Source organism: Seriola aureovittata, chromosome 16 (assembly GCF_021018895.1).
Source record: "Seriola aureovittata isolate HTS-2021-v1 ecotype China chromosome 16, ASM2101889v1, whole genome shotgun sequence".
NCBI classification, from domain to species: domain Eukaryota; kingdom Metazoa; phylum Chordata; class Actinopteri; order Carangiformes; family Carangidae; genus Seriola; species Seriola aureovittata.
In genome coordinates this window covers 14516837-14588925 of record NC_079379.1, presented here as the reverse complement: position 1 = coordinate 14588925, position 72089 = coordinate 14516837, and the positions used below count along the sequence as shown (strand labels likewise).

The following is a 72089-nucleotide window of genomic DNA, read 5'->3' as shown; positions in this document are numbered from 1 at the left end:
TCTCATATTTTCTGTGCAGTTATTTATCGGTGCTGCCGAGCTGAAGCAGACTTGCTAAGAATCCATTCTGTCTGGCAGGGAGAAAGGAGGGAGAGGAGGCACTCATGAAGATTTCAGCAGACCTCACTACCTTTGAAATAGTTCTTTTCAAAAGCACCATGGCGTGTATCCATACATATTTCATCTCTATTGCTCTGTGCATGCTCAGAGAGGCAATGGGAATTATTTATGTGGTCCAAGAAGAGAGGGAGATAAAGGAAAAGAGAGATAAAGAGAGACAGAGGCAGAGAGGGAGAGGGAAGAGGTCTGACGCCATTCACACCAAACTTCATCACAGATTACGCGGGGCAGAAGCCAGAGAGATATGTGCTCAACTAATTAAACGTCTAAATTAAGTCATTAAGTCTGTGGCCTTTTTTTATCCAACTGCCTCTGGTTAAAAATAATTAAATCTCCCCTAAGTTTCGCTCCCATGCTCTCTCCCTCTCTTCCCCGTCTTTCCCCTCCACACCTTTCTGCAGCTTTGTTTCATAATACAACTAAAAAGACGTTGGCACCAGGCCCAAAAACGCTGCTGCGTGCCGCCTGTATCACACTGAGGGCGATTTGCATGTAACGCTGGCACTCGCACAAACAATCGTGTGGTTTTGATGCTGCGTGTTCTTTGCTCAGATCAAGCAGAGTGAATGGGCCACTCTCACAACATGTCATTAAAACAGTGGCTGCAAAGACGAGCTGTGGGAAACGTGGGTGTAGAAAAATGAAATAGGTGTATAATGTGTTTGATGAGTGTGTGTTTTGTGGTGAATGTGTGAGTGTGTGTGTGTGGGGGGGGGGGGTGGATTAGTGAGTGCAAGAGGTTCAGCATCTGCTGATATCTAGACAACTTGTCAAAGCTGTGACTCTGCATGTGGGGGGGTTCTGGATAGAGACAGAGTTATGTGTGTGTGCGTGCGTGTGTGTGTGTAGATGTACTGTAATGCATGTCCCTGTGCATTCCTCCATCAGTGTGGGAACACTGTGTTGTAGACATCTGCTCGGGTTGCTGCAGTTCTGCCTGGTGTCAAGTCTCAGAGGTGGCTTGTTTTGCCAACTTGACACGCTCCCAGCATGTTTTTTTTTTTTTTTACTTCCATCTCTTAGCTCAGCACAAAAGAGCAGTGAAACACACCCTCTCTTCCTCTTCCTCTCTGTCTCGCACTCTCTGTTTGCATGTCTCCATCTCCCCTTTTACCTTTACTCACCTCCCGACTGACCTTACAGTCCTCTTGCTTCAGAATCATCTGCATGTCCATCAAAAGGCTCATAATTAATTTTGTCCTCTACACACTTATATATATATATATATATATATATATATATATGTGTGTGTTTTGTTTGCATCAGAAACACTTTGGAGCAGGAATCAATTCACAAAAGGAAGCTATATTTGATGGTGCTGTTACACAGAAGAGCCAAATCATTGAGCACCACGCGGGCATGACGTTAATTTATTGAGTGGTAGGGAAGGAGACAAAAGGATAAAGTGTGTGTGTGTGAGAGAGAGAGAGAGTGTGTGTGTGTGTGTGTGTGTGTGTGTGTGTGTGTGTCTGTGTGTCTGTGTGTCTGTGTGTGAAAGGGGTGGGGGTGGGGGTGGGGGGGGCATATTTGTCAATTAGTATGCAAATTCATGCGGGTGCCTCCCTCAGATATCCAATCAGGCTGTCACCTCAGCAGGGGGTGTGATTATGAAGTCCCTATGAAGTGTGGCTCTTAGGCTGCTACACTAAATAAGGGAGGGGGGCAGACTGGGGACAGGACGACACACTGTTTGGATGACCGCTTATTGTTTGATGCTTCAGATCAGAGATGTATATGTGCTTGTATTCTTCATATGATGACTGATGCCACCTCTGTATACGTGCTTTGAACTTAACCAGTTTAAAGATTTGTCAGGACTTTGATGCCTCTTAAAAGGCCAAAATGAATAAAAGGAGTTATTGTTTACCCCAAGTGTGTTAGCGCGAATACATATTTGCCATTTCCTGCCTTTACCACTTGCTTTTGCTCCTTGTATTACTGTAATATAATATTTTGAGATAGAAAATGGATAGAAATATGTGGTAGATTTTGAGGTGGAGGTCCTTTTAAAATGGATTTTTTTTTTTTTCTTTTATGAAACCTCAATAAAAAAGTAGCTATGGTTTCTGCAGTGCTGCATCTCTCTTTGCTGCTACCTTCTTTTTATCGCTTCCTCCTCCTCTCTATTTCTTTCTTTGTCACCATGTGTCATTTTGCCTTGAGTCAGTCGTGGGCATACCTGCATTAGATGTACACACCTCCTGCGTGTTCCAGTGTGTGTGTGTGTGTGTGTGTACGCATGTGTATGTGTGTGTGTGTGTGTGTGTGTGTGTGTCATGGCCGTCACCGCTCACTCTGCCTGTCACAAGGGGAAATGGCTCGTGAGAGATTAAAGCTTTGTCTTGTCATAATGAAAGGTTAGAGCGATGGAGAGATCTGAGTCCAATGAAACGAGAGGGACAAGACAGACAGAGAGAAAGAGTAGGAAGAAAGCGAGAGAGAGGGAGGGAGAGAAGGAAAAATAACAGGGGCGGTGGAAAATGAAGATCAGAGGCACTCAAGCATCGCTCCGGTGGAGTCTCAGCGTTTTTCTCCATGAAGTCAATCAGGCGAACGACAGACTGCCACTGACAAATGTTACCTCTGAGTTCCCTTTCTCTATCTTTTCCCTCTCCTATTGTTAAGCCCATGGATCAAGGGGTAAACACTGGTCTATCTCCACTGGATGGCTGTACAGAAATAGCAATTACAGAAAACAAAACAAAGCCCATTTCTGCTCAGAAACACAGCACCAAGTCCTTGCATGCATTTTTATTATGGCCTTCAGAATGGAGTCCTTATTTCATAAGATAAGAGTAAGTATTAAGTAAATATTTTAGCTTTGTGAAACTGCATCTCACACACAGTACTTGCTGTGCACAGTGCATTTATATTATGTTATGTTATGTTATGTTATGTTATGTTATGTTATGTTATGTTATGTTATGTTATGTTATGTTATGTTATGTTATGTTATAAGATTCTCTGGCATTTCTCTTTATTACACTGTTAAAATATGATATGAGGCCTCTAATGGTATACCACAGCTCCCCCTAGTGGCGAGGAGAAATCAAATCAGCCAGGACACTGGCTCCTTGCCTCAGCTCACCCAAAACCCTCTGTAATGTTGCTGACAGTAGCCTATTGAGGTATTGACATAGATTTTTAACAAGTGTGAATCAGCAGTGCACTCACTTGTCAATGTGAAGTTTTTATTCTGAAATAAAGTGTCTGCAAAAGTTGTGGCAGCTATTGTTGATGGAGCAGTAAAACTTAATATGGATCATGAGAGTCTATGGTTACAAAATGGCACATTTTATGAGTGTGCAATCATTTGTGCTTTTTATGAAAATATATGGCAATGAATCAGGCTTTTTATGTAGTTGCCATTCTATCCTTTTACCAATATTGTTTTTTTTATGACAGTAACAGAAGGACTTTATCAACAGATATCAGCTGTGAATGTATGGCAACAAAGACTGCCAGCAGCAGCTTTCACTCGAAAAGTCTCATACACAAGCTTTTCAAGTGGCGGTGTGCAGAATATAAAAGGGGGGCCCTCTTACATGCGTTTGGTTCATTTTCACCCTAAGGGTTGAGACCAGAGTGGCACTTGAGCTAAACACAGAGACATTTGGGACGACCAGAAGGGCACTCCGGCTGATCAGAGGGACATTTGGACCGACAAGAGGGGCACTTGGACTAAGTGTCAGAGGGATACTTGGGTAGCTGCAGTGCCTCTCTGGTGTGACATTGGGGCAGAAATTAAGAACAAAAGGGTCTCAACAGGGCACAGACATATACGGTTAAATAAAGGTTTCAGAAATAGGACACAAAAATAGCACTCAGGGAGGGAAAAAATGACCTTCCCGTCCACTATACGTGCTACTGTGTGTTCAGAGGTGATTTGTGCCAAATGTGACATTTCTGTTGTGCTCACCGCATTGTTTTTTCATCTGAACATGTGCACGCTGGTCAGGGAAAAAGGTGGGAGACATTGGTGTGATAACAGCCTTGAGAGTCAATCAATGCTTGTAATTTTAAAATCATTTCGCTGTCACCAATAGACATAATATGTATAAGGGAATTTAAGGTCATGTATTTAAGCCTTTGATCTTGCCTTGCATATGTTATTCAGCATCACTGAATGAGGACTTCCATCATAAACTGATGGAGGGGTAATTTACTATTCAAGAACAGTTGAAGGGCAGAACATCATTCATCATCTTTCCTCAGCACCCCGAGGATGATATCCCCCGCAGTGCCTGAGACTTAAACATACACACACACACACACACACACACACACACACACACACACACACACATATGCACACATGCACACGCTCATGTAAGCTTGCACATACACATACACAAACTACCACAGCTCCTTAGGAGATTAGGAGATTATGAGAGGAGGAGGAGTGCCGGAAAAGCCGGATAGATACCTCATGTCCCAAAATGCCTCAGGCTCTGAACCAGGAAGTGAGCACTTCCAGACCTCCAGCTGGAGCCAGAATCCTGCTGTGCTTCTGGGCACATGGCGCCCAAAACAATGCTCTTAAAACACAAAAGCCACAAACAAATGAACTAAGGCGACTGAATTACATACTAATCTATAATTTGTTTCCCTTTACACAGTCCAACCTAATGAAATCAAAGAGCATCATGCGGTTTCAGGATATTTACATACCATACAAAAGATGTCCAGCAAGATAACCAGCGTGATAATATGTTTACTTTGGCCGTGCATGCAACTCACAGCTGTGAGTCAGTTTAGAGGAGTATTTAAATCTCCTCTCCCCCCAGGTAAACTGTTTGTTTTGGGTGGAGAAAGATGCCTTTGACATCTTCTGTCGCAGCCATTACTTCTCCAAGTGTTTTTGTTTTTTTTTTCTTTCTTTCATTCCCTTTTATAGCGAGAGCAAATTGACCTTCCCAGCATCAGCTTAGCAACATGGGAACCAAAACAAGCTTGTATAATGCATTGGCCACCGCTGCCACTGTAGCTAGCTCGAGTGGCTAAAAAGAGAAAAGGCTGGCTGTTGTCTCTTCAACTATCCTCTGTACTGGCATCACTATTTTACAAGCAAGCAGGCTCATTACAGAACCATATGCTTGGTAATGATGAAAGCTGTGGGTGCATCCCTTGTATGAGCTGGGATGCTTAAATTATTAAATACGCCGCCGAGGCTTGATTCAGATGTGGCAGGCAGCCCAGTTCTCACACACACACACACACACAGAGAGAGAGAGAGAGAGAGAGAGAGAGAGAAAGAGAAAGAGAGTAAAGGCGTGGGGAAAAACTTCAAACACCTTTCCTGTGCATTTAGTGTAATGAACAATGCCTTAATTGAGATTGGCTAATTACCCAATTTCAAGATAATTAATATGATCCTAATTAGCATATGTAAATGGGACGTTGCATAATTGAGAATCCCTGTTTTGAATTAGATGGCTCTAAAGTGAACCTGCATGTGAAAAGGTACAAAGCAGCTATTAAGAGTTTGATGCCGCATTAAAACAGGCCATCATTCAACATGCGCTGATGAAACGCTCAGCATCACGCAGATGTTCAGAAACATTATGGGATGTTGTTGATTATTGCTGATATGTTTTTGGGACATCGCTAATTGGAAGTCATTACCTACTTATCACTTTTGTGCCACTACTTAAGCAGAAATGAAAACAATCTTGGAGCTGGAATCGCTGTTCGTGTACAAAAGGCAAGCAGTGGCGATGTGCACATTCAGCATTCAGCTCATCTGTGTCCTTGGAGCTTTGTCAGCAAAAGTGTTTCTGCAGCCAAGACGCTCTCAGTAAGATGGTATAGTTATTATTATGGAAAATGCATATTTGGCTGTGTGGGTTGCTAGTCAATTAATGCAAATGCTGCAGTTATAGCGTACATCCTTGGCGGTATCTGCACCTGTGTGATTCACTGACTAGTTGCCTCATTGAGCCAGCTATTAAAGTGCCATCACACACTAAAAAAGAGAGAACATTCTGAAGCTTTTCTCTCTGTCAAAGCTTGAAAGCCAGTGAAGCAACAACAACACACACTCTTACTTTGACGAAACATGCATTCATTACACATGTTCTTAACGTATAATCAAATGAAAGTCTGAAATGTATTTTATCTATAGCGTTAAAAGCGTTAAAAGTCATGTGCGGTAAAAGTAATATTGCACATTCTGATACAATATTGTCTCCCAACCCAGTTTGTACCTGATGCTGCCTAACAATGGGTTGTCTGACCCCTCAGTGGTGGAATGACATGTCCTCAGTGTGAGCTAATATTGATCTGGTTGCAAGTGGCAGTTGACTGAGCGGGCCTGGAGGGCAGCAGTAATGGGAGGGCCAGGGGGCGTGAGGGGGCAACCGAGCACCTGGCTTACCCAGCTGGTAGAGAGGCTCCTCAGGCGCACTGAGGACCCTGGCTGGCTGGCTGGCTGACACCCACGCTGGGCACCACACACACACACACACACACACACACACACACACACACACACACACACACACACACACAGACAGATAATACTCTTTTCTTCCATCGCTCTCTCTGGCTCTCAGTCACTCATACACTCCAGGCACTGTTCAGACTTGTGGCATCAGTGCTGTCAGGACACAGGCCTCCACGTTGGATTCAATCAGCAGTATTGTCAGTCAATGGCACACACACTAACATACACACACAGGTCGCCGCTGCTTTCCGCCTTGGCAGAAGGGGAGCATGTTGTCCTTCCAGTGTGATTTCCTCTTCCCTCCCGCCTGCCATCTCTGTTCCCTCGGCCCTGTCAGCTTTGCCCCCTCTCCTTGTCAGCAGCCATATGGCTACCCCACCCGCTCCACCCCTCTATGTCATCTCCTAGACTCCTTCCCCATGCCTCATCCCCCTGTTGGAGCTCCACTGACAGCTCTAAGTGCACCACTCTGCCTCAGGATCACTGGACATACTACACAAGTACAAGACAGTTACTTTCAATTCATTCACGTTTACAGATGATCCAGGGAATTTCTCTCTCCAATCTCCTGCGGCTAAACACAGACTATCTAATGAAACCTTGTGGTTTTGCTATTGCCAAATATCATCAACAAAGCAACGACGTGAACCGAAGCTGCCAGGATTGTAGTAAATGTCTGCACTAAAATATGTCTTCAACTTCAACAGGTCACTGGCCCCAAGCCCCACATGAAGCTTCACTCTTAGTAAAAACAAATCTCCTTTTTGGCGGTGACCTGATAGTTGAATGGCTAATGTGCAAACCACATGTCCACAGTTCAGCTCAAGCTGAATGTCATACCCCTATATATCCCCTTATTTATGCTTTATATTGTTTGCTATCCAATTAGAGCAGAAAATGCCAAAAATAAATACAATAAATAAATACATTTGGGAAAAAACAATTCGAAGACTTTATATTAAATTACTTTTATGGATGTCGCAATGTGCAAATGTACAAATACAGTCCGTTCTCTAGCGAAGCAGAAAAATATGCAATATTTCACCCATGACACAAAAGTTTTCATGTCATTTATTATTTTACATATGTTTTTAAAATGGGAATTAACAGCTCACAATTAACATAACAAGGACCTTTTCAAAAGTATCCAACAACTGCTCTTTGTTATAAACTATTCAGATCTCTCATCGAAAGTATTGCGGTCCACAAAACATGAATAACACATTACATGTATTTTTCTTGTTCTTCTGGTATTGTGACTTTGCATGAGCCAGGACTATTCACATAGAGCTTACGTGACAACTTCCTAAGCTTAACACTGAAATTCAAAGACAACTTTCAAGGTTAACTTGAGGTCCTGTCAATAGATTTACGTCAGAGCTTTCAACCACATTTCATGGCCTTCATCAGCAGATGGTTTTTACAGATGGAGTTTGATCTCGATGGATGAGTTTGTTAATGATGGACAATTTGAATAGAAGAATAGTTTTATAATCCAAAGTAAATACATGATATAAAAATGTATGATGAAATTGTAAGTGTATTTTTGTTGATCAGACATGTCCATTTCCTGTTTGTCCTGTCTCTCTCTCTCTCTCTCTTTCTGTCTATGTCTCTCTCTCACTCACTCAACATGGCACTGTACTCTGGAACTAGCATCAATCTGGGGCCCTGCAGGGACAAATGTGAATGTGAGTGTGTGTGCACTCATGGCTGTGTGTGCATGTGCCTTTGTGTGATGGGAAGCAGAAAGTGATGGAACACCATGGCCCAAACTGTAATAAAGAGTGTGTGATGGGGGCCCGAGATCTCTCCGGTCACAAAGACATTAGGGAAGAGAGAGAGACAGAGAGAGAGACAGACGGAGAGCAGAAGAGAGTGCCACTGCCACTGTCGCTGGCCGACAAATCTGCCGTCAAGACTAGGGGTTGTAAAAATGTGATGGCTAAAAGCTAATGTCAGAAGTGATGTGAAGCTGTCATCTGCTATTAGAGAGGATTATTGCCACCGTCTTGACTTGAAGACGGACAGGGACAAAGGAAAGGTGAGCAGAGCAATGGTGAAAGAGACTCACAAGAGAGAGCAAACAATGTAAAAAAAAATCTTGCTGAGAGGAGACTCGTCAAAATAGTCAGAGACCGGTGAGCAAATGACATTTTGAATGTCTGAATGTCCTTTAGACATTCAAAATGTCTGACGCGATGAAGAAGCTTCATGCAGCACAAGTGGTGACAGGCTGAAGACTGCAGCACATAGACTTTAAACTGCATGGATCAACGCTCATGGCTGAAGGCGTCGCGCTCTTAATAACTGCCATACTATATCAGACCAAGACTGAGTGATCGCTAGTAACAAGATCCTTCAGTCCTAATGGCCTCAGAACTAGTCCCAAAACTCAGTCATTTTAATCCCTTAAAGCTCAGGAGTAATCAGGCTAGAGAAGATTTTATCTGATACAATAAAACACAGGAAAGATAATCATCTTCCAAAAAAAAAAAAAACTTTTAATGCTTGTGGAGTGGAAGTTTTACAGAGTGTGTCCTCTCCTAGATGTTTATGCTTTTGCTCAGCCACTTCTGTGTATACATACATATCAATGCATTTCTGGCATTTTAATGACTCACCTCTAATTTAAAAATGAATGTACGGGTCATCTCTAATAGCACAACAACCCCAACAGCAACAGAGCTTCCACTCGTACATAGCCTTAATTTGTTGTGTATCAATTTGTGATGTGCAGTGCACTCTGGGAGGTGTTTTATGATGAAGTGTTTGCAAACAATTTTTGATGTACTTTCCCTCAATCTGTCTCGACCACTTTTATCTCAGAAAGTAATTTCCTGTATTTCCCAGAATGCCTTTTGACAACACTCGGAGAAGTGGCAGAGTATACCAAAGCATAAATATTTAAAAAAATCACCACGAACAACAAAGTAGATACACAAATGCAAGATACACCATCAAAAATGTTTTTTTTAACCCGTTAAAGGAGAAGTTTGATGCTTTGGGAAATGCACTTATTTGCCTCCTTACTGAAAATTAGATTCGAAAATTGATGCCACTCTTATGTCTGTACCGTAAATATGGAGCTTGCACCAACAGCCAGCAAGCTTAGCTTAGCATAAACTGGAAACAGCTAGCCTGGCTCTGTCTGAAGGTAACAAAGTCCTCTTATGAACACCTCTGAAGTTCACTAATTAACAGTTTATATCTAATTTGATTCATCCATACACTTTCATCATTTCGTAATTTCAACGAGCTGCCTGGTCAGTTTTTCAGTTTTTGTATGGATTAAACAAACAAGATGTAAAGAATTACTTGGAGAGTTTTGCAAGAGAATTTCATTTCCTTCAGACAGAGCCAGACGAGCTGTTTCCCTCTGTTTTCAGTCTTTATGCTAAGCTTAGCTAAACGGCTCCTGTCTTCAGCTACATTTATCATGTATTCAAGACAGTGGTATCAACCTTCCTCTCCAACTCTTGGCAAGAAAGAGAACAAGCATATTTCCCAAAATGTCTGACTATTCCCTTAAATCTCACTGACTTGCAAAGTTTCCAACATGTCAGGCAGAATTTTGGACAAAGGTGTATAAAATGATATAAAAACAACCAACTAATATTTTCATTTAATGGACCAGTGCAGCATACAGCTGCAATAAACAAGTGGATACAGAATATATATGTGATACTGTCAGAGAATGTGGAATAAGATCATTTTAAACCTTGGGGCTACTAAAGGTGAAATTAAAGCAAGTTATTTTTTTGGACATTTTTGCCTTTCATTGTGATAGAGACAGGAAAGTCGGGGAGAGAGAGAGAGGGGATGACCTGCAGCAAAGGGCCGTGGGTCAGATCCAAACCCATGGCCGCTGAGGTTGTGGATGTGGTACACGCTCTACCAGGTGAGCTCCCCGGGCGCCCCACTTAAATTGAAATTAAAAGGGAACACTGTGCCAAATGATTTACATATATTAGATAGGTTACGTGAATCTTTCCTTCCGTGTCATCAAGGATGCAGAATTGTACAAGGGAAGCCAATTACACTCTCTAATTTAAAGAATCCATCATCCTTGTCTTTAATGTAGCCATATAGCTCCATCCATTGTGGCGAAACCCTACAAAGAACAAGTTTTAATTGAATCCCGTTCACTCTTCTGTTGATTCCATTAAAACTGCCAGCGAAGCAATTTCCTCCCTCCATGACCAGCTGCCTGTCCGTCATTATCTCCCACCACATTCCAGCACCAGCTAATACATAAAAATGACAGTAAATCTACCAAAGGAGCGCAGGAGTCATAAAGTGAATCGGCTGCTTTATGCCTGCTGTGCTTAAGGGGGCCGGGGCCAAAGGCAGTTTGGGGGCACTAAATCTGAGAGGGTGCTGAACGGAAGTGAAGGAAGGGGGCATCAATCACATCAGTGTATACATATGTAAATGTACACACAACGCACATGTACACGCACCCAGGAGGGAGGGGAAAGGGAATCTTAAAACACGGGTTGTAAGATTAATGGTTATTAATACTGGCAGCTGCCCATTAAGACAGTAGAGCAAATAGTGTACACACAAATAACACACACACACACACACACACACACACACACTAGGACATACAGATACAAGTAGCAAACTGTCATCTGTCAAATCACATTTGATTATTATTTCCCACTCACACACACAGACACACACACACACGGTCATGATGTTGACACATGCGGCTCGGTGTGTGCGGACAGAGAGGAGCTCGAAGGCATCCAGTGAGTGTGCGGTGAAGTCTCCCGCCATGAGTGGTTCTGATAGTTATGTTAATGGGTCACATATGGGCGTGACAAATGAACTTTGCAGCGACACAAACAAGCGATAAGAGTTACTCACAGATGATAACTACGGTGTGGGGTGTCATCATGCCTGTCACTGTTGGCCTTCCAGTTTGTTTGATATAATTTAGCCACAAATGACACTGGCTTTGTGTCAGAGTTTGAGATTTTCATTTGTGCCTATTGGGAGTGGATGTTTAACGGCTTGTATAAATGAAAACGGCTATAAAAACTATAGGTGTAAGGATAAATGTGTCATGTACGACAGTAAAGATTTGCCAGTGATGTTGCTGATGCCGCTCGTATTAGAACAGAGCAGGACATTCCTTGCATACCTGGTGCTTCCATTTCCTGCATAAGCTCATAAATGTCAGTGTAAAAATATGCATCAGATTCTGTTAAAAACATAGTAGATGTAACGTCCAGCCTCAGAGGTTTCAATATTTTACTACACCAGTGTGTGCACAAACAGAGTAGAGATGGAGATGTAATCCTTCAACCTGCTGTAGGAGACGCATCTGAATAATGTTCCCCATATAGCGGGCAATAAAAATCAGCGGCTATGTCCTAACTGTGCATTTACATGATTTATGCATTATTACTTTTTTAATGCACCCTGCTGGCCACTGCTCCATAGCTGGCCACACATTGTGGATTGCTGTTTTATCCTGCCCATCTATTGGTAAGGTAAAACGAATACTATGCATTGAAATACTGTGTGGTAACCTCATATAAAAACAGGATTCAACTCACACATAATATGTTTCAGTCTCACGTATGACCTAGGGAAGCAATACGGACTGACCCTTGATGTGCCTTTAGCGCTGTTTTTGTACACTAAACATAGTGTAATCATTAATTACTAATGAAGTCGACACGACGTTACTATTTGCATACAGCAAGCTATGCATTGTATCAGACTCTTTCCTACCTCCGCTTTCTCCAGCGTAGCTGTGGGTTCCTTCAAGCTCATTAACTGGAACAATAGCCAAGCTGGCAAATACAACAAATGACTATAGGGTTTTTCTTTTTCTTTTTTTTTTTTAAAGCAACGTGCCCTTTGTAAAGCAACACAAAGACCCTCTCCTGTATCTCATTTTAACTTGAAAGAGTGCGCACTATCAAAGTCTTCAATAAAATCTGATGATGTGCACACAGAGAAATCGACGACAGCTGAATTGGGTAAGCAATGATCTTTGAAGTGTACTTGTAGAAACATGTCTCAACTAGTTTGGCTTTCTTATAAGGTGATTAAGGTAGCCATATGCCTCTAACGCTTGGGGGAGGAAATAGATTTTTTTTTTTTTTTTTTACGCAGTCATCAGAAAAAGCCCTCCTATTCAAGCAAACTTGAATCTACAGAACTCCATCAAAGGTTCTACTTAAAGCAAGGCCTTAGGCTTTTCTTTGGGTTTCACAATGCCTAGCACTTTTTCCAACCCAACAAAGCCGGCCCGAGATATAAGTCCGTTAAAGATTGTGTTGTATCACATCTCACTAGGTTTGAATTATACATCACTGTCCCAATGGCCAAAAGGTTTCATTCTGTCTTTGAGACTTATATCATTAAACAATAGCTCAGAGATAAAATAAAGAGACTTGAATGAGAAATAAAGAGGCAGACTGCAGAGAGAAGGTCTCCCCTGCCTTTTGTCCTTAGTGTGACTGCGTTTGTCCTTTTATCCTGCTCCGGCTATGAGGGAGTGATGTTCCCTGTAGACAGCTGATACTGACCTTGTACATGGAAATCAGACCTGGAGAGAAAGAGTACAGAGTGTGCAGGTGAGAGCAAGAGAGACAGTGACAGAGAGGGAGGGAATAAATGCGTGTGTGTATTTGTGTGTGTGTGTGTGTGTGTGTGTGTGTGTGTGTGTGTGTGTCTGCAGATGTGTACAGTACATGTCTCTGCCTGTTTGCCTGTCCTGTCTGTGACAAGTGTCTGGTGTGACTGCACCTCTGTGTATATGTGTGCATGTACGGATGAGTGTGATGGGTGCTTGCCACATTTGTGTGTGTGTGTGTGTGTACGCTCCTCAGTGCGTGCGCGTATTTATGTGTGCGAGTGAGGCAGAAATGAAAGGCAGGAGTCCCATCTGTTGTGGTGTAATGACTGTGCTATTTGGAGGCAGGAAAGGTTTGGTGCGGGAGCAGCTGGTACCTCGCCCAGTGACCTTTTAGCATTCCTCCTCTCACCATCTGACAGATGTGTCAACTCGATTATTTCAAAAGGCCCTGAATAAATAAGCGATTGTGAGAGAGCACCGCCCGCTAACCCAAAGAGTGGATGAAACAGAGGCTCCACACACACACACACACACACACGCAGGTGAAAGTGGATGCAACGACAAAATACGCCTGCAAGCGCGCAAACACCCTCTTAATACTTGCAAAGACGACGACCGACGCCAGCACATGCACAGTGAACGGCACAATCAAATTCGTCTCCAGTGAACAAAGTAAATGATCACAGAGGTGAGCGGACGCATCGCCCTCCCTGTTGTCACATCGCTCATTTCCTACTTTCCCTCGCTCTCCTCTACACTCTCTTTCTTTTCCTATCATCTGCTAAATAGCTGTTGAGTCGCTGGTATGAGGCTTGGTAAACGGGGTACAATGGGGGTGAATTGAATGCCATTGTGGTTCGGGTGCCCTTGGAGCAACGCTATTAGCTGACTGTGGGTGGAGGGAGGGAGGGAGGGCTGTGTGGCTGGTGGTGCTGGTGGTGGTGGTGGGGGGGGGGGGGGGGGGGGGGCCTCAGGTGTTGTTGGGAGGCCGCCGATGGACTCTCATTCCCCGGCGGAATCCACAGCGGACGGAGGGGAATGGAAGTATGTTGTGCATACAGTACGTGTGTGTGTGTGTGTGTTTGTGTGTGTGAGTGTGTGTGTCTGTGTGAGTGTGCGTGGAGGGGCGGGGGGCTAATTGACTCACTGAGTGATTGGAGGACTGTGAAGAGGCGACCGCAATCAGACCTGCCCTGATAGAGTTTGATGCCTCCCTAAATAGTTTTCAAATGGAGGAGCAGGTGCTGTTTTTCCGAAGCAATCCCCACTGCCCGGGTGTATAAGAGAGGAAAGTGTGTTCTTGTGTGTGTGTGTGTGTGTGTGTGTGTGTGTGTGTGTGTGTGTGAGCATGTCAGTACATGTGAACTAGTATCTAGGTGATTGTGTGGGTTTTGTGTCATTGTAAGACTCTCTCTCCGAGTAATCGGAGAGAGAGTAATCAGAGGTGGTATGTGTACGTTTTTGTTTTGTTTTTTTATTCAATTAATCCATTCAACTATTTTGTTTTGTTCCCACTTACACTTAAATTTAACACCTCATCTCAAAATATCAAAACAAAGAATTCTCAGTGAGTCGTAGCTCCGATTACAGGGAAAGTAAAAAGACAACAAAAGAAACTGAATTCATACGAGAGTGTGGTGAAGGGACACAGATGAGGGATAAATCTCACAGGGGAGCCTCTGTTACCTAAAAATTCAATTTTGGTGGCAAAAATTGGAGAAAAGCCCCTCATTTTGTCTACCCCACTGTGTTAAGAATTGCTTGTGTTGAAAATCCTCAGATGCTCTTGTCCAAAACCCCAGGGATTTCAACAGGCCTTGGACTGTCCATCTCTCTAGCAAGTGTGAAATGGGCTTCATCAAATCATGTCCAGTCCTCTTGATTCTACCCAGTGGATCCAAACTGGCTTGTGCTGGTTATTGGGATGTCACGCTTTGAGATGTGTAGAGGCTGACATGGCGCTCTTGCCTGTTTTATTGCCTTGTTTTACATCAACTCCATATGACATGCTTTGAATAACCCACCAAGTGCTTAGGAAAATGGATTATTCAGAGGGAATTTATAACACTTCTGGCACAGGAGTAAAGACATGTGGGTGAGCGCTCCAAAACATAAGTAACACTCACACTGAATTTTCAAAAGCCAGTGTGAGTGTGTGGTTTTCTTGACGGTCCAAACTGATATCAACCCAACCTCAGCATGGATACAGAATTAACATCAGGGCTTTTGCCTGCTGGGTCAGGACCACGCACCATAACCGTGGTCGTTCCTGGACTCCTGTCTCAGTGCCTCTGTCAGCGCAGCGAGCCCTCCCCATCTATCATCTCCATTGATCTACACTAATGACAGATGGTCGTTATGGGTGGGGGAGACAGATTGCCTTCAGCACAGCATGGCTTCATAGGCATGTTCAGGCAGCACAGGCTGTGTGGGCATACTGGATTATCTGATTTCTTATTTCTTCTGGTAAACAAAGGCCCAAGTTTATTTTTTTCACCCTAATTAATACAGAAACACACGAAGAGAGAGAGCAATGCTACTTTAGCATTCAGGCAGGAGCTAGGAGCACAGAATAAATGTTTCATTACAATGTCATGTAACTAGAAGAAACCATCATCAAACCTTAGCATCATCCCAAAGAATCCATACTAATGCATCTGCACAGTTATTTTGTCTTCCATATCAATGTCTTACTGGTTTAATGTTTATGTAATTATCAAAGAGGAACATCTGTCAGTTGAAAAAAAAAAAAAAAAAAAGCAAGTCTATTTTTTTTTAGACACCTAAAATCCCATTAGAGAATCTGGGTCACTAACCCATTCACTCATGTAATGTGCCCAGACACTATCCAGATGCGTAGCATGTGGAACGAAGCAAGGGTACTCACTTTCCACTGTAACATTTTGCTGAATTGTTGCATATTATGCATTTTGTATGGGGGTGTTTCACAGACTGAAAGTGTATTTAAAGATGCACGAGCCATGTGTGCATCGCAACTGCTGTTTCATGAGCAATGAGTGTTATGTGGGAATTGGCAGCGTTCGTACTTGTGTAAAGATGGGTTATCAAAATCTGACGCCACACAGTATTTATGGTCCTTGCTTTAGAGTATAATTTTAAATAAGGAAGAATCTGTTACCTATCCTAAACAGTCTGAATACTCACTGAGACAGTTTCATACAGTATTATGAATAATAATTGATGTCCTTATTTGGATATGTTGTAGAATCTGTTCATTATACATCTATTTTAATTGTCGATTCATCTGCTAATTATTATCTTGATTATTAACTTTATTGTTAATTGATGTTCTCAGAGTCCAAGGTTACATCTTCAGATGTCTTATATTGTCAAAATCAGAAAATACTCACGAGAGGTTGGATTTGGGGCATTTTTGCCTTAAAGGAGTTAAGTAAAGTTTTGCTATCGCTACATAGTCAATGTTAGCATTACCAGTTTACTTACTGGTCTTGTCAAGCGCTTCAGCCAGCTTTGTGTTTACCAGACAAGAGGTTATGATATCCCCTCTGAGTAGCACTAGTTCTTCAGTCTGATGCTGAACTCCCACCTTTTGGGAAAACAGCTGTTAATGCTAATGTTGGCTCGGCAGCAATAGCTCAACTTGTACAAATTGTTCCTTAAAAAATGGACATAAAAGATGAATCACTTACCATAATAGTTATATTTGCCCATTAATTGTTTCAGTTCTAATATCATGGAAACTGAACTTGTCCAGACGACAAAACAAATAATGAGCAGGATTAAGCATTTGCATTCCTACTATATAATGCGTACATCGTAACTACCTGAGTTATGTAATTAGACTACTTACTTAGGAAGCTCACCTGAGTCACTGTAAACAGAACACCATACGTGTACCGTATGTAATGAATAATGATGAGATATCACTGTGCATCTTGAGATAATACTGAAGTCAGAAGTGTTCATGAGACGTTTATGTGTTCAGAGGACTCTTTATCCACATGCCGTCACTGCCTAAAGAGGCAATAAAAACTGTACTGTGCCTCAGGTCACACAACAGCAGAACTCATTCTCTTGTTTATTAACTGTGAACCTTGAAAGACTAGTTCTAACTAGCTCAGTGTGATTTATTCATAAGACTATGGATCCACATAAAGCCATGTCAATGCAGCAGTCCAGCTTGAAGAGTTCAATAAGTGGTCGATACCTATTGTGCTTGCATGAGAATTATTCATCACTCTCTTGACTGTTCATTCACCATTATGTCAGTGGAGATCAATTTTAAACTTCAGTTACCACACTTATAACAGTGAAGAGGTTAGGTGAGTCGTCATTTTGGTCGGTTGTTTGACACATTAGCAGCTTTTTCTGGACATAAGGTTGGTTTAATCAATAATTCTATCCTATTGGACCAAAGAGGGTTCATCCACTGAAGAGAGGCATGCATATATGAATGAAGCAGACAGTAATCTAACGCAACTGGATATGAGCGTATGAAATTCTTTTAATCGCAAGTGTAATGAAAAACTAATTCATATTTCCTTTGGAGAAATCAGAAGGTTTGACAGTGCCACAGTTTGCGCAGATGTAAAAGTTATCTGGCTCTCTACAGCGCACAGTGATGGAACCAAAAACATGCTCGCCACCCACATTTAATATCCCCAGGGGTAGAAAGTTCATGTCGGATACAACTTTGCCTTGTCTCCAACAGCTGCATTTAGGCTGCATAAAATGTGTAAACCGTGTTCTTGTGTGCAGCAGCAAGAATAACATCTATAATTCAGAGCAGTTATAAGGGGCAAGGTGGGGCTACAATTACAGAGCTGTCCCAATCCAAACTAACCGGCGTCATGAACTTAGATCTTAAAAGCTTGTGCCCTCACTGGGTCCCAAAGGTCTTCAGCAGCCAGTGGGGCCCCTTGGACCCGGCACCAGCCCCATGATTTAGATGAGGCCATAAAACTCTAAATGGAGATAGGAGGCTAGTTGCTTAATTGACCTTTATTGGACTTTCTGCTTCATTTGAAGACTGGATATTAAATTAACATGATAATTCAGGCCCAGCGTGTTAATGCTGCTAGTGCCGCTGCTAGTGCCGCCCCCCCCGCTAGTGCCGCCCCCCCCTCCCTCACCCCCCCCACATTTTAATATCGCCCTGTAACTTTTATGGCTCTCATTGATTTAGCACTGCTTTTTATTAACTGGCTTTAATTTTCCATATTGGCACACACTTACACAAAGAAGGTTTTATTCCAATTGAGCAGCACACTGTTACAGGACTGAGGGTTTATGGGGCCGTTTCTATTAAAAACCTCCCCTATTCTCACTGTGACATATACAGGCTGTAACATGGAGATGAGATCTAATATGTATAGGGGAGCTCTGGGGTGAGTTATTGGACCGAGGGCTTTAGTATTCGTGTCATGGGTGTTGGTGGATTGGTTTAATTGTGTATCGAAATGCTCTATTTTGCATAGTAATATAATTAAGATGATGAGAAAAAATATATATTTTCAGAAATTCAGAAAGACCAAACAATAATAAACTACTAGTCCAGCATCAAATAACAAACATTGTATGTACATAGCTGAAGGTCTGCAATATATATATATATATATATATATATATATATATGTACTGTGTCATCATCAGTTTAGCAAATAAGCCCAGGCAGCCTTTTTTCAGAGGTTCAGTTAAAATGTGCTTTTTACTCAGGGGGTTTGGTGGTAACCATGACAGTGATGACAGTGATGGGTAATTGAGGATTTATGCAGCAGCTCTAGATACGACAGCAGCATAAAACACTTATTAAATACCTTTTCACTATTTTGTTGCGTCTTTCATGTATTTAAGCCGCAGAACTTGCAGTCACTCATCCTTCTGACTGTCCTTTCAAATATCTCATGAAGCTCGACAGAATCTGACCACACCAACACAGATTCTATGCACTTTTCTTTTTTAGCTGACTATGTATATCACAGGGATTTACATACCACCAGTCTTTAAGTTATGCAGCCATCCCAGGCAAGATGGACCAGTTTTGTGCTGTGGCCTTAAAGGGGGAGGCTGAGAGAGCGCTACTGTCCTCTGGTGGTGATGATTTCAAAAAGAAAGAGGACTCAAAATAAAGTAGCAGCACTTGTGAACACTGTTGGTTGAAAACGGTGATGGCGGTGCTGCTGGTATCCACAAATTTGTAATATTCATCTGAGACTGTCATTGCTTCATGAGTGTTGTACACGTACACTCCGCTGACACTTTATTGTGTATACCTGAAAGGTTTGCAGTGTAATCCAACATTCCTGCAATTAATCCCATGTCCACGTAGGCTTTAATGTTCAGCTTTTGTTGAAACTGTTTTGGAGAGGTGGTGAATCAACTGTCGGCATTATACTGATAGTTGTTTCCATTATTCTGTCCACTCCATTTATGTCAGTCAGAGTAGGCTAAATAACAGAAACACATCTCTGTGTAATGTAACACAGTTCAACAGCACAGCAAACTACATACAGCAGCTAAACACTGAGAAGTGTGTGTGTGTGTGTGTGTGTGTGAGAGAGAGAAAGAGAGAGAGAGAAAGAGAGAGAGACATAGAGAGCACTTACTTAAAATGTAGATGGGACAACTCCACACAAATACACACTAGACAAATAGGGACACACACTGCCAGTCTGACAAAAAGCCAATAACCCACCAGCACATTAGAGGTGAATTGCTTCCCGGATGGAGCCCCTTTTTCCCCTCTCCTAAGTGGATACATTATCATTTTGTCTGTCACAAAAAAAAAAAAAGAGGAGCCAAAGAATATGAATATGCGTTTACATCTGTCTTCCATTAATATGCATGCCTGAATCCACATCTCAACACAAAGCCAATTTTCTGGCCATCTGGGGGATAGCTGGTAGAGGTAATGAATATTCTTTATGAATATGTTTTATTTTGCAAGGTGGCGATACATCATGAACATGCCGCTATATTTCTCCCCTCACTCTCTTCTCTCTGTCTGTCCCTCTCATTCACTCTCTGCCTCTCTGAGCTGCTGGGAACCTTCACTGCACAACTTGATGAGTTTAATTAGACTGTAAAGAGGGGGGGTGGGGGTGGTGGATGGATGGACAGATGGAGGGAAGGTTGGATGGGATGAATGAAAAAAACATCTTTTACCACACAGACTCTCTCTCCCTCTCTTTCTCTAATAGGAGCCTTAATAAGCCACACACCTGCTCTGAATAGTGATGCTGGAGAGAGAAATACGGCTGAAGCCAATAGCTATCATGACTTCTAGAGTAACTAGTATGCAGTCCTGATGTTCATTTAATTACCAAAGTAACTTATGACAAGAGGTACACCGCATAAAATACACATTGGTTTCACTATATTTTCTGTTTTGCAGACTAACAAATTCCTCATACAAGGTTGGGTAAGAAAAACTGTCCGTTTTACCTTTAAATTTATTTCTTTCAGTCATAAACAAGAGTTAAAGACTATTCTGACAAATAAACTGACTAGCAATAACATACTGTACGCAGTCATAAGCTTTTACTTCTATAGGTAATTCACAAGGATTTATAAAATCACAAAAATGTGTTATGCAATTACCTAAATAATTTCTGGCACAAATCCAGCAACGCCATCTCTGACATATGCTGCGCTAAGGTACATCTGCCTAATTATAGGGCACATACATTTTTATGACACCAAGTTAAGAAATGAGGATAGAGAGGTGGAGTGTAGGATATGTCTGCCTGTAGGCACCTTTATATGTCACATCGATGATTTAGACATCAGTGACAGTATTACTGTTGCTTGCGCGTCTCTGGGGTCTTGGCACAGTCCATTGGCTAGTGGTGTCCTTTAATGATTTATGATTGAAGTTAGCCCGTGAAGTCCCCAGAGGATCCCCCAGAGCGAGAGGCGCAGGGAGTGACCAGTTTTATGGCAGGACTGGGAATCAATTATGCTAACGGTGGCTAATGAATGCACTTGAGGGAACTGCTCCCCGCACTCAAGGGCCATTTTTACCATTTGCATACTGATGGCAGTAGGACAGTGGCCACTTTCATCCGACTGTGATGGAGCACCATGGAAATGGACTTCTGTGTGTTCCTTTCATTCTTGCTCTTGATCTCTTGGTTGGTTTCTTGTTGTTTTTCCTCTTTTACTTTAATGGTTTAAGGTTAATCTAAATTTAGCCTACGTTATTTGTTTTTACGTTCATTCAGTTAACATGCAGCAGGATAAATGGACCACACAAACAATCTTTTCCCCACCTCTTTCACACTATTAAACACACCCAGTATTGTGCACTCAACAAAGCCTCCTTCTCTCTTTTTCAATAGTCTGAAGTCATTTTCAATTAAGGCCCTTTTGCGGTTGGTAGGTGAGGAGTCTTGGAAGTGCTCCAGTTTCAACCGCAATGGACTCTGATAGACACTGTATGGTTTAAGAGGAATAATGGAGATGGCTTTTACTGCCACCAAGGTTAACATGCATTAAAGTCATCTGTTTGCAAAGATGGAGGTCTGGCAACACTCCCTCTCACTCCACTAAAATGCATTAAGGTAAATAACGCCAGACTGAGAGAGAAATCACTATGTCCGATGCGTCTCAGTGAAGTAAAGAAGGCTATGAATATGAAATGTGCTATGAATAAGTTATATGGTGGTGGTGACACTGCAAAAAGGACTGGGCGTGAGATCATGGCTTTTTCAAAATGTTAAAGGTGTTGCCTTCCTCTGTCAATGAGGTTCTGAAAGTTATAAATGAATTATATATGCTTAAAGAAACTATTATGACATTTAGCAAATTTGCTCTCTTATTGAAAGTTAGATGAGAAGATCAATGGATGCAGTAAGTACCTGGAGCCAGAAACTGTTTAGCTTAGCTTAGCATGAAGACTTGAAGAAGGGGGAAACAGCTGGCAAGGGTAAAAGAAAAATATGTCTATCAGCACCTCTAAAGCTGGATTGGTACATTGTATTTTGTTTGCTTAATCTGTTCAAAAACCACAGTCTCAAAACTAAAAGTTGTGGTGTCAGGGGGTGTTATGAGCCGTGCTATTTCTTGGCTGGGAGCAGTAACTTCTTGGCACATTATCTGCCCATAAAACCACAACTCATTGCTTTTATTCTTAAATTTTTGTACAGATAAAAACAAACAAGATATACTGTGTTCATCTCTGTTCATTTATTCCAACCTAAGATAACCTTGTCCTTGCTACAGCTTCATATCTAAATTTTCAGCAAGAAAGCGAGCGAGCATATTTCCTTATTCCTTTAAATGGCTCCCCAACCCATGAACCAGTGTAAACCTGAATTGTGACCATGATAGAACTAAGAAAAAAAACTCAATTATCCAGTGGTGAACTACACGGTGAAAATTTACTTTAAAACTACTTTAAGAAAAATCACTTTACCACTAGAGTCATGGAGTATCATACCTGGGGAAGATAAAGTTTGGACACAAATAAACTTCTCGAAACTTCCATGAGTGAAGCGATCACTCGGTGGAATAGACAGACAGAGGCAGACAGGCAGTGTTGGAGGCTCCCACTAATTTGATCTGGTGACATTTTCTTCGCTAGCTCCTCGGGGGAAAAGAGCAGCAGACAGGGAGTGAGGGAGTTAGAAAAAGAAGTGTCAGAGAGAGAGTAAGAGAGATAGAGAGGGAGAAAGAGAGAGGGATGGCGAAGGAGACACTAATGAACGCAGACAACAAAGACCCTAACCTGAGCTCCAGGCCCCTGGAGACACAGAGAGGTTTTTCATTGGGTCAATAAAAGCACTGGACCGTGTCTGCGTTGGCTTGCCCTTCAAGCACCCGCTTAACTGCAGAGAGAGGACTTTTGTTCAAGGTTGCTGGAGTTAAAAGGGAATACCACTGAATTTCATACATGAAATATGTGATTCTGTCTGTGAAGTAAAGATCTGGAACATCTTATTTATGTGTGATAACAAATATAATGTACATCTACATAAAGAATTCATCGGGACTGAGGGGAAATGTTGCTGTGGTGGCAGTGGAAAGGACTGCTACATCAGTGAATTTAATTCAAATCTGTTGTGCTGTAATAAAGTTTGGCTGAATGTAAAAGCTGAACTGAACACGACTGTCATCTTGATTGACTATGATAGATTTGGGAATTTTGCTACATTCTCCAGAGGAGCATTTAACTGCATCTGAGAATAAATACATTTTTAATTTAACGACTAGTTAAAAAGTTATAACACTGAAAGCTGAGTTTGAAGTACAGAGGGAAGATTGATATATTTCCCACTGGATATTTCGGGGTTAATTTCTGCAAGAGAGCAGTGCTGTGTCCCTCTGCCAAGTCGGAGGGATGTGGCAGTTAAAGAAAGGAGAGCGAGGTTAGCCAAAATCAGCATGATGAGATATTGACTCTTGGCTTGTAATTTCATTTTATGCACCAAGTGGCAAACAAGATATCACACTGTTCATAATCCTCAGCGCTCCTGAACACACACACACACACACACACACACACACACACACACACAGTCACACACACAGGCCTCCCACAGACTCCTTCTTGTTATTAACGGGGGAATCTAAAGCCTTATGTGTGCGTCCATGTGGGAGGACAGCCTCGAGTCTGGGGTGTTCACACCATGACTTACACCTGAAGGGGTCGAGTAAACACACACACATGCACATACACAAGCACGCTGGGGGACACATACTTGGTTGCCCCACTAAGTCCCCCTACGTCTGACATATGTCACTCCCAATCTGTTCAGCAGGCCACACATCTCTCCAGTGTCGTACTGCCGCTGTGGCGTGGAGAGCTGCAGAGGAAGGGGAGCGCCAGGCAGAAAGAGTGAAACAGAGAAAGCTGAAGACTGAACAAGAGGGCACAGAGGGACAAAGACGGCAAGAGTGAGACAAGAGAGCATGAAAGAGGCAGAGAGAGCTGCTGCTGCTAGTGGTTGCTGCCCTCTCCTTGCTAATTGGTAGTTTGAAAACAACACCATCTGTTCTTTAAGAAAGTCAGATGCACAGTCTAAAAAGATGCCACCACTCATGAATACATTTACTAGCAGCCAAGTCAAACAACTCAACATCCCCAGGCTTCGTTCCACACAAAGATCCTGTAGGACGTCGGCTAGACTGGCATCTGTTATATGTTTAGGGATTTTAAATCTAGTCCTGGGTTACTGCCAGGGAGTCTTGAGTAATGTAAACATATGATGATGAAGACGGTAAGGAGAGACGCGAGTCTGTGAAATATTTTCGTGCATGAAGGAGTACTACACGAGCGGCTCAGAATCCACCTGTAACCAGGCAAATTCACGCCTGCGTCTCAGGCAAATTCACAGATGGAAGTGGATTGCCATCATGTGGTTGAGCGATGCAATCACACTGAAGAAAGTGAGGAACTTCTTTGTCTGTAAGATTCTCCTTACTTTAACAAAAAAATCTGGCAAGAAATTTGCACAGTCACAACCACTCACACACTACATAATCAGACACACACACACACAAAGGTTTACAGTAATAAACAGAAAAATTGCACTTCTATTTGTTTTGGATATGTATGTTGTTTTGCATGTTTTGCATGTTTTTTGAGCTGAGTAAAACATTTCTTATCAATGAAATTATTAATCAATTTTGTTGTACACGTGTAGTCTTGAATGATAATCAGGTTTAGCTTCAACCTTGTAAACGTTGCTCTTTAATCACAAGTCAAACAGGCCTAAATATTTTTTTCCAGGGAATTCACATTATAATCTTCACTAAACTAAAAGGACAGCATGTAGGACAACACTATGCCCTCAGATTTCCTGGTATAAAATGAGTTGATATTTTCATTAAATTAGCAAAAAAAAAGAAAAAAGAAGGTTTAATCACCCATCAGCCACAGCAGAGGAAGGTTATATCAGAAGCATTTAACAAAAAAATGAATCAATACCAGCATCAGCTTTACCAGGAAGTATTAACCAGATCCTCTTGGGATTCCAGGCACACAGCTCAATGCAATGACCATGTTTTACATCGCCAATCTGTTACAGTGGGATCTCCCGTGCTTCAATCCCATGGATGATTAAGCGTGATAATTAAGGTTTTTGGACATTTTCCACAGAGGAGCAGACGTGGCAGCTGGTGACATTCATGCATTCCCAAACACAGAGGAGGGAATTACAATGAGGCCTCCATTCATTTCAATGATCACAAAGTCTGCTCTTGGCACCAGTTCAAAAACAGTCAAGCTGTTGTTGAAAAGGACTATTTGTGGCCCTCTTTGTTGCAATATAGGCAATGTACCTTGATCTATTTTGGGAATTATAGAAACCATAGCCAAATATTTGGATTCATCCAGCAGGGATATTCAGTTCCTATTGCCCAGGAAAGAAACCGTGGAGATGATCAAATTGCTTCTTTGATATTTTGGCTAATGTGACACAATATTAAGGATTGCATAATTGCTTTTAAAGCTTGTCTTTAGTTAGCATGATAACAATTGGATTTAATCACATAATTTAACTGTGAGATCCAAGAGTGAAAAACCGAGATGGTGCATGTGAGAGCGGCAGTCTTTATGAGACATTTAGCTTCAAATATTCATTTTATATACTCTTAGTAGATTTTCTTAAGAGGCCCAAGGAATAATATTTATATAAGGTCACAGAAAGCCTTTCATAAAAGAATTATGTATATGAACGGGGGATTCATAACAAAAAAATATCACTGATTTAATAAGAGATCACAATCTCTACTAAAGACAGGGCATGTCTCTATTTTGTAAAAATGATTCTTAACTGTAACAACTGTAACAAACTGTTGCAATAATGGAGAAAATATTTGCATCTTTTACAAACAATTCAATATTTAAAAAAAACTTAACAAGTAAAAGTCCTATGTCAATTTTACTTACATAAGCATACAGTCTTGTGCCTGAAGCTCAGTGGATGGAGCGGGTTGTCCAGTAATCACAGGTTAGCAGTTAGATCCCCAGCTCCTAATGTCATTGTGCAAGACACTGAGCCCCAGGTGCCTCTGATGGTCCAGTCAGCATCTTGCATGGTTGCTCCACTGCCATCTGTGTGAAAGGATGAATGAGAAGGGTTGTGTAAAACAGTGGTATACAGTGACTGCAGTCCAATATGAATAGTGAGAGCACTGGTTATACATACAAAGGTGCTCTGAGTGCTATAAAAATTATATTATTTGATCATTATTTTTGATGGATTAACATGTAGGTAGCTTATTATGTTATAGTTGGTTCCATCATGAATTTTGAATTGTTTTTTACAATACATTATTTTATAAATTAATCACATATTTTGTATGTATGATCTGATCTTAATTCAAGAAGAAACTATTAATTATTAGATTATCTCTCAAATAAATTTAAAGTAAAAGGTACTATATTTTCCTTTTCCTACTCTAGCGGAGTAGACATGTAAAGTAGCATACAATGGAAAACAAAAGGAACAGTACAGTATAGTTCAGGTCAGTTAGGTAAATTTACTCTGGTATGGTCTCATACGACATCCACGGTACAGTACTTGTGTAAATGTACTCTCTTTGCTGCTTAACAGGCTGTGCAACTGAGGTGAGCAAGACGCTGCATTTCAGTAAAACTATCAAAACAAACTCTGTTCCCTCACCTTCAACTTTTTAAAAGAAACAGCTCAGAGCTCACTCTGTTTTTCGTCACTACAAGAGTCGTTGTAAAGCGCCTGCACCTGTACCTAAACTTCAACAAGGAGAAAAGTTCAACCAGTACAACAGTAGTCAACAAACGACTCCATTTCCCAGGGTGCTATTCACAAGCGGAAACGCCTGGGGACTCCATGGAAACGACAGACTGGCGTGCTAGCCTGGAAGCGAGCATAGTTAGCTAGCGTTGATTTTGGATGTAGATAAACTTTGCTGTACACTGACTACATTTGGTTTACTGCATTTGGGTGAAGATGAGTCGTACTCCTGATGCAAGAGCGAGGTAAGACGTTCAACACGTCATACTAAACGCTTCGTTAACGGTACTAGGGTTTTGTAAGTTAACGTTAGCGTTCACAAAAAAGAGCAAGAGCAGCGAGGATAAAAAAAGTGGGTTAGCTAGCTGCTGGTTACATGCTTTTACGCATTACACTTATTAGAGATGTCACCGTTAAAGAGTTCTCCTGTAAAACAATAAACTATGATAATTTTGTTTATTCTCAAAGTGACTTGTAATCATCAGCCACAAGCCGCTAAAACCGACCGTTAACAGTGTTCAAAATAAAGCGTACACACTGTTACCTACTGGAAATGTTCTTTTATCAAAAAATAACTAAGAATGACTGTTAATAAAATAAACGGGGCTTTCTACACTTTGCTGACTACGTGTCTGTGTCATCAACAATGATTATAAAAAATAAAAAAAAATCTGTACAGCACATCTACAAGATGGTTTGGTTATCAATGACCAGTTACACGTAGGTGAAGGCAGAAAATTCATACTCATGTGTTGTCCAAACAGAAATTTTGCAATTTCTTCCCCACACAAGCATGTGATTGTGTGTCACACACTTAGCTAAACTACTGTTTGATTACTGCTGTTCATGTTCACCCTCTCCAGGGACAACCAGACAAGAAAGATCCAGGAAAACATCACCAATGTGGAGAAACATTTTGGAGAGATGTGCCAACTGTTTGCTGCCTATGTCCGTAAAACAGCCAGACTACGAGACAAGGCAGACCTCCTGGTCCGTGAAATCGGCTTGTATGCAGACACAGAAACACCAAACCTGAAGAGGGGTATGAAGCAGTATGCTGACCACCTGGCTAAGATTCAAGACTACCGCCAAGCTGAGGTAAAACTGCAGTCATTTACTTGCTGGTGCTTTGACCTCATTGATAATTTCATGTCTAAATTTGTTCAGTAAGATTTAACGTGAATTTATTTGCCTTGTAGGTGGAAAGACTTGAAGCCAAAGTCATAGAGCCATTAAAAAGCTATGGAGCTGTAGTGAAACGTAAAAGGGTAAGTGTTTCTTTGAGCTACAGCCATGTTGGAATCTAGTTGCGATTATTTTACAGTAAATTATGGTGATGCAAAAATGTTTACATAAATTAACTTGTGAATCATCCTTGCTTATTAAGAAATCCCATTTTAAAATGCCCCAAAGATGGTGAAATTATTTACCTTCCTGCCCTGGCCCGTCTTGATACAGCATCCCTAACTTGTGTTTCAGTTGCATCTAAATTACAGCAGTTTCTTTGAATGACACACTTCAAGAACAAATGTGCTCTGGATGACAAGGATGCAATGATTAAGTCACTCCAAAATGAGGATTAGGGTGAGGACATAGTTGGATCACAGATGAAGTGATTGTTGTTGTCAGTACCACTGCATGGCCACATGAGAGCAGCATTGATCAAGGATCAAAAGAAACTTACTGTTATGGCGAATACCAAGTTTCTTTGTGATATTTAGTGTCTTTGTCATTCGGTACAGCACTAGGCGAATTATCTGAAATAGATGTATGCAATGATCTACTACTGCATTCAGTTCTGACTTTAAACTTGTCATATACAGATTGATGGTGTTGCCTCAAAGTACTATTAAAAGAGTTGCTGTTTTTTCTTGTCATATTTTGTATAAATTAAAATACTTTCAAACTGCACATTTGTCATTTTAAAGTAGTTTTTTAAAAAAAATCTATGCAATGCTTCTTGGCTTGTTTTTCATTAAGGAATCAGCCTGCTTTGAGAATGATTGTGATTGGTCATTTGTTGTACAGAGAGAGCGAGTGTGCCAAAATGTTATTGTAAATGTTAATAATTTTCCATCAAAACTGAAACAATATATCATTCAGCCCATGCCTTGAATATGACCAACTGTTTCAGAGTAAAAAAAAAAAAAAAACAAAACTTCCACAACAAGGTGTACTTGAGGACTTGATTGGGAAACACTGAGGTAAACCAAATAATTGTTAGATTATGTCCTTATTACCTAAATACCTGACTATTATTGTTTATTCTCACAATGACTACTGTGTGCTTGTGCATCCATGCAGGAGGATCTGAAGACAACTCAAAGTGCCAGAGACAGAGAAGCCAAACAGATGGCTCAGCTTGAGAGGACCAGACAAAGAAACCCCTCAGACAGGCAGATCATTGTATCCTTCCCTTGTTTCTCTTCTATTCTCCAATTCTGTAATAGTGAATAGACAAAAAAAGACGTCAATGTTACAAAAACTGCTTATATGCATTTTAGTGCAGGTGACATTTTGGATACAGATTAACTCCTTATTAAGTTTTTGATATGAATTAATGTTTCAACAGGAAAATAAACTTGAATTTACTTAGATTTTTTATCTTATCAAGTTTGAAAAGGTTTACATTGCTTTACTTTAAATTTATTTCCTATGCACTTCATGCAATAACAATTTGTACCAAGTGCAGTGTGTAGCACATAGTTCATAGGGAAATATTTGAATGTTGTTTCCTTGACCAAGCCTTCAGTCTCAGGTGCGTACCATGTAATCTGTGCGTCTCATCACTGGTGATGAATGCAATGGAGGTGTAACAACTCCAACAGTAGTCATCAATGAATGCTCGGTTGTCAAATGCAGTGCCAGCTACAGATTGTTGTTTTCGTTACTCTTTAATATTAGTGAAGTACATCATGGGAGTGATTTTTAACTAATTTACAAACTCAAAAACCCACTGCAGATTTTCAACGACAGGAAGGTGTTTAGTCATTGTGACGCCACTTCTATAAATGTCAATCTACATCCACTTTTTTAGCTCTTCTGTTCTCTGTGTAGTGAATTTCTTAAAGTTGCATGTTTGCAGGAGACACAGGTGTCAGAATTGCGGGGGCTATTACTTTCCCTTCCTGTAGAAGGAGCATGTTATCATGTCAGTACCTGAAGTTACACAGGTTGGACTTGAACTGCAGGTCTGAAACTGAAAGCCTAGTTCCAAGTGCTTCACATTAATGACATTATTGAGTTCCTGTATTGTCAAATACAAATGAGCTCATACATCATGTATTCATTTTCTAATATATGAAATCAACAAGCAGAAATTGATGCTGTTTGATTTTATAATTCATGCATCATTGTGAAAACAGTGATGCTCAAACTGGCCCCAACTTGTGTTAGTTTGATATGTTTTGTAGTATGTTGCACTGTCTTTTGTTTTGCCATCAGGCTGAAAGTGAGCTCCAGAGAGCCACCATGGATGCCACACGGACCACCAGGCAGCTGGAGGAGACCATAGACGAGTTTGAGAAGCAGAAGATCCGTGACATCAAGGTCTGCTGCACCAAGCTTTCGGCTCACCTCAAATTAAGAATTACAGTTTCTGCAGTGGGAGATATGTGTCCGTTGAAGCAGTGGGTGACAGTGAAGTGAAACCAGACAGTGATGATTTTAAGGGTCTTTTTTTTTTCTTTTTTTCTTTTTACATCTGCCCACACTTCTTAATCCTCCTTCAGTTGGTCGAAACTATTCTTGCTTTGTCATTTCAGAACTCTTCTTAATGTCTTGTATTCAGCAGGAAGTTGTGATTAATTTAAGTCATGTCAAAGTCTATTCAATATTGAAATATTTTCATTGTCTTTCCCCTTATAGAAAATATTTGGTGAGTTTTTGACAGTGGAGATGTCATTCCATGCTAAGGCCTTGGAGGTATACACCTTGGCCTACCAGAACATTCATAGTGTGGATGAGGAGGAAGACCTGGAGGTAGGTTAACCACGGCCTAGTCATTTGCCAGCATGACTGTGTGTGTGTGTATAAGAGAATCTGAGGTGTAATTATTGACCTGACATAATCATTGGAGTGTTAGTGACAAACACTGGAGAAAAAAAGATGCATCTAAATGTGAGAGTGTACTTAAGGATAAAAGCTGATAATTCTTTTAATACACCCTCTGCTGTGTACTTGATTAACCTGATATTTAACAGGGTTAAGCTATCATGGTCTTAGGCACCTATTACTCATCCACTCATTGCTCATATGTGCTCGAGAGTCCACACCCTTCAACTGATGTGGTAACTTAGAAGTAACCTGCGGTGACAACTGCACAATTCAGAGTCATGCATTCTAGCTACTTTTTTCTGTTTACAGTTAGGTCTTTGAGGTTTGCTGAACTATTTTAAGAGATAAAGCCCGTAGTGAGAAAACAAAGGATCAATGATATTCAACCTGCAAGGTTTCTCCTGCAGATGCCTTGTACTATTTTCCTCCACCCCTTGCCATCTCATCTGTGTGTTTTTGCACTGAATCATCTCCCTTCCATTCATATTGAAGCGAAACTCCTCACCCAGACAAGGCTGTTTTTCAGTGACTCATAGCACAAAGCATGGGAGATTGAATCATTTGAAAAAGGCACAATGACAGGCATGAGGATAATCCTGATCAAGAGCCTTTGCAGATTTTTTTTCTATACAGTGAAAACTACTGGTGTGGTTTAAATGCCAGTTTGCTGAGGCATATTTTATGAGCTGCTTTGTTTACGTATGACCCCATGTATTGCGAGCCTAGTTGTTGATTTGCCGGATATTCCAGATCAGGTATTTCTTCTTTGTGGGTTTTTTTTTCCCTGAAACTACAGGTTTATATATCTGATATAAAATACCCAAAATATTTCCTAATATCCCTAAACTGCATGTGAGCTGTGTGCTCATTCTTTGTACACCGTGGCCACTTTACAGTCATACCTTAAAATCGTGGTTACCTATCTTGCAATATAATCAGTGCCACGTAGGCGCGTGTGTGTAGGCATTGCTCCTCTTCCCCTATGTCTGTGTGAAAAAGTCTAGCGCCTCCTACTGTCTTTGGCAGGTGTTCAGGAGTTCGCTGCACCCCCCTGACTACCAGTCACGATTAGACATAGTGCGAGCTAATTCCAAAACCTCGCTCGATCGGACCGGGTCTTTCCTGAGTACATCAGGGACCTTGCAGGTAAGATGTAGACAGTGAAAATATTTTAATACCTGATTAAAAACTAGAATTTCCCCAGAAGATCCCTCTTTAACTTCTTTGACAGTTGCAAGTTTCATTGTAATGATGAAATTTAAAAAAATCCCTTGTTCCTTTTTTGAACCCAGTAGTTTTCCTCATACCAGTAAAGAGTGGTGCTCGATAACAGTGAGTCTTATCAGTCCTGCCAGTGTTTATGTGCGGCATCACCCCAGCCATCTTTCAGTTTGAATTTCCACATGTCATAGCATGCCAGTAACATCATGCATTTCCTCATAGAGTCACAGTGTTACTGCAGCATCTTAACAGTGGTACTGCACTAACCTGATAACTTGTAAAGTGCCTGGACATCTAGGCTTCACTTTCTCACTAAATGAGGAGTATCATTTGATATCTTTGAGGACCTGTCTTCTGCAGGTCTCATAAGGTGCATTCAGATGTAGTATCTTCTATATAAAGATGTCCAGATTGTAGCGCACAGAGGCACATTGCAACTTACACCTGTCATCAGAATGTGTCTCAAAAGCATCCTGCGTCACATCTTGAGATCATGTTTTGTTTCCATGATTAAGTTTGATTTTATCTCTGAAAAATTGAAATCACTGCTAAACAAAAAACACACTTGTAGTCAGGTACACAGCTAGAAAAATGGATTGCAAACCCTGTTTACATACTTGATAAAACTACAGAGAAACAATGCTAACAAAAGTAAAACATGATGACACAGAGTAAGTCATGTTCTAAGTTTGGCAGCCACAACTTGGCAGTCCTTCAACATTGGACATATTAATGTTCAAATAGCACTACAGTACAAGTTATGACGAATGTAACTTGAGGAATTTGGTGTCAGGTGTCTTAAGGTCACACCTGTTTTGTCTTTGCTCTCCAACAGAACTGTTGAGACAAATGTTCAGAAAGAAACAGGAAGCACCAATTGTGCTTAATGACTATCTGTTAAGTGTTTTAGTGGGACAGTGACTGTTTATTTGTTGTCACAGCAACAAAGAGCTTGTAGTCGGCAGACAAGAGAAGAGGAGGAGGACGAGGATGAAGAGGAATTTGAAGAGGAGGAGGATGATGAAGACGAAGATGAGGACACAGATGATGAAAATTAAATTCTCTTAAATTGTGTAATTTTGTGTTTGTCTGTATGGAACAAAGAGGATATGAAAATAATGTATTAACTGTTTTATACTGTTGTAAAAGAAAAGCTGTGTCATTGCCAAACTCATTTCCCTCACAGGTGGTCTGAGCAGTATTGTAGTTGCGATGTACTGTAGTCATGTGATGCTTTGCAAGAGAGCATGCTGTTCTTTACTACCGTTTGTCTTTAAAATTCTAACCAACTTCTGTCTTTTCTATATTTTTATATCATGCACAATGCCAAAATGTGCATTATATGTTCACTCGTCTTTATGAATAAAAACAAAAAATCAATTTTTATGTTCTGCATTGTTCCAGTGAATTGCTGTTCTATAATAAGTACATTGTGTACCCTTAGTCACTTTGCTTAAAAATGCCAGCAGAGAGGTTGATTGTTATTTTAGAAATTGTTCAGAGTGTGAATCAGTCTAAGTGACAGTAGTTACGTGACGACTGCAGTTGAAAGTGACTCATCTCTTCCGCAGACATGCAAAAGTGGCACTAATGAAGTCGGGGACATTTTGCAATATGCTGTCTGTGTTTATCAGTATATGTATGTGCGTGTGTGTGACTGGAGACATGCTTCTGTATACGTATATGGCACTGTATAAACCAATTATGTGCATGTGTTACAGAATGTGTTGTCTGTCACAGTGGAGGCTGCTGCCACTGTGTCAGCTGATGGCTCCTATGTCTGTCTTGCATGAGTCATCCAACACATTTATCATTCCTCAGCTGCCCGTGTCATGACGAATAGTTTTCTGCCTCTGGACTTGTCCACACAGACACATGCATATCACAGGTTTATATCATTATCTGTTTGACAAACAATATAGGCACATTTACGCACATGCATAATCATGGAGCTGTAGCCCAAGCAACAAAGAGTTTTCTTTTTGATGTAACAAATATGAGAACAAAAACCTCCCTTACAGCAACACTGGTTATCTCAGTGATTCTGTGAGATAAAAGTTGTGTGTGTGGCGTGTCATCAGCCCTCTGTGCAACAGCACCTTGATACATATAAAGGTTAATGTGTACGCAAACAGTCACACGAATGTACCAGTTTGACTTTAGTGTACTGTGGATCTGAATGGCCTGTGTTGCAATGAGTCATCACCTATAAAATGTGTGTTTGTGCGAGCGAGTGAGTCAGAGAGCTTTTCCAATAGCAGATAAACCTAAAGGCTCCACTCCCTGATCACAGGGTAGAAGAATGGACCGTGACCAGTGAGAGAAAAGGGTCTGAAAGAATCAAAAAGAATCGTGAGAGCCAAGTGGTAAAAGAAATTCCAATCTTCATGTTAGAGTCGAAGGTACAAAGGGAGATGAGGTGGTTATGACTCATTGCCTGTTAAAAACAAAGGCTGAAAAACGAACAGGGATACCCATGCAAGGAACCAGATGTGAAGAGAAGGGAGGAGGAAAGAGGGACAGTTGAGAGAGGTCATTCGTAACCGCAGGTCCTCATCATTGAGTCGGACTCATTGCCCCTCAGCGTCACATCACTCCTATCAAATCCAACACCCGCGGCACACGTCAGCCTCATGTAGCTGCTTTCATATGCAGTACTTTTCCCTTGAGCCCTGTGCCACTGATCTTACTTTGCCAGAAGCAAACTCGTGCGCCACAGGTTTTTCCTCTCTCTGAACATCGATCTAAATTGCTAGTGCCTTCCACGACTAAATGCAACCTTATAGCCCCTACAGTAAAATACCTATTAAATAAATAATGCCTCTTCCAAGGTTTGAATGGCTCCGTGGGTGTTCACTTCCTCTAAACTGCCACCAGAGGGTGACGTTTAAAAGTTTTCTTACCTGAACTGTATAATTTGGGAAACCTGGATATGGAGACATTATGTTCTTTTTCAACCTGTGGGTAGCTGCAGTGTGTGTGAGTGCATTGCCTCTTATCAGTTACCTCCCAAGAGAAGCAGACTGAATGCATTTTGAAAGCCAGCTCCACCAGAGCTTTGAACTGTGAGACAGAAACATCCGAATATGTAGTGTATTTTTTGCATTTAAAACTTGATTTTATGAGTGAATCATTTTATGCAAACAGTGCCACATAAAAAAGAACTGACTGAGCCATGCAGGCTTGGCAAAATGGTTCAATCCTTTGATCCTTACTTGACATTCACCATATCAGTGCCAGGAAGAGCCAGCGTATTATGCCTGCTTTGCCAGTTTAGCACTATGAAACAGGTGGGGATTTAATATTCCACCTCAGAAGCCGACACAGATTTAGAGCTATGTCTTGGAACGATATTTTATGTACACACCTGTCCATATTTTGCTCCTCCAAAGGCTACAAACATTCTGCTGTGGGAAGGTAAAGGGGAGGGATTCACGGGTCAAATGTCACATAGTCAGTATCTGTGGTGCAGGACCACATGATTGCCTCTCCTATAGATCTGGCACACAAAGAGGTAAGGTTTCCCTCCTCTCCCCCTCTGACTCATTTGCAGTCATCCCCAATGACGGGTGTGCCTCTGTGTGTTTGAATGAAGGGGAAGAGGCATGAAAGTGAGTGTGTTATGTGTACATTTGTCAACATAACTCCTCCATCTTATTTGTGCAGTCCAGAGGAAACATTGTGTTTGTAACATACATACGTGTGTGTACAAATGTCTGTGGAAGTACAGTGTATACATATGTGGATATATGTGCATGTGTGTCACAGTGTCCTACAGTACAGTTGTTTGGAATATTAAGTACAGTGCCGTGCTGGCGGCTGTTATAAAATCAAGAGGCAGCATAGCCGGAGTGTGACTCACGCACTGACTCACTGACAGTGCTGCCATTGCATGTGTATGTTTCGGTGTGTGTGTGTGTGTGTGTGTCTCTCTCTTTCACACTGTGGCTCCTCTGGTAGGCCCGCAGTGTGTTGCTGGTGTTCTAAGAACTCTGAACCCTGCCACATTCCCTGGATTTCACACCGGCAAACAAGGTTACGTGTGTGTGTGTGTGTGTGTGTGTGTGTGTGTGTGTGTGTGTGTGTGTGCATGCGTGCGTGTGCATGCGTGCGTGTGTGTGTGTCTATGAGCAAAAATGTGTGTCTTCTTTCCTACAACAACATGTGTGTTGCAAAATATCCACATACTGTACCAATAGCTCCCAGCTAATTTGATTCAACACAGCAAGGTTTCAATCTTATCATTAATTATCCATAAAGGAAACAATGATCATAGAAACTAAACTAAGACTAAGGAGTAATAAGGAGTATGATCTGTTAATTATACTTACAAAAAATGTTTGTTTGCACAATAAACATTTACAAAAAAAAAAAAAGTTTAAACCCTTAGGTAATAGGTTGAAGATATATAATTCCCACCTCCCCCTCCTCTTTTTGGGGATTTTTACATGCGCAATTCCCATGTGTATGTTTAAGCAAGATTGCATGTTTTCATGTGTAACTGCCGAAGCGCTGTATCCGTGCCTCCGGTCACGTGTTTGCTATTACCAAGAGAGGAGACCTGGAGCTGCTGCTGAATGTCTTACCAACATGTGTACAGTAACCGCTCATGCTCCCGGTCTCTCTGATTTATGCACCAACATGAAAAGCAGTGTACCTGTTGTCGAGGGCAGTAAGTTACAGCGGTTGCTATACAGTAGCTGTCCCGCATTCCAGGACCACAGCTACAAACGTAAATCAAGGGATGTCTGTCATTTAAGCAAGCACATGGTATTTTAAATCTGTATGTGTATTGGTATGTGTCAGCACTGTGCTCTGCTAGAGTATATCATCTGATGGTGATAAAGCAGAAAGTGACTTCTTATTTACTTTCCGCCTGATGCCTGATAGTGACGTCACTTGGATATCCCCGCTCAACATAAATCACTGTTTGTGAAGAATAAGAGGGAAGTGAGAAACCTGGTGTGTATGTGGGCGTGGGTGTGTGTTCTCTACAGACTGATTTTGATGTACGGGTATGTATCCTCACAAAGATAAAACGACCTGGAGAAGAGCAACCGTGCATGCAAAAAAAAAAAAAAAAAAAGAAGTGTTACTTATCTGGCTAGAGTTTCTCCTGCAGTGTGATTAGAAGGTTTAGGGTCACATTCACAGTGAATATGGGACAGCGAGTTATAAGTCTAATACTAAATGTTCTTTCATATACTAAAGCACAGGGATCTGGTTTAGAGCACGTGTCTCGAATACAAGTAGACTGAGTCATGTTAAGTCATGTTTACTGTTTGTGCTTCAGATTTGTGTGTGTGTGTGTGTGTGTGTGTGTGTGTGTGCATTATGTGTTGGACCTGATATCCATGTTTGGCCCTTATACTCTGCCTGCCAATCTATCCCTCCCAATGGCTGTTGATAATGATGTTGAAATCATCCGCCTTCAGAAAAAGAATGGGAAGGAGAGAGAGTGTGCGCTGTATGTGTGTCTTGCATCTATGTGTTGCGCAAGATGCTTATCAGGCAGAGCCGTGTTGTGATCAGTGAGGGAGGCCTTGGCTCGGGCCTGTACAGGAGCTCGCTGTCGCCTCGGCCTTTTGGCGTGTGGCTCTGTGCGCTTTTTGTGTGTGTCCGTGTCAGCTCACTGACGTCTGTGTGTCGTGTTGTTTTTCTGATCCCGTGCCTCTCATCAGCCAGCGGCCTGGTATCAGCCTGGGTCATGATTAGTCTGTTTGTGTGTTGGCCAACTTCAGGCTTCAGCCGGGTGAGCGACAAGTGTGTTTACAGTTGGCCGACCACTTCCTAGTATAACACCGCACTGCTATCAGCCTTAACCTGCAGCCCATCAGCCTTATCTCCGCCGCAGTCCATTACAATATCAAACTATTTTTATGAACTTTAACTCCAAAAACAATTTCTGAACCTTGGCCACAGATTAATTTAACCATTGACTGATACGTTATGTGAGCTTTTTTTTTTTTTTTTAACTACTGATAAAGAAAAAATGAGGAACAACATTAGAACTATGTTACTGATATTGCTGCGGAAAGTAACTTGCCACCTGCTCTGTCCTTAACAAAAGTGCATTTATTTAAAGTAGATATGACGACAGCCACCTGGTGCTTGTTGCCCACTCAGTAACAGATCCTCATTTGAGTCTAGGGCAGAAGATGTGAAGCAGGAAGATAAACAGACAGGCAGAACATTTGGTGATTCTCCTGTTTTATTGTTCATCTTACTTTCATATTTAGAGCCAAGACTGAGGCAACCAAAATATAGGAATACTAGTAGTGACAGACATAGATTTCAAACCTATATAAGTGAAGCCTCAGCCCTTATAGCACATATTACAGTATAAGTGATACTTTCTCTCTCTCTCTCTCTCTCTCTCTCTCTCCCTCTCTCTACAAACAGAAGGCAGGGGCTGCTGCAGTCTTCATGTCTCAGGTAAGTTATAGTTCACAAGAATGTGCAAAGTGAATAAATGTGCACTCCTGCTCAGGAGGAGCGGGAAAAAAGAAAAAAAAATCTGTCGTCTGCTGTTGCACAACAAAAGGCAGCATTCTCCTTCCACATTTTGAAAAATCAGAACAGAGTGTTTCCCCCTGAACACAACACCCCCCCCACCCCCCCACCCCCTTCTCCTCCTCTCCTCCCCTCTCCCCTTTCTCTCGTCTCACTCTCCTCCGGCTGAAAAATAAAGTGAAACCAAAGACAGAATGTGACATGAGAAGCTGTCAGGCCCAGCCCGGGTCAACAGCGGGGGGTCAAAGCTATGTCTGGAACACAGAGTCACTGAGTGATGTGTTAAGTGTCTCTCAGGGACACTTTAGTACATGACAGCATGGTGAAAAGAGTTTGTGTGCGTGTGTGCATGCATGCACGATTTCTCCAAGGCCAAGAAGAGTCCATCAGGAAAGCTAGTCCCTTGAGTACATCTCATCCCCTTGTAGACTTTTACTGCCCTCCCCCTGCTCCCTTACTGAGTATCACACACCATGTCAAAACCCAGGCAGGAAGCCAGCTACACAGTCTAACCTGTCTTTTGAAACTACTCACAAACGCAAGCATATAATAAGAGCCTCACAAAATGACAAGCAAAGAGGAGGACATGCAGAGATTCTAAAAAACAAGCCACAAGAAGGCAGACACCAAAAAAGTGTGAAGAAATACTTTCAGCGACACACACACACACACACACACACACACACACACACAAACACACTGTAGCAGTGGCTATGAGACAGCCTGGGAACAGCTAGTCCACTAATGAGGTCTATCCCATGAGGATTTAGTACTACAGAGTGGAATGCAGGCACTCCGCTCTCATGACTGACCTGCTTGCCTTGACACACACAGACAGACACACACACACACACACACACACACACACACACACACACACACACACACACACACACACACACACACACACACACACAAACACACACAGATGGAGCTACTTTACTGTCCGAGAGCTGCCCTCTTACACATGAATGAGAACTGATAGAAGGCATCCAAGAATAGGACACTTGTAATTTGGTAGGTACTGCATTAGAAACAAACATAACAAGCACACTGGGGAATCTGACACTAATTTGAGACGAGAGCAAGTAGAGGCAGGATGAAGGGGGGAACGGGGCTGAGAAAACAGAATGAGAAGAAGGAATAAATAAACAAGGGCACGGCGGGGTCAGAGAGAGAAAGCCATGCAACGAGAGAGAGATGGAATTATGAGGGTATGAATATCAGAGTTTTATTTGCACTTAGCATTTGCTCTCGAGATTGGCTCGTGTTCTGGTTGTGAGAGCCAACTTGAGTGAGTTTACTCGAACAGATCTGGTGTCTGAAGCAGACAGACCCCGTCGCTGGAGGTCTGCTGACGGTGCCTGCTGCTAGCCGACAGACGGACAGCATGGGTGTCCGTCTCTGTCACGACTCCCTCTGAGAACACACAAAGGAGTTCTCTACTGCTCAGAGAGAGTACAAGTTTGAGATGAATAACTTTATAAGTGCTTTTAGAAACATTTTGAGAAGCCAGTGCAGCAGCAGTTGTGTGGCCAACCCAAACAATTTGGAGTGTGAACACATCACTCAAAAGAACACAAACTGGGTTCAACTATCAATATAAACGGCACTAAAATGTAGTGGTTGGATAAAGAGATTTCAAAATATGATTTAATTGAGGAATCCCATTAAACTCACAAGAAGGACGTTGTTTACTACGGTCACCATCTTAGTTTAGCATGCTAACACTTGCTAATCAGCCCTTAACACAAAGTACAGCTGAGGCTGCTGGGACTGTCAATAACTTTGTGGGTATTTGGTCAAGTTATTTTGACCTGACGATGGATAAAGTTAAAAGATCATTAACATTTACAAATCATCAAATGTCATGAAAATCCTTTCAATAGTTGCTGAGACATTTCACTTAAAAAGCACAAATTGAAACCTCATGGTGGCACCGGTGGAAAGGTCGCCCCAGTCTTTAGGATTCATCATGTGGGAACTATGAATATCTCTACAAAAATCTGTTCAAAATGTATTTCACTGGACAAGTGAAAACTTTGACCTGCTGGTGGCGCTAGATGAAAATTCAGGGGATTACCAAAGTCAAATAGATTCATCCTCTGGGAACATCTGTACCTCATTTATTGGCAATCAATCTGATAATTATTAAGATATTTCACTAAAAACAAACTATGGTTGCTCTAGAGGAAAAGTTGATCACCAAAGTCAGTAAAGCGATAAGCCCTTGTCCTCATCGTGCCTAAGAACGCCCCTCAGCTGTTCCAAAATCACTTTAAACCACGGCCTCTTGGGTCACTATATACATGTTGGCACATTTTTGTTGGTACAGGGGTGTTTGACTCTGGACAGGTGTGTTTTAATTGCACTGTGCCAGAAACAAGGATATTCATTGTAGCATATTCCTTCATTGTAGTTTGGCTGGCAGTAAGATTGATGATTCACATTTACTCCTCGCCACTGACGTTACTTCCCTTGCGTCTAGGCTAACGTCACAGTGTTTTTGTACGGTGGAGCTTCACCGGCAGTGGTTGCTGTAGATTGTCTTGGTGTTGGCTGCTTTACAACTCCGTGACAACATGTGGCCAAGGAAGTCCCCCCCATGGGTTCTCTGGTATGCTGCAGTTACATTATAACCACATTTGTATCTACCATTTCCCCTAGCTGTTGTCACTTGTCGTCAGTATCACAATATCAATTCACAACAAAATCTGACTTTTTGAAACTATTTGTTTGGCCCAGTAATACTGCGGTAATGGGGTCACAGGTATGTGTTTATAAAGCATTTTACAACTGCTTCAAATGCAGCTCAGTTGATCACAATCAAGGACCAGAAATATCTACTTTATAAATGGATTCATCCTCTGGGCACCACAAATGCCTGGAACAATCGGTGCCGAAAGGACCAACAGTTCAACATGTTGCTAGTGTGGCTAAAAAAGAAAAAAGGGGTATACTGTATATTATACTTTAGGTCTGTCTGTTCTGTACAGTGGTCTGGTTATTGTTGAATATGACAGTTTTCATTAATGGTATATAGCATGGCCCATGTGCTTCCCTAACAATGACAGTATGCAACCGCTGTGCACCCATCGCTAGAAATAAACACTGGGCCACTGCTAATCGTCCCTGTGTCAGCCATGCGTAACACCATGTCACAGCCACCGCGCATGCTGAATGCCTCGCAGGCCTTTGTTTTGGAAAATGTGGCAGGGTTGCCATGGAGCTTGTGTTTGATCTATTGTAATTAACCGAGCCCATTGATTGCACAACGCTTCCCCCTGGCTCGTCTCCTTCAGTGGGTTGCTCCGGACGTCTCATCAAACACCACGTTAACCACCGTTTATGCAGTCGCCTCCCCACAATGATTTGTCCTTACATGGCCTAACAGGAATGAAAAGAGCGCAGGAAGTGGAGGGGAAAGGCAGAGCAATAAGGATCATTTGAGGATTTAACAAAGCTGAGCTTTACTGTTTGAAATGGGTTTTAATTCTCAGCTCAAGAGAACTGATAAGTGTGGACTGATTACTGTTGATAACTCTCTGTGTGTGTGTGTGTGTGTGTGTGTGTGTGTGTGTGAGAGAGAGAGAGAGAGAGAGAGATCAAGCATCCTGCTTGTACTTTTTTTTGAAGACAACAATAAAATGCTTTATGGAGTTTCATCCTTGACTTTCTGCTTCTAGATTCACTATCTTCAACCAAACTGTCTTTGCGTGCTAAAAAACCCTGGTAACTCTAATATTTATTTGCTCAATATGAAGCTTCAGCCTGCAGCTGATTAGCTCAGCTCAGCTCAAACACCTGAAGCAGGGGGAAACTGCTAGGCTGGCTCCATTTAATGGTGAGAAGAATCTGCCTACAAGCACTTTTAAAGCTAATAGTCTGGCACATAACCCCCCCATAAAAATAAAAAAAAACAGAAACTTGTTTTTACACTTTGTTTTGTTTGTCTGAGGATTAAACAAGAAAGACATAACATGTTAATTAGTGACCTTTTGTATTGCTAGGCAGATTTTTTGACTTTTGGACGGAGCCAGGTGAGTTGTTCCCCCTGCTTCCAGTCTTTATGCTAAATTAGCCGTCTCCTGACTGTAGCTTTAGACAGATATGAGTTGTATTGATCTCTATTGAAGTCTTGACAAGACAGCAAACAAGCATATTTCTTAAAATCAAACCATTTCTTTAGTTGCATATCAGAGGGGGATTGCTGTTATATTTTTATCCTCTTGTAGCCACAGTGGTTCATTGTAACTGTAATTCCTCTGAAATCCAGTTCGTTTGTATACGGTTTCATACTGAGGAAGTTGTACTAGGTGACCACATCCTTCTGTAAATTTGTCCTTTGTCTGTCAGTGGTCCAGTCACTGTGTCCTGATGCCTGTCATGCAGCATGGTTTAAAGTCAATTAACCCTGCTTCCCAACCCCAGGGGTGACAATCTGGGGCTCACATGTCCCATCAGGGCTGACCTTCACATGAGGGACTGAGCCAGCACTCACATATGGCCAAGCCCTGGGGTGGGAAACTGCCTACTACCAAGGACAGGACTGTGCATGACGGGTTGGGGGATGGATATGAGGGTGGGTTTGTAATCTCTAGAGAACACACAAATATGGCCACTTTTCCATCTGAGATATAGATTTAGTATTGTCAGAGGATTCCCGTTTCGGTGGACTATAAAAAGTATGAGTCAAACTTAAACATGGGAGGGAAACAGTGTTTGAAACTGTGGTTTCTACTTTATTTATCTGATATAAGTGAAAGTGTGAAAGCCCTTTCTCTGAGCACATAGTACTACGAACTTATCTGCAGGGGATTTCCACTGAAATGAATTTCTGCTATTACTGGGCTTGTCCTTTGAACCTGCTCATCAAATGGTGCAACAACCCCACAGCTAAATTTATATCATAATTAAAGCCATTGTATGGAATCTAGCCTACGTAGACATGGTAGGCCTCATGACTTAAGTCCGGACTTTCCCAGAGCTGCTGTGAAAGTGAGTTTTTTTTTTGTTTGTTTGTTTGTTTTTCAGTTAGCTTAGTTATCCAAGGTGGATCAGGAGGGGCACCTCCACTGAAGCAGCAACTAGGATCACCTCCATGTTTCTGAAGGCTGGGTATGAAATAAGGAATGGAAGACCACCCAACATTAAGCTACAGGATATAAGGAAGTCCACCCAATGGAGCTAATCTTCACGAGATTTTCACAAATGCATATTTCAGGATGAATAACAAGAGCTAAAAGCCGCTTATCCGTCAAAGGAGATTCCTGTGATGTAAGATATAAACAAAGTTAAGATACATAACACGTCTGAAGCCATTCAAGCCATGATACGATTTCACAAGCTTCAGTGGTCGGTAAGCAGGGGGGGGTTTCTAATGAAGTTGAGGTTGTCCTCGTGCTGCAGTTCACTAAAGGCAATCGGGAATAGGTGTGTGACATGGCTCACTGCAGTAAAACAAGGTGCTTCTAATTTGAGGGTCTGTTAAATTGAACTGAATGGAAAAACAATCGTGTAATGCAGCAAACTGCCTCGGCTAGCTTTTCCAAACGGTGTTTACTGCAGTTTGAGTGTGTGCGTCCCAAAGCGTGTGTGTGTGTGTGTGTGTGTGTGTGTGTGTGCGTGTGTGTGTGTGTGTGTGAGAAGTTTTGATGTGCTGGTGGCTGCACAGTTGTGCAACTGCAGCTCATTTGCCCAAAGCAAATAGCAACATTCTAAGAAAGAAGAAAGGGGGTTGTGTTTTGTGAAGGTTTTTTGCATTTTTTTTTTTCTTTCTATTTTCCAGCAGTGTCATTCGCGTTTAATCTGCAGGGCTTGCACAATTTTCTGTTTCATTTGATGCTGAGCAACACACTGATAAAGGTCACAAGCAGGCAGGACTTAGAAAAACACCTCGCTGAAATACATTGGGGCATGGATATGAATCATGTGCAGAACCTTTTTTTTTTTTTTTTTTTTTTAATAGCGATTGAATCATAGTCCACAATGACAGGCTACCGGTGGTTCTTGGGATATTTGAAAAGGTCATCTGGTTTGTACAAATGCCTTGTTAAATAGGTGTTAGCTCTACTTGTAAGAGCCTGTACGTGTGCTTGCATTCCTGCATAACCATAACGTCTGGAAGCTACAGGTTTCCAGGTGCCTAAAGCTTTAGTCTGCTCACATTTCTGAAAAGTTCAAATATAAACTATGTAACAAAATGACACCTAGCAAGAAAATACACTTGTATAATGTTAGTTAATACATATATAATAGTTAATACAGATATAAATGCATTAAAATAACCTACATAAATTAAAACAAAAAAAAAATCCAAATGCCTAAAGTGGTTCTACTTTGCGTATTGCTAAAAAATGTTTTAAAAAGCATTGAGCCTGTATGAAATAATAATTCTGAATTAGATTTACTTTAACCTACAGTAAAACCTGACTCAACCACAGCAAACAAGAAAGCGGAACACCTGTGTCGAAAGACAAATATAAAGGATGATGAAACAGATGTTTCGGTAACAAGGTAACCCTGTCAGCACAGAAGTCAACAATGAACTATGCACAAGCTTTTGTGTGTCTATGTGTGTTTTTGTGCACTCATGAAGGGGTAATATCATCTCAGCTTTCCTGGTAAACCTGTGTTTACTGACAGGGCAACAAACAGATAGATTTTACCAGAAGACTAATAAGAGGAGGTGTGTGGGTGTGTTGGGGAACACCAAGCAGATTCTGATTTCAGATCACCTTTTCAGTTTTCACTCTTGTTGTGAAAATGCGGCGAGGGCGAGCTGACTTCAGGTCTGTGTCAAGCGCTGACATTTCCCCCCTGATTCCACTGTAACCGTTATTACCTACGCCAATGGGAATCCTGTGTTTACTGACCACACAAACACCAGCCAGTGCCTGGTACCAAGATTGCTTACTGTCACTAAGCATACAAATGTCATGTTAGTCCGTGCACTTCCCCATGCGGTGACATACGGATGTCTGCTCCTCCCATAACCAGGATGTAAGTCGGTCATCTGCTCAGTGGTTCTCCTCTGCCCATTCTAATGCTGTTGGACAGTCGTCTTGTTTCATCGTCACATGTCTGTAATCACTGTCCTGTGGCGACAAATATGGATAACTTCAAGGGAGAACAACTGTAGAAATGAGCGATGGTGGTTTTGCAATGTAATTATAAAATCTAGCTCTGTAACCAGCGCTAAACTTCCACTGCTGTTTGTTCTGCCTGTTTTGCACAAAATAAAACCCTAATGTTTGTTGTTTTGAGGAAAAGCTGGTGATTTGTCTTTCATCTACACAGTTGTAATACTTGCAATCTGAGGAATGAATTCCTCTAGCACTGTGTACAAAGACACTAAACTTACTCATGAACCCATCATTATTCGACCATATCCTTTGCAACTTTGCAATGAAGGGCTGGATGCTTTTGGATGTTTGCATGAATGTGTGTGTGTTTATTGACTGTTTACATTGTGCCCTTTTCTTGAACTTTCATGAACCGCCCTTACTTTCATGGTACGCTAATTTTGTCTCTGCAAGGAGCTCATCTCAACTCAGGGTCACACACGGCATTTTCAATTATTCAGCATATGATGCAAAATATGTCTCATATGTAATTCGTTCCAACACTGAAACCCAAGGTCACATTTTAATTGGCTGTAGCATTGCTCTGATACTCTCATATTCCCAGTAATGATGGGTTTCCGAGCTGAGCAAATTCCTAACCACCCGTTTGTCACTTGAGTCATCTCACCCTGTGCAATCCTTTGTCTGCCAGCGCTGCACAAGGCATAACCCACAAACAGTGGAGCTTTTGAAATGCAGCAAATTTGAAATGTAAAAATGTTCCCTTTTTTTTGTTTTTGTTTGATTAATACCCCAGACCACACACTGTGTGGGGGAGTGGTGGAATTTTTCTCCTTAATAAGCATGTTTCAGGTCGAAACAGGCTGTTTTCCTTTCATTCATATTCATGTTTCAGTGTCTGTGAAAACAGGCATGTCTGAATCATCATAGCACATCACAAGGCAACTGTGTATGGATGGTAACTTCAAAGTGAATACCTTTTACCTCCCAACATCAAAATCTCTGAAAATTCGATTTATTATCTGACTGTAAGGAGCGTTTGGTTTTCTGAGGCTTCATTACACTGCCAAGTTAAATTATTCCTTTGGCTTTTAGTTATAGCTCAAACAAATCTCTTGCTCAAAACTTTTCTGGGTAACACTAAAAACAAAGACACATAACAGATATTTTTCTGCATAACTAAATGAACACTTTCCCATAAATAAAGCAAGGTTTTAGTCATAAATACATCCCTTTCAACAATAAAAGCATCTGCTATGCAGCACACAGATAAGACTTTTTATTTTCCTTTTCCTTTCAGTCTTCCTGCTCAGACACAAACACTTCTGCCATGACTCTTGGACAATAAATGGACAGTCTGTGGAAACAAATATTAACACTGGAAAGTATGCTCATCCTTTAAATTACACATTCCACCTTCACTTTCAGATATCTTATCATGATAAATGTGTCATTACAAACATTTTTCTGACAACCTGAGTCTATATTAGGTATAAGAATGCTGTCATGTATACAACAGGAGAGATGGACAGAGACATTGATTTTAAAAAGCCGGTATGCCACATTAAACAATAGATTGCTTCAGCACTCCAATGGCTGAGTTACTGCCGCAGGAGCCACGAGGCTCTTACAGGGTCCACACTGGCATCAGAGAGGTTTCCTTTCCAGTAATATCTGTCTGCCTCCTCCTTAACTGTAATGCCTGCTGCATTTGTATAAACTGTATTTGTCACTTTATTAATAACAGGTTTGTTCTTGTCATAGCCTTCTGTCTGTGTTATTTTGTAGTGGACTGAAGAAAGACAAGTTGTAGTAAATATAGGGTGTATTTAGTCTGTTCTTCCACTTGTGTTTATATTATATCACTGCACTTCTGTTGTAGGAACTCTGGAGAACCAATTGCATTGTGTTCATTGAGGAAGTGGAGGGATACACTGACGTTTACACGGACAAACTCAGTGCCAGTAACTGATGTCCTGCTTGATTATTATTTTTACAGGCTATATTTAGATATAACTATATTTAAGAGATACATTACTCCACATATATATACAATTAAATATATTGTATTTGTCTCTAACCAGTTTTCTCACTGTGATAAACCACGTGAAGGATGAGGATCATGAAATGCCAAAAGATGGAACATTTAGATCAGGTTTGCTTGACTGTCCGCTGTGATTTAACGTCATCACTTCAGAAAACAATAAACCCTCCAACCTGAACGACTGTTTCGTCGCCATGGTTACAATAATAAACACATAAACTTATGGGACATCCCGGTTTGGTTAGGTTTAGGCACAAAAAACCACTTGGTTAGAGGACATTTGTCGTCATGGTAACAATAAAAAAAACACGGTTGCGGAACTTCTGGTCTTGGATAAATGAAACAATGACGTCTATTGGTTTCAAATAGGAAATGAATAGCAATCTCCTGGGTCAACCCATACATCCACACCAACCTCCTAATGCAGACTTCGTCACGCTACACGTTTCTCCACCTGACTTTCTCTGTTGCTCCCGTTATAATTAATATGCCGCATGAGGTCACCTAACCATAAAATGTAACTACGGGTTGCAATAAGCTACTTGCACAGACAACCCATAATGTCGTTGCTTTATGCGAGGACAGTCTCAAAATAGAATATTTGCATTCACGATATCGGGTCACTCAATGATATTTTCACTGCAAATGAAAAATAATTATATGAAACAATTTCACAAATGCAAACCATATGGCCATCTGTACTGAATGTTTGAATATGTAGAAACCCATCCCATAATTTTAAGATACTGTATGTTCTCTTTCAACATTGAACCACACACTGATGCTAATGAAACTGGTGCATTTTGGTCTAAAAATGTGGAAATTTACTCTTAGTGATCAGAGCTCCTCTAATTTCATTGTCACTCCTAAAAATAGACATTTGCCTTAAAAACCCCAACAAAAAATTAGTCAATTAAAATCATCCATAATGGTACATATGGTCATGTGCACGTTATGTAGCATTTAACACCAGAATACAGCTATTACTGCAGCAGGCCTTGTGGATTAATTACAATCCATTTTGATCTGTTTAAATTTCATTTCACAGTCAGTTGGAACTATGAACTGGGTCAATATGAATTCAAATTGACTGTCAAGGAAATGAACACAATAAATCATCATGGTCTCCAAATGAAAATATGGATAGGTATAATTACACTATTATAACTATTAGGCACTGCCATAACAGGTTTCCTTCTCCTAACTGTTTCTAATCCCAGAGTTGGACCAGATATTATCCTCTTTTCAAAGGACATTACAACATTTTGTTCTTAAATGTAAACATGAAGATTAAAGTCATCAGTATTTGGAGATCTACTATGACAAAAATGATCTCTTCTTTTTTTTGAATCTTGTATCACTGTCAGACCTACAGCATAGACTCAACTGTATGGCCAGTTAAACAATTCAGGTTGAAGACGTCTGGATATTTTGCAGGTGATGTCTTTACACATTTACCACGGTACTTTATCTTGGGCGAGTTCCGCCATTACTTCATTCTTGTCTGTATTGTCTCCTTAATAATGTAACAGTATACCATACCCCTGACTCTGAGGGGAGTTTGATCCATAGCTGCTTGGAACGTGTTCTGTCGACTCAAGGTTAGATTGTTTCATTACATCCCATCAATCATTCAGTGATGTAAACATCCCCTGAGCATAACGTTTTGCCAAATGCCCTTCACAGAGCGAGCTAAAGGAAGGAAGAGAGAATAAATGCACGAGGAAGAGAGAAGACAGATGATAACCAGAGAGAGAGAGTGAGACAGATGGAGTGAGGAAGGGAGAGACACTGAGTCAGAAAGAAATATCCTGACTGAGAAGTATACGGAGATTTGCGGAGTATCCTGCTCTCCCTGAGAGAGGATTTGTTTGGGCTGGACAGGATACAGGGGGGTATATCTGGACAGATTATTCCCAAATACAATATACAATATCTCTCTTCCTGTGCTGTGGGGGACAAGGAGTTTTTTCCTTTCCTTTTCTGTTTCTACAACCTCAACAGTACTCCACAATGAGTTACTGTATGTAATCCTGGAATTGAAACTATTTCCAGCTTCTTTTTTTTTTCCAGCATTAATTCGAGCTATTTAAAAATGTATTGTAACATGTATTATATTTTGTCCATCGTTGACATCGTTAAAAATAACACCGTGCTCACAGAATTAATTGCTGAGATCCGGGAATGTAGTAACTTCCCCAAAAAGAAGTCTGACCAGACAAAAAACAAGCAGACGATCATGCGGCCTTTAAGATGAGTAAAATTATTACCCAACTGTCTTTCTTAACTGTCTGTTGTGAACATGCATCAAAATTTACATCAATTTCTATACTATATACTGCACAGTTCTCCTGTCCAATGGGGAATTATTTCTAAGCTATCAGGTAGACCTTTCACCTAAAGAAATCAACTGGGTAGGCATCTGATTTCACAGGGAAATGCTTAAAGGTATAATAAGTAACTTCTCTGCATTAAAATGTCTAAAAACTACTATATTTTTTTGTGTAGTTGTGTACTTACAATGTCTCCAGTTATTTTCAAACTGTAATTTTAATCAAGGTGACAGTCTGTTTCATTTGGTTGTCTGTCAGTAGCATTATATCTCCTTATGCGTGCTTCAGCATTATGGCTGTTTACTAGGAGCAGTCAAAATTGACTTTTTATCCAGCTTTAAGCTGCATCTTTAAGATCCACTTTTTAGATCATGCTCATTTTAAAATTGAAAAAAATTATTTTTAACGCAAAACGGCTTGCAGATAATTAATATATAAATAATAAATAACTCGCCCCTGGTAAAAACCTTATTAACGACTGACACCAAACAAGTCCTAACTGGGAACGGGTGACTACAATGACAGCAACGGTGGTGAAGACAACAACTCCCATGATCCCACACTACTTCGCAATCTCATTAAACTCCATCTTTTGTTACTGTTTTGATTGAGAAAACTCCTAGAGGCAGCAAATGACATATTGCGCATTTAAATGCAAGCACAGTTCCTGCGGTGTCTGTGAGGCCAGGACCGACAGAAGAAACCACAAACCTTTGCATTGGTCAGCCACTGCCTGTCACAACCTAACAAGCTAACAAACAGCATAAAATACGCTCATCGCTCTGATACATCTGCTAGTCTAGTTCTTTTTTTTTTTTTTTTTTTTTTTTTTTACACGTGGAAAAACCATGTTTAACTAAATACTAATCATTGCAGAGTATTTTTACATAGTTTAAAACTTGTCTGGAGGGGAACTTTAAAGCAGCTATATTTGATATTTTTATACTAACAATGTATCAAATGTGACAATGTGAAAACAATTATCAAACGAATGCGCAGCTCCCTTCAGCTTCCATATGACAACCTCGGTCTGTGGAAAAACCTCTAAAAACGCAGCAAGAAGACAAACTAAACAAACATAGTGGAGCGTTTAGCAGCTAAAGAGACAGACAGAACTATTTGCCTGTTCACCATATCATCTTAAGAGGATATGCTAGCACATTCTTTACACATCTCAACTTGACAAAACACTGGTTCCCAGTCTTAGCGGCCAATTAGTGTTTTCAAACTCACTGGATTAGAAAAAATGAGAATGTGCGCACAAAGCTAAACTTATCTTACAGGCTGGGTGATTCATTCTCACCACTGTGCTGCCTGTTGATATTGTGTTATTGTGAAAAAACACCCAGAGGCCCGTTGGCTCGTGGTACATGCGCACCAGCCCATGTGGTGCTGTTCAACAACCGCGCTGGTTAAAGAGAAAAGTCAAGGCAAAGACTCAGTCTATCTGCCAGAGCGGGAACCAGCTAGAAACAGCCATGAAATCAATATATGCCTCTGATTTCAGATTTCAGTTTGACCTTTAGATAAAGTGGTTTAGATAATCTGGATAAACTGTTGGCTTGTTAACAACCTGTCTGACTACTTGTCTCTTTTGTGTTACTGGATGTCATTGTGTGTGTGTGTGTGTGTGTGTGTGTGTGTGTGTGTTGTGTTCTCAGGTTTCAACAGTCGCTTTGAGTGCAGTTGTATCATAACCATAAAAGCCTCCGTGTAATACTGTACTCTTTTATGAATGTAAAAAGAGTTTACCCCGCCACACGAAGCACTATAAGGAAAGATTCAGCGTACGGTTCATTCACTCACGCAGGACTGGACGTGTCAAAGAGCTTGTAAAACTTGAGTGTTATGCGAGTAAAGCTTGCGGAGGTAAGGTGAGCGATCACGGTGGTCTCGTTTTACTATCGTGCTCATGCTATTATCATGAGTATTTTTGGAGGAGAGAAAGTGTTTCATTTCTTTTCTTGTATTCTTATGTACAAAGCACCTGAGGACAATGTCGTTCCTCCTATCACTGTTCTCCCCCCACCCAACCCCCCCGCCCCTCGATCCGGCTGTTTCCAGTTACCTTTCGACCGGTGAAAAATATTTACTCCTGAAAATTAAGAGGATAACTTTCCATCTCCGACACTGTTCCAGGAGACATCTGGCTTGTGTTAGAAGAGCTTCAGTGTGTGTGTGTGTGTGTGTGTGTGTGTGTGTGTATGTGTGTATATGGTGGAGAATGATAATCATAAGAGAAGTGTATTGTTTCACTGTCTGTGTTCTCCCACAGGGGAAGTCAGCTGCAGTGGATCACACACGCACGCAAGCCACAAAGTCTAGGAACAAATAGCACAGAAAAACACACTCACACACAGACACAATGGACCTCCCCACTGTGTGTGTACCTAACGTGTAAAGATTCTTGTTATACTTCCTCCTCTCTTATGAATGTACATACACACACTCGCATGCAGGGAGGATCCACAGGTACACATACACATATAGCACTAACCTCAGAGGTCAAACATGATGCGTGTACAGTCTCGCTCTTTCTCGTACTGGGGAATCTGCTCTGATCCTTCCCCTGTCTCCTCAGTGAGCCTCATGCACACTAAACCCAACTTTGAACCAGCTCGGTGTATAAACCACATGGTTGAATAAGTCATAGTGTTGACAGCTTTCAAATAAACAGACAGTCCAGTGCTGTTAATGATCTGAACATCTTCTTCCGGGATTCACAACATGTGTTTATAATCGTCTTTTGCACCCAGACGTGATCTGTTCACCGTTGTTGGTAATTATCAAATAAAAACAATGATAATAAATATTCATGATTCTCAAAGCAGTGAGTATAAACAGAACATTATTCTGTCAAAATGAAAAATAAAAAGACTTAGGATTAGGTATGGCATCGCTCCACAGATGATAAATATCCACAGATGATAAATATCCGGAGTGTGCCAGGGTTTATAAGGCTATTTAAAGGTCTTACATAGATCATCGTGCCTCTCTGCCACCTGCCAGCAGTTGTGTCCTTAGCAGGTTCTTGGTTGTCAGATTGGTACAATATGTACATATATCACAGTCAAGAAAATATTCTGGTTCTGTGAGGATTTTGTCGGCACTTCTCAGATCCTTCACAGTTCAAATAGTTATATGCTTATTTGCTTTCTAGCCAGACGCAAGCATTGTCAGTTTTTTTTTTGTTTGTTTTTATAGTAACACAAGACTGTACCCTGCCACAGCCACTGCTGCTGGGCAAACGGTCTGGCTCCAGTTAAATTATGCTAATTGAACGAAAACTCAGGATCTCAACACTGGGGATCGCTGCTTCCTCTCTCGCATGTTGAAGACATTATCGCCAAAACAAACATTTATTGGAATTTCCTGACTTATAGAAATTGTTTGAGATTGAGTCATAGTCTTCAGAACCTCAGCAGCTACTAGCGAGGTAAAAAAAATGTGTCCGACGAGAGCCGCCCCCCCCCCCCCCCCCCCCCCTTCTCCTTCTCTCCACACCGGGTGAATACTTCACCCGTCTTTTCCAGGCAAGCCTCCACGCAGGTTTTAGAGGTTCTCTCAGATGCACAGCCAGGCGCGGTAAAGAATAATAACATGTCAAAGAAGCTCACAACAGCACAGGCCACAGAAAATGGAACATGCCTCAGGGTGGAAAAACACTTCAAGATTTCTCGCAGCGCTCTTGAACTTTATTGAGCGCCATGACCCCTGCCTACTGCTCAGGAGCAGGGGACAACAAGGGAACAGAGGCGAGACTTTCATGATTTACCTCGCTATGCTACAAGTTAATAGTACCGGAGAGAGTTCTATTATCCCAGTATTATTGCATTGCTATTTATAGGATTTTTGTATAACACATATTTCACTGCTGTCTCACACCATAAAAAAAAAAAAAAAAGAGATCTGAACTGGCTGCTTCACTGATATTCTGTTTAAAATAACAAAACCAACACAACAGTCATTTATAACTGTGTTTATACTGTATGATTTTCATTGGCACTACAAAACTAAACGCAGATTTTAATCTTGCAGTGATATGCATATCAGGATGTAGACATCACAGGAATGAGCAGAGCCCTCATTATCTGTAAACGCAAATGTAGATTTACCTGTTCAGTGCTTTTCATTTGAAGTTGGTGAAGTAGGCACAGTGTTCTTGAAAAGCACCTTTGCTTTTCATTTGAAACTAATTTAAAGGCCGATTCGTGCCTTTGGGTTTGCACTTTTGTTTTCTGTGGATCTTGGCTTGCCGTATGATCTATGGAAACAACTTTCCCTAAGCCCTCACAAGGCTCTTGTTCCATTGGTTAAACCACTGCTCAACCTGGATTTAAAACGACCGGATCAATCTAACCCCTTTAAGAATTTAACCTGAGGGAAAAATAACATAACACTAAAAAACACTGAGGGAAAATCAACACCAAACATTGAGTCACAGCCTGGTAACTTGCCTAACACCTAAGCCCTGTCTCAACACTGGAGCACAAACAAGCGTGGCTCCTCTTCAGTCCAATGAGCCACGAATAGAACATTTCTGTCCTCATTTGTGAGATGGCTCTGTCACGACTACACTCGTCGAGTGTCCTTTACAGCGTGCTTTTGTTGTGGCTTGAATGGCAGAAATGACCTCATGAAACAAAAGCAAGATCGTATCAGAAATAGGACACATACTGTTCTAAGCACTCATGCTAAAATAGGTCATACATGTATTTGATTTTTCTTTCTCAGTAAAACAAAGACAGAAGCAGTCACGGACACATGCATAAAAAGAAACACATCCACAGCACATAAAGTGTTCCTGTAGTGACTTTTTTTTTTTTAAAGTGAGGAAACAACTTGCACAAAAAAATCCCACCAAAAAAATACACACACACACACACACACACAGAGCCCAGGGCTGTTAAAATGGCCAGGCATGACAGATCACGCTGCCGCTCCATTATTACGTCGTGTTACGATTAATAATGCATGTTTCCTGACACCTTAATTACCTCCGCCCACACCCTATACACACACAAACGCACACATACAAACCTTCAGTCAGCACCAGCTCGATCACATCAACACACAAACACACACACACACTCTCTCTCTCTCTCTCTCTCTCTCTCTCTCTCTCTCTCTCTCTCTCCCTATGGAGGGAGCACACATCAGCAGCACCCATAACACTGGATGAGGTGCTTGAAGTAAGTGCAGCTGTCTGTCCCTGAACACCCACTGCAGGACGTGCTGTTCACTCAGCTGTCAAGCACCCATAGTGATCCTGTCACACTGACTCAGCACTCAATTTAATGCGCAGAGGTGAAGACAAAACCTGTTTCCTGCAAGTCTGACGGACTGGGTTAAATTTGGTGCAGTGAATCACCATTCAACAAAAATTATGGATGACTGTAATCTCGATGGGGACTTCTGACCCGGAGGCTGAGAGCTGCAGAACAGGTCTATGCACTGATGAGGTGTATAATGACGGCTGTTTCCCTGCTGACACCTTTCAGTTAATATCTAAAAAGTCCGGGAACCACCAGAGAGCCCATAGTTCGATCATTAAAGATTCAAGACTGACTCACCTTATTCTGATAGGGCTCAATTCTCATGCACCTTGCCCACCTTATCTGATGTTGAACTGATAGTGTTGCAAAAACAGGAAACTACACATTGATGGGAATGCTGCTGACTACTTTTGTTCAAGGGTCAGCTCCCATTTTTTTCCCCCACTGAACCCTGTTGGTATCAACCCCCATTAAAATGGATACGAATAAAATTTTGTTAGTGGTTCACAAAGCAGGGCCATGTCCTGGGCACGTGGTTTAGAGGCACACAGGCTGGGGATCTTTGCTGCATGTCTCTGTCTCGCTCATCATTTCCTGTCTGCATATCTCCTGTGACCTATCTAATAAAGGCAATATTAGAAAAAGAAAAACCTGCAATGTGTCTTCCCAGAAGTGGCCTCTTCTCTGTTGGGCTCGTTTGCGTCATGCAAGCTGCAGTTTGCAACAGATCATTTCATCTCGCTCATAGTGGCACACATTCCACCATTAACAAATACATTTTTTTTTTTTTTAAATGCCATGCTTGCAACACACGCATGAGCACCAGAGAGTCCAGTAAGACATGCAAATTCCTGCACTTTATGAATGGAAATCAGGTGTGAAAGGTGATGTTGCCACAATTTAGCAATCTGCTTGTAAGCAGTGCTGACAAATTGCTTCTGTGAAAAGAGCCCTAGGATAAAGCAAAGACTGTACTGTCAACAGTTTTCATTCAGAAATGTTCCTCTGAAGATGTTTTCACTGCTTTGAGCACCACAAACATTTTACACTGTGCAAATAAAACAACAGCAATCTGCAGGCGAGATGCCATCACGATTAAGTGGGAAAATGTGATTCTTTTCTAATGTGAGTGAACTGATTCTTTACGCCTGTGATGATGCACCGCGAGTTCTACAACTGAAGAATAGATGACTCGCAAAACATCTTCCCATTCAGTTCTGGATCAACAGTTTCAAGCTTTTCAACTGTTCAGGATGTTTTTTAAAAATTAATTTCCCACATTCTGGTCGACTATCACCCCCTTAATTAGGAGGCTGTACCATCACGAACAAACGACTGAATGAATTCCTTTGAAAGATTTTTAGTGCCTGTTTCAATAACATCATGTGTACTCCTTTATGATGACATTCTGCCGTTGAAACTCAAACACAAACTTCATGAATGTTAACCCACATTTTCAACATCCTTCAAAACTGATGAAACGCCAAGAAACGCGGGGCCTAATTTTCAGAAGCCACGGAGTCTGCAGTTAATGGAGCAACGCGTGGCTTTCATCTTTCTCCCGTGAGTTGTAGTGCAATCATATCATTAAAAGCTCTGCGTTAGGTAATTTGTGAAGAGTGACAGGTTGTTGTTGCTGGCTAAATAGTAAGTGTGTATGCGTAGACACAAACACTTTCTTGTCTTTTCCTCCTGCTCCTCGCTTCCTCTTTCTCCCGCTGGCCTAGCCCTGGTTTAGGCAGTGTGTTCCAATGCATGGGAAATAATTGGCCATCCCTTTCATCACGGGATTATGAGGATAAATCTCCTTTTGGAGCGGAGCAGCGCTAACAGTCATTGAAATCCTGTTACATGGGGTATTATCCTGCAATTAATTGCTTTTTCCAAACACTAAGCTCTTCTCTCCCTCTCATGTTCGCACACTTTGATAAATTCAGTACTGGGTGACTCACTCTGGAAAGAGGTTGGGGGTTATGGGACTTGTAGAAGGGATTGGAAACAAATAACAGTTTTTACTCTGCGTATCCGTCTCACACTCTCACTAGAAGTGCCATTAATGATGATCCAACCTCCTCTGTTTTGGCTGGAGGATGTACTTTGTGTCCTCGCTTATTGAAATGAAGAGGGACTGAGGATCCGCTCACTTCAGAATATAATTTAGTGTAGGTATGTTAAAAGCGGACGCCCCTTTTGAACAGCAGCTGTAGTTTATCTTTCATCAACCGGCGCGGAGGAGATTAATGTCGGATGACAGTTTCATGTGCCATCCTCTCAGGCGCTGTTTGTAAAAGAATATTTTTTTACTGCGCCGATAAAATAAATCAAAGCAAGTCACACCTGGAAGAAATCGAGCGGGAGAGAACATGAAGAAGAGAACGGCCAAATGAGTGAAAAACCTGCAAAACTAATTACATGACTGAATGACTTCAGCTGTACTTTGTGCTAATTAGGAAACATTAACATGTTAAAACTATAGCCGTGAACATTTTACCTCATACACATTAGCATCAGCAAGTGGAGACATGATTAATGCTTTAATCTAAAATCTTCCTCCTCTACTTCCCCACTGTCTAACAAAGGTGAATCGTCACCAACACATTTTTTTTTTTCCTCTCAGTAGAACAATCAGTGACGGTCACTTCTTGTTTCCTTTTCTCAATCGGTGTTTTCTCATTCCACTGAGAGTGACATCATGGACTCGGCCCCGGCTGAGCGGAGACAGCTTGTGTAACCTCAGTGATGGGCTGGTGACAGTATGGTGGTGACGTGTTTGTGTGTGTGTGTGTGTGTGTGTGTGTGTTGTGGCCACAGCACACACACAAACACACACATACATATGCACAAATGCCATCTACTTCCCATTAGCAACAGGAAACCCCTTGAGTCATCCTGGAGCGGAGCAGTAAGCGCAAGGCCGACTATTTCAGTGAAATCATGTGTTGACTGATTAAGATAGGAGTTATGAAATTTAGTTCTGAGGATGTGAAGGGAAGTGAGCTGAACTTTTCAAGTGAAATTCTGCTGATCAAGGCCTGACGGGGGATACCTGGTATATGCATGACCTTTCCAGTGAAATGGTGTTATTGCACAAAGAGCAGATAAAGGCATTTTGTTTCACTTTGACTTTTAATGGTAAAAATGCATTTCCTTATTCTGCTGCAATACAATGGAATACCTCACGTTGCCCAAACTTGATCACATGAGTGCTGGGAACATGTAAGCTCAATCACCTTCGCCTGGTGTTCGCCCCGTGTCATTATAATTACCTTCTCGGGACATGAGGGGTTTCGGCAGTCTAAGTGCAAATGGGCTGTTGAGTTCTGTGAGGAAGTTTGTCAGATTAAAAAGGAAAAAACTTGTGCAAATGAGCGGAAAAATATAACAGTTGCAGCTGCTTTCACACAAGGCTCTGTATGGTCCGATGAGTTTGAAATTGATGTGAATCATATGCTTCACGGTCACCAGATCTCAACCAAGCTGAACACCTATGGGAGATTATGTTATTGATCAGTGTGTCAGCAATGTTCCAAACTATAATAAAGAAAAACTAAATCTGGGACTATCTTTTGGGAGAATGGTGTTTTAATTCCTCCTGTAGAACTGGAGCTGCTCTGGAGGCAGTGTGGAGGAGTGTCAGTGTCAGTATGAAACAAAAAGCGAATCAACCAAACAGGTCATGTGATCACGAGCATAATGAGAATTTCCATCTACAGTAAATTCATTGTGATCAGCATTTTTTTTTCTTTTTTTTTTTTTTTTTCCAATTAGAATTAAGATTACAGCTGGTTTTATGAAAGCGACCACTTCACGTGAACACGCCGTGGACAGTGGATGGAGAACTTTATATTCAGCTAAAGCTTTACAACTTCTCAGAGGACCTTTGAGGAAGTCTTTGTGCTGAGTGTGTGCAAACATGACAACTCCCCTGTGTGAGAACAAATGTTTTGAATCATTGGGGAACAATGTGTAGGTGTGTGTTCCGATGTAAAAACAATTAGTTGTGATGTGTTGTAAAGTCCCGAGCACAGCATATTGTAAAAATCCCAACAATGTTTTATACCTAAACCGGGTTTTGAATTGCACAAATATCTGTGTTGCCAAGAACTCCAGTCTAACCAACATTAACTGAAGCGAGCAGATCAAAGGAGCAGTGATGGACAGATTGGGATAACTAGCAAAAGAAGGCAGAGATTTTTGGCCAGACTACAGTCTGGAGTCCATCCACATGAAACAATTCCCCATCTCGGCTCCTGGTTTGATTGATTGTCCTTGAGGTCAGCCGAGGTTGTGAAAATATAGAGCATATTCAGTAGAGATGGTTATAGCTGGCTGATGACTAATTTTGGATGAAACCTCAACACTCGAGTTCATACAGTTCAAAGAGTCTAGGAGCTTATATCAAGATATAGAGTAGACCAGAGGCGTACTGCAGTCATATAAGACCTTCTTTTATTTGTTCTAGTGGCAGAATTTACACTCTGAATAGAAATTCAATCATTTTTATTGCAAGCATACAGTTGAATATCCACTGGCCCACTTCTATCTCCCACACTCTAATTCTACATTCAGAGCAAACTGTCAGCTGTCCACAGATACAATGGTAACGGCAGACACAACCAGACATCTGCAGAAAACAAGTTCTACTTCACAAAATTCATAAAAGACACAGTGGCAGCAGTCGGTGTAAAACCAATAGAGGAAGATAATGAACTTGTCAAAAGACTACTGTTGCATAAAGCATCCTTCCTTCTATCCTCATGTGACCCTTCTCAGATGCTAAACAATGGGGTCAAAGTTCAGATGTAATTACATTACTTACCATGTTTGGAATAAGCTACTTTTGCATGTAGACACTTTGTCACACGAATACTGATCTGATCTCTGCATCTTTGCTGTTGAGTATTTGTATTTGTGGTACAATGTGACTGGATTTTTGGCTTATATACAGTATATCTTCCTACGTACATCTCCAAGATGATCATTAATCAGCATGATTTAATTACATGACTTAGCAAATGTGCATGTGAATGATCATTAAGGTGAATTAAACTTAGCCAGCCCTGGTTGGCACGTGTGGGGGTATTGTAGGCTCCCTGTAAGCATATAGGGTATTTGAAGTAGTACAGGAGTAAATTAAAAGAAATCAATCATGGCTGAATTCCATTTAACTGCTTCAGTTTCAGGGTCCTGGTGTTGTGCACGCTGGCTCGCCGTCATATTGTCCAGACCGTAATTACAAGCAGCCAAGTTGAAAAAAATCTTTCACATGAGCCTCATAGTTTTGTGAGTCGGAGATATCAGGAATATCTGACAGCTACTATTTTTCTCCCACTTGGTGCCAATAAACCAAAATGGCTACATCTAAATAAAACCAAATATTAACACAAACACATTCAATTCAGTTATCGAAAAAGAAGCTATACACTATTTGTTTTTAACTGTGCACAAACTACTACAAACACAATAATGCATGAAGGTAATTTCAGCTAGTTATCTGATGTGACACCTCGGCTCGTTGTGGAGTGAAACAATCTATGAATAAAGCAGGAACGCCTCCCAACTTGGATTAATGGTAGGTTGTTTTTTGGGTTTTTTTTTTGCCTATCCCATTTTTCCAACACTTTGTGAATGTAGCATCACTGAGATAGTTGAAGTTATTAGTAACATCTGTGCTTTCTCTGCAATGACAAGTCAAACTGTCTGCTGTACACTGTCAAAGCAGCTGGCTGTGTATTTTTGTGGAATAATTTTTTTTTTTTTTTTTATTATTTGTTTGGTTCATCGCATCATTAGACATCTACACATCATCATTATTTCTTATCCACACAAAAAGATGCATCTGAGAGCAAAGCCCTTGGTTGATCCAAGCCTGTGCCAGGGATCATTTAAAAGTTATTTCAGTGGGGTCGTACTTGATCAAAACTGATTAGACAGCCGAATTGCCAGTCCCTATTTTCATAACTACGCTCTAGTCTCAAGTCTACAGCTCTGTTCATTTATCATGTCTGCATGTGTGCGTATTTGGAATGTGACGGAGCAGCTCAAATGAAGAATAATTCACAGCGATGGTTGGCTGTCAGCCAGAGCAGATTGAACTATTCTCAGAGCAGATCAATCCCCAGCCTCCCTTTACCGCTGCTGGTGGTGAGTGACTCAGCTAATTATTACAAGGGAGAGCATGCCCTGAATACTGTTTTCTCTTCTAGCTCACTGGTATGGAGATGCAGTCACACTCCTACACAGGCACTGTATATACACACACAAACACACACACACATATAATACACACCCACGTACATCATGAGGTAAACGCTGGAGTCCAGCAACATAAACTATCTTGCATATGAGTAATGCACAGCCTCAACATGTAGTATGGTGTGACCTGGTGTAATGATTCCAGCATGAACTCTCAGTTACATTGAGACAAATCGTTATATCTCTCACACACACACACACACACACACACACACACACACACACACACACACACACACACACACACACACTTTGTTTAATCACAGCCAACACAAATAAGTCACTTTTTCCAGTGTACACCTAAACACTGTGTCACACACACAAAGAAACTACAAACATACATCATCACTTTGATGCGCTGGCACACCGGATCCAGACTATTGTCAGATAACAATAAACCTTTCGGCCTCCTGTATCTCTGCTACTCGTTCCCACAGTGACTGTTCATCCTGCTTTTTGAACTTCTTAAAAAAAAAAGGCAAAAGAGGCAGGGAGACCGCAGCAAGAGAGGAAACCTGTTCCTGTGCCTGCTCGACAGCATGACAAACACACTTGCTCACAGAGGCGCACACACATCAATCAGCTGGTGAGTCACCTTATTCGTAGGACGACCACTGCACAAAGAAAGAATGCGAGGCCTAAAAATAACAGCCATCATTTCTATGGACTCTGCAGCTCGTCCATGTTTGGACGGCCTGCAGAGACAGGTTCACATGACCTTTCTGAGTCAAGCTGAGCCGAGCTGCTGTGACCTGGTTAAGTGTCTCACCTCTTGTGGAAGGAGCCGTGTTGGAAAATGTGGAAAGGAACAGTTTGGGACGACATGCTTCTGTTTGGCAGGACTGGGGGCTGCACAAAAGAAGGGTGATAGTGCGTACACACACACACACACACACACACACACACACACACACACACACACACACACACACACACACACACACACACACAAACACACTCACACACAAACACACACACACACACACATACACACACACACACACACACACACACACACACACACACACAGGCCAGCTGGTGCTCTGTGTTTTAGTGAACGCTCAGTATGCCTCTACTGCTGCCACTGCGCTTGTTCGACATAAAGCAGTGGAAAGAAGAAAAAAAGAGAACTCTTGCACAACGGGCACATGGTCACACGTATGTACACACCCCGACAAACACACACAAACACGCACATTTAATTACCTCATACCTACAGTTCATCGCAACACTCATCACAGGAATGTTTGTGGATCTGACTGTATACTGTACTTCACCCTTCAATTTCTGATATATCCTTAAGTAATAGTCCATAGTTCACTGATTATGCTTCTTTTTTTTTCCACACAGACTGCACAGCACCAGCTTGTTTCTTTTTGTTGGTATCTGGGTATACATGTAGCTTTAACTTAGGATCAGTGTCTCTGGGAGCCCAGCTGCTATGGTGCAGTTTACAGAGCTGTGCTGGCATAGGCTATTTTATGTGAATGCTTATAGCCCAGCACCAGTAAGGCTTTATGGGGGTGAGTCATATCCACATAACAAACAAGGCCCAGCATGGGAAAATATCACAGTGATGTTAAAGCTAGAGTTAAGGTTTATACACTGGAGCAGTTGTACTGACTAGTTCACACTGGAGGCCTAACATTTGGAGAGCAAACAGTTCCGGAGAGACTGTTGCAACGGGTAATAAATGGCAATAAGAGGTGAACATTAAGGAACAACTGAGTCAGACAAAAGAGTTTGAAAGATTGTTAATTATTGTCTAAAACATGTGCCTGCTTGATGAGGCAGCCATCATAAGTGGCCATGGTGTTTTCTTCATTCAAAATCTTAAGGAGTTCAGAGATTCATTACACCCTGACGAAAACACAGAAAAAGAAATAACATAATAATGTCTGAACCATGTGCTCACACTGGCAGTCATGTGCGAAAGGTAATACAGCAGGCAGTTTCATCAGAGCCGAGCTGGAGCTGGAGCTGGAGTCGGTGCCGTTACAGAATTGCTCAATGGTTGTGTCACCAGGAGGCTGGACTGGTCGGGCGGAGTGTTTGAGCTCAGAGCTCAACATCACCGGAGCTCTCACTCACTCTCTGCCTCTCTAGGAGTGTGAGGCGGTCTCTCTGTCTCTCCCTCTCTCTGTCTGTCTTTTTTTTCTCTGTCTCTCTCTCTCTCTCCCTCTCCCTCTCTCTCAGTCTGGGCTCTCGCGGATCAGGATTTTCTCACCAAAAGTACACAGACCTCAGAGCCGCGGGCATTCACTCTCTGAAAGGACCAGGCTTGGATTATTACTACATAAAAAAGGGAGAAAAAAAAAAAAAACGCACGCCGTCACAGAATCCGCTGAAGTTTCATTTATATCTCAACTATAATGAGTCTCACGCGGAGAAATGGAGCGCACCGTTTGTAGTTTATTTTAACCATCGAAGGACACATCCTAAACAGCTCTCGTTTTGTTTGCTTTCATGGTGAATCGGTCTATCAGGATGAACTTGCAGTGGGGCAGCCCGGCACCCTGCATCCGCGCCGTGAGAGTCGCGCACAAGCGGCTGGACTCCGACGATCAGCCGCCGGCGAAATGCGCCAGGTTGAGCGCCGAGGCGGGGGACACACAGGGACTCCTCGGCACCTCTCCTGGCTCCCCGGTCAGCCCCGTCTCAAACCCTCCCCCGGCGACCCACCAGGGACCGTCCAGGATAGGACCGTTTCTGCTTCTACCTCTGGCGGACCGGGAGAGCATGCACAGCGCGATGAACACCGACACTGGAGATGAGCTACTGTGCAAGGTATGCGCAATCCCGTCATTGTGCAATTTCTTTGAATGAATGGTGTTTCAAGACACGGTGTTGCTCAATAGCCTGTCTGACATGTCATCAGTATTTAGCAGACTTTTTTTTTCGCCAAAATGTCATTCTCACGCGAAATGTGTCACACTTTGCGTAACAGCAGGAGCGTTTGCTTCATGATTTGAAATCCCCGACCATATGAGGCTCTATGATTATTTTTGAATGTGTTTACAAATACATGACAGACCAGTCTGTGCGGTGCTATGGGGACACGCACACGCACGCTCACTCACTCACTCACACACACACGCACGCACACACACACACACACACACACACACACATACAGCCTACCTACTTGAGTCCACCTATCCTTTGCACTGTATGGCTTCACACTGTCTGTCAACTCGGCTCATTTGCATACACGTCACTGCAATACGCCAAGCGGTGACACAAAAATGCAAACATGTAAGGCGAAGAATGATCCTCGATAAGGATCTGCTCCTGATAACGGTCGGTCCCTCCACTGTTCCAGATCCATGCGTTTATTTTGCATGAGAGACCTGCAGGCGTTTGGCTTTGTTGATTAATAAAGTTAAAGGCTTTGATGATTCATTTGTCATGGTCTTGCAAAAGCAATGTATTGAGCTGGAATCAGAGCATATCCCACGCCTGTTTTTAACTGGCTGCCAAATTTGCATGGCTGTTTCCTCAGATTATCATGAAGAACAAACTGACCCATTGCCTCCTCCCTTCCCTCCCCTCTCACACTCACTCTCTCCCCCTCCTCCCATCTTCCTAATTACCATCCTGCAACCCTGTCCTTCCTCTCCTTCTACTCCCATGTCTCTCCCAGGTCTTTGATATGGGGGTATACCAGGAAAAGATCAGAGCCTACGGGATCCTGCCTGCCCACAAGAATGTGGCCAGCATCAGGGACATCATCCTCGGCGAATGCAAGGCCTACGTGTTCCTTGACAAAGACTTTGGGGACATGCACACCTTGGTGAAGAGCTGTCGCAGGCTGGAGGAGGAGCACGCCTGCAGGCTCTTCCGTCAGGTGGCTCTGGCTGTGGCGCACTGTCACCAGGCTGGGATCGTGCTGGGCGACCTCAAACTGCGCAAGTTCGTCTTCACTGATGAGAAAAGGTGAGATGACAGGAACGCTGGCTTTACTGTGCTCACTTTTTCAGACGTCACCCGGAAAGCTGACAAGTTTCTCGCTGCGCGGAACCATCCGTTTGTTCAGCATCACGTTCCTTTGAAACCAGCTCTCATCCGGTCTTAAAAGTATCAGATAGCTTTTATTCGGATGCTCTCAGACTTAAGTAGATGCAGTGTGGTGGGACTTGCCGGCGAAGGCACAGAGCAAACATGGCAGCAGCTGATACACACAGGCCATGTGTGCAGATATCAATGTGGGTACAGATAGAGTAGGAGGTTCTGTACTTGTGGAGGCAGACTGCATAGCTTCCCAGATTTTCGCCCTCTCTGTCTGTCTTCCTTTCTCACTCTCGAAGTGTCTCTTTGTATGCGTGTTGCTGTGTGTTTGTTTTGCATGCCTGTGTGTGTGTGTCCGGATGTGTGAACGTAGTGGGTGGTAGTTTGGCAGAGCTGCTAGACGAGGCTGGTGAATGAGACAATCACCCCCTTCTGTGGTCTGTATCTTAGAATATATTTATTACTCATTATTTATTAATAAATAACATCATAACTGTGCTCCCAACAAGGATTCATTCACATACACTTTCATCTATGAAGGAGTAGTTCAAAGCATTATCCTTTGAACTCACTCCCCCACACAGACACACAGACAGACACACACACACACACACACACACACAGGCCTTAATGTCTGCCTCACTGTTCAGGAAGACACACAAAATCCCTGCTTACAAAACTATTTGTCGCCTCTTTGCCCTTGCGTCACTCTCTTTCCTGTAAGCGCCTGCTGATCCCACACAACCCCCTCCGCCCGGCCGCCCCCCACCCCCCACCCCACTCGGCTTTTCAAAATGCCCTTTTTCATGGATACTTTTTCAACAGTAACATTCTCCAGCCGTGACCTCTGGGTTTTCAGGGTCACGCTGGATGAATGAGCGCAGACAGCCAGTGAGAGAGAAGTTGAAGTTGGTTGTGCCCCCTCTGATAGCTATACGGCTGCAGAGCGATGAGTCACAGTGTATATACGCAGAGGGGAAGAGGAGGGGGGGGGGGGGCTGCCTAGCTCATTTTCTTTCCTTGTGTGTGTGCGCGTGTGTCCGTACATGAGTGCTTGTTATGTGTGCTGATTACACATTCAGAGCTGTAAAGCTGTAGTCCATTGCAGGCTCAAATGTCTGCAGTTCAGTATTTTGTTATCTAGGTGACGACATGGCAACTTTAATGCTGGTAGACTGACCCACAAGACCCATTTGATCCTAGAGTTGTGGGATGACATCTTCTTTTTTTAACTTCTCTTTACTCTTTGGCCGTAGTGCCACAAAAAAAAAAAAAAAACTGATTCTACTGTGATACAGCTGCAGATTTTGATGATACCATTAAATGGCTGTGTGACATCATGGCATTTGTTTTTTAAATCAGTTTCATGCACCCTGAGATTGCCGCTTCTGTCCAATCACAGCCTGACTTTTTGACTCACATCAACATAAGTCTCTTTGAAATGTTGCAATTCTGCATGACCTCATTTATTCCGTCACACATTCTTCCAAATTCACAATCAGGCATCTTTCAAACCCCAACAATCACACCGTGATGCAATGTCCTGGCCGACAATGCAGCACTCAAGCCAGAAACAGAGAAAGTCACAACAATTTGACAAATGCTGTCTCCATTGACACACACACAGACACACAGAAACACACACTCACACACACAGACACACAAACACACACACAGTGCAGTTGAAAAAGCCAGTTTAGGGAAGGTGACTAGCACTGTGAAGCATGCAGAGCTTCACTGCCGGGCCAGCCTTCCCGTGCGTCACTGATGTGGCAACAGCCATTTGAGGGTAATTATGGGATGGCTGGCGCCGCGAGTGTGGGACCCAGGTGCAGATAGCCTCGGCTCGAGAAAGAGAGAGAGAGACAGAGAGCGAGAGAGAGAGAGGAGGAGAGAAGATATGTACTCTCAACAGAAGGATGAGTCATTCTCTCCACCCCTCTAACTCTCTCTGTTCCGTTTCCTTTTCTGTCTCCATCTCTTTTTCTCCTCTGCTGACTTATCTCCTCCACTATCTTGGTGTTTAAATATCAGCTGCTTTCTATCTTGGTCCTTCTGGCTGTCAATCTTTTCATCCTCTCTCTGGCTGTCTGTTTTTCTCTCTCTCTCTGTGTCTCTCCGGCCGCTGTGTCTCGACGACTGAAGTGTCTCACAGAGTCGACCCTTCTGAGTGTGAGATAAAACAGCACACTTCTTATGTGTGTTTGTGTGTTTGACCTGATTAAAAAAAAAAAAAGAGACTCAATCCGTGTGTCAGCCTTGGGAGCAAATCTCAAGACACTCACATTCATTTTTAATTAAACACACTGCACATCTGTTGCTGTAGAAAATTAATCACTCTTGAAATTATTTAGGGATATTTTTCTTTGTCCCATTAATCATTTTGTAGGAGCGTTAAATGACTCGTTCTACAAATATACTTTCACAATCTTAATTGCTTTAGTACTGAACTAAATGCACGTCCTGTCGTTAACATGGCTAAATATAGCACTGTGTGTGTGAGTACAGGAGGGGGTGGGGGGGGTGGGGGGTGGTGGGTGCTGCAGTTGTATATTTATATATGTGTTTATCTGAGCATGTGTGCACCAGGAAGTCATTGGAAATTTGCTTAGGCAGTAGCTGCGTCTTAAACAGGACTCACTATTGTGCACTTAGGTCATATTAAGTTCACTGGTGTGTGTATGTGTGTGTGTGTGTGTGTCCGTCCATCTGTCTGTCTTCTGTGCAGCTTAAGGATAAAGGATGGATGATTGTTTTTCCATGATGCAATCAGTGGCTTACATTTAACAGATCTCTGAAATGTTTGACAGTGTTAAACAAAGTCACTGTTAGATAGACACACAGACACAGACAGACACACACACACACACACACACACACACACACACACACACACAGAAGTGTACTAGATCAAAGACAATATCTTGTGCTTTAAAAGTTGTTGTACGGAGGAACTTAGATAACATCGTTTCCAACATGACATTGAGCAAAAATATTCTACTTCTGTAATGCAGATTTGAATGGGGTTTCGAACATTGAGTTCTTAGGTTTCACCATAACGTGCAAAGATGCGTGCAATAAAAGATAACAGATGATGTCATTGCCATGGCATCTCTCTCAGCACTCCTAATTTACAGCACGACTAAGGCACTCACTTCAAGCTGAGGTTGTGTCACACGGCGTCTGAGGCTTTGGGGTAGTTGTTGTAAGTGGGCATTAAGCTAACAGAGAGGAATCCCCTGTGTACTAAACAAGACATTTTTCAACATTTTCTGTGCTCTTAAAGGTCATGCCACATGTTCTGACCTTACTCTGACTTTTTCTTCACAGGACACAGGTGAGACTAGAAAGCCTCGAGGACTGTCGCGTCCTGGAAGACCCTAACGACGACTCCATGTCGGACACCCACGGTTGCCCTGCTTACGTCAGCCCAGAGATCCTCAGCGGCTCTGCTCCTTACTCGGGCAAGATGGCTGACATGTGGAGCCTGGGGGTAATGCTGTACACCATGCTGGTTGGCCGTTACCCGTTCCACGACCCAGACCCGGCCACGCTGTTCTCTAAAATCCGCAGAGGCCAGTGCTGTTTGCCAGAGGGCTTGTCGCCCAAGGCCAAGTGTCTGCTCCAGAGCCTGCTGAGGAAAGAACCCTGGGAGAGACTCACGGCGACTGAGCTGCTCGCTCACCCATGGTTCCACCAGCCGCCGTCGTCGCAGGAAGCAGCGCTGGGTGAACAGGAAGTGAACTCGGCAGAACAGATGGTGCCTTCCTTTGACGTGGAAGAGGACGATAATCTGTTCTGCTGACGGACTTGATTCAGCTAAGACTGGCTGAGGGACCAAAACAAAAAATTGCCATGAGGGATTCATTGTTGTTGTTTTTTTTTTACATTGGCACTTTTCAGAAACTCATTTGTCTACAGTTGTGTGTACATACACCCTCAAGCTTTCTACAAAAACTTACTGTACTGTATTTTGTTGTCGTATATGTGTTACTTGCTAAGGGCATTGCTCACAATGATCATTCATTGTGTTTCTATATGTGCGATTTTGAAATTATTTGGTGCTAAAAGAAATAACAAGGACTCGAAACTTGCCAGATTATGTTAACAAAATAATCTCTGCAGGCCACTACGAGTGAATCACAGAAATTTAACTTGTGGCAAACAGTAGTCACCAATGCTTGCTCTCAGCCTGGACTCATGAAGCTTCAGAAAGCATTAGATGAATCCTGAATGGGAAGCGAGGAGACCAGGATGTTGTTCCTCTCACTCTCTGACCAGGCTGGAGGCTTCACCGGCTGAGTCACCGACCGGCTCAAAGAGGACCCAGCACAAGCTCGACGTCTCGCAGCAGGCAGTGACATAGAGTGAGAAAGATGCTTAGCAGAGGACTGATGTGTCACACTCAGCGGGACGATACGAAGGTGTCACACTGCCAATCTGGCAACATCTCAGCAAGTGGAGAGCATTTACAAATCTCGCACCATGCGCAGAAGGTTGAGAAAGGCAGGGTGTTACTGGTGTAAGACTCACAGAAAAGTGGGACGACTTTGTCACACAGACACACACGCACTCAAAAATAAGCAGTGGCACAGGGCCAACAGTTAAAATTAAATCATTATCTTTTTTAAAAGCATGCTAAAAGCTGGATATTTCATAGGAAAAGGTTGCTTCCAAAGAGGAAGTGTTTTATAACAGGGTCGGACCTTGCAAATTTGACTCTTCTGAAATGCAGGGTGCGCAATTAGCCACACTGAAACCTAACACTAATGCTTCTGGTTTAAAAATCGGTCACCCGCCTCAGCAGCAACAGAGGTAGGAGATAGCTATTTCTTCAGCCTGAATGCGTGCTACAGTGATAAAACACACAGAACTCAAATGGTACTTCCCACCAATGCAATACACATTTTCTCTCAGTCCAACGATGCTTGTATTTTTTTAAAGAAATGTTGTCAAATATCCAGTTAAGGAGAGAAAGACATTACAGGAAAAATGAAGACTTTCTCAGTTGAGCAGTTGAACCTGTTCTGTTCATTTGTGTCGGAACATTATGTCAAGCTGTGTTGCTTTAACAAAAGCGGAGCTGTGCCGAGTGTTGTGCCCGTATCACTGTGTTTCATAAACTGAACGGCTCTGAATCAGTCACAGTCAGGCGATGTTTGATGTTGGTTGTCTGATGATGACTCAACACTTGAGCGCGTCTGTAGAGAATGGCCCTGACCTTGGCTGGAAGAATCTGTTCTGACTGTTTCACCTCTTTAATGGTACTTTTTTTTTTTTTGCCGTTGAAAGCTGTGGATCCAGACTTGTCATCATAGTTAGTGACATGATGTACCACTTTCTAAAAGATCTTTTTTATCTTGGATAGTGACAGGCGGATGCAGTATTTCAGTGACGTCTAGCCTTACAGGCTACTGTAGGTCTGCAGCCAGCTATTTTGTTCTGGTACAATAACTTTGACAATGGTACTAAATCTGTCATATCTGAGAAGTGCTGTGCATTTAATGTGTGGGTCAAGCAGGAGGCTAATAAAACGTATGTTGCAGCATTATTTTCTCTCATCTGCTAAGATGGGAACAGACTTGTGACAATCTGGGTTGTTCCTTGCAGGAAAGTAATTTAAGAGATTTATGATTTTGTTCGGTTTATACATGTAGAGTGAGTCACACGTTCATGTGACATGTAGAGTAAACTGACACGGGTGCACAAACTTCATATTGCACTGTGAATTATGTATTTGTGACACAACCTAGAGGCTTTTATTGCTCCAGACAGGTTACACACAAGAGTTATATTCATTGTACAAAAGATGTAAATATGTATATTTGAAATATGTGTGGAGATGTTGAATAAAGATCACATTTTTTCATATTCATACAGATTTTTTTTTCATTACTGCTGCTTCTCTCTCCCTCTCTCTCTCACATACACACACACACACATACACACACATGCACATTACATTACACAGCTCGACCAGATGCCTGGAAGGTTTCCCTGCAAGAATTCTCACCACACAGCTCTTCATCACTGTGAGTGAACTCGATACATTTTCTCATTTTCTTCAGCACTTTCAATTTCATCCTTGCGAGTGAGGAAAAAAAAAATAAAAGACTCTCCCTCTCTCCATCTCTGCCTCTAACCGCTTACTCTTCTCTGACCTTTGCGTAATGTAACATTTACCTCCTCAAACACACAAATGTCAATAATAGGTCAGTGTCTTTTCCTGGAATACGCAAGAGGGAGCATACTTTCCTTTTTTCTTGAGGTCAACTCATCAAACACTGAACACCAGGCACCATTTAAACTCAAATACATATGTTCTTTTATATCCATTCCATTTTTTCTTGTGACTCACTGTTTGACCTATAAGAGCTTGGCAAGTCTCCACCCTCCATGTGTTATGACTACTCTAGGCATGGCTGGCCAGGG

General features: G+C 41.9%; 2 protein-coding genes across 2 annotated transcripts; both read left to right on the top strand.

The window, feature by feature from the left end:
• The first annotated feature begins 26959 nt into the window (after window positions 1–26959).
• On the top strand, window positions 26960–33523 carry cibar1 (CBY1 interacting BAR domain containing 1). The gene is made up of 8 exons (XM_056398532.1): window positions 26960–27111; window positions 27730–27964; window positions 28066–28134; window positions 29171–29272; window positions 30263–30415; window positions 30734–30847; window positions 31949–32068; window positions 33085–33523. The coding sequence occupies exons 1-8, from the start codon at window positions 27083–27085 to the stop codon at window positions 33199–33201; spliced, it is 939 nt and encodes a 312-aa protein (XP_056254507.1). The 5' UTR covers window positions 26960–27082; the 3' UTR covers window positions 33202–33523.
• A 30102-nt stretch (window positions 33524–63625) lies between these two features.
• On the top strand, window positions 63626–71532 carry trib1 (tribbles pseudokinase 1). Its single transcript, XM_056399887.1, has 3 exons — window positions 63626–64436; window positions 65293–65585; window positions 68988–71532. The coding sequence occupies exons 1-3, from the start codon at window positions 64116–64118 to the stop codon at window positions 69460–69462; spliced, it is 1089 nt and encodes a 362-aa protein (XP_056255862.1). The 5' UTR covers window positions 63626–64115; the 3' UTR covers window positions 69463–71532.
• Window positions 71533–72089: the final 557 nt, after the last annotated feature.

Excerpts from the sequence above, each read along its gene's own strand:
- cibar1 (XM_056398532.1), top strand. The coding sequence starts at position 27,083 with ATGAGTCGTACTCCTGATGCAAGAGCGAG. Across the intron at positions 27,965-28,065 it reads AAGACTACCGCCAAGCTGAG|GTGGAAAGACTTGAAGCCAA; the intron begins GTAAAACTGCAG and ends TTTGCCTTGTAG. Across the intron at positions 28,135-29,170 it reads CTGTAGTGAAACGTAAAAGG|GAGGATCTGAAGACAACTCA; the intron begins GTAAGTGTTTCT and ends GCATCCATGCAG.
- trib1 (XM_056399887.1), top strand. The coding sequence starts at position 64,116 with ATGGTGAATCGGTCTATCAGGATGAACTTGCAGTGGGGCAGCCCGGCA. Across the intron at positions 64,437-65,292 it reads GAGATGAGCTACTGTGCAAG|GTCTTTGATATGGGGGTATA; the intron begins GTATGCGCAATC and ends TGTCTCTCCCAG. Across the intron at positions 65,586-68,987 it reads GTCTTCACTGATGAGAAAAG|GACACAGGTGAGACTAGAAA; the intron begins GTGAGATGACAG and ends TTTTCTTCACAG.